Source organism: Salmo salar, chromosome ssa02, assembly GCF_905237065.1.
Source record: "Salmo salar chromosome ssa02, Ssal_v3.1, whole genome shotgun sequence".
In the NCBI taxonomy this organism is placed as follows: Eukaryota; Metazoa; Chordata; class Actinopteri; order Salmoniformes; family Salmonidae; genus Salmo; species Salmo salar.
The window spans coordinates 20690750-20762224 of NC_059443.1; the positions used below are offsets into that span (position 1 = coordinate 20690750).

General features: G+C 44.1%; 6 protein-coding genes across 11 annotated transcripts in view; all 6 read left to right on the top strand.

The window, feature by feature from the left end:
* LOC106605772 (protein shisa-6) overlaps positions 1 to 2444 on the top strand; it is a 23053-nt gene extending 20609 nt beyond the window's left edge. For 2 of the 3 annotated variants that reach the window (XM_045699803.1, XM_045699809.1), the window contains exon 6: positions 1 to 2444. This exon is cut by the window's left edge and continues 2148 nt beyond it. The gene's annotated coding sequence lies outside the window, so the exon portion shown is untranslated. The other variant, XR_006760132.1, reaches the window with a different exon arrangement.
* Positions 2445 to 3234: 790 nt separating this feature from the next.
* On the top strand, positions 3235 to 11351 carry LOC123728228 (uncharacterized). Its single transcript, XM_045699797.1, is given in 5 exon segments — positions 3235 to 3593; positions 3916 to 4035; positions 4354 to 4480; positions 4755 to 5887; positions 5890 to 11351. Coding segments are annotated over 2 exon segments (4962 nt in total). The 5' UTR covers positions 3235 to 3593; positions 3916 to 4035; positions 4354 to 4480; positions 4755 to 5145; the 3' UTR covers positions 10110 to 11351.
* Positions 11352 to 14201: 2850 nt separating this feature from the next.
* LOC106605773 (hepatic leukemia factor) lies at positions 14202 to 23517 on the top strand. 3 transcript variants are annotated; one of them, XM_014201703.2, is made up of 5 exons: positions 14202 to 14873; positions 15186 to 15409; positions 17764 to 18234; positions 20412 to 20692; positions 20810 to 23517. In XM_014201703.2, exons 2-5 carry the CDS (start codon positions 15217 to 15219, stop codon positions 21023 to 21025), a joined length of 1161 nt encoding a protein of 386 aa, XP_014057178.1. In that variant the 5' UTR covers positions 14202 to 14873; positions 15186 to 15216; the 3' UTR covers positions 21026 to 23517. The 3 variants fall into 3 exon arrangements, with proteins under 3 accessions (XP_014057178.1, XP_014057177.1, XP_014057179.1); XM_014201702.2 differs by having other exon boundaries at positions 14217 to 14873; positions 15142 to 15409; XM_014201704.2 differs by having other exon boundaries at positions 14237 to 14873; positions 15142 to 15409; positions 20412 to 20677.
* A 5729-nt stretch (positions 23518 to 29246) lies between these two features.
* Positions 29247 to 47189, top strand: LOC106605775 (beta-2-glycoprotein 1-like). 2 transcript variants are annotated; one of them, XM_014201709.2, is made up of 8 exons: positions 29276 to 29392; positions 34949 to 35095; positions 36039 to 36230; positions 44909 to 45020; positions 45539 to 45612; positions 46053 to 46232; positions 46356 to 46553; positions 46743 to 47189. In XM_014201709.2, the coding sequence occupies exons 1-8, from the start codon at positions 29329 to 29331 to the stop codon at positions 46823 to 46825; spliced, it is 1050 nt and encodes a 349-aa protein (XP_014057184.1). In that variant the 5' UTR covers positions 29276 to 29328; the 3' UTR covers positions 46826 to 47189. The 2 variants fall into 2 exon arrangements, with proteins under 2 accessions (XP_014057185.1, XP_014057184.1); XM_014201710.2 differs by lacking the exon at positions 34949 to 35095 and having other exon boundaries at positions 29247 to 29392.
* A 2085-nt stretch (positions 47190 to 49274) lies between these two features.
* Positions 49275 to 57470, top strand: LOC106605776 (zinc finger protein 581). Its single transcript, XM_045699841.1, has 4 exons — positions 49275 to 49383; positions 52406 to 52562; positions 53502 to 54948; positions 56630 to 57470. Exons 3-4 carry the CDS (start codon positions 54517 to 54519, stop codon positions 56978 to 56980), a joined length of 783 nt encoding a protein of 260 aa, XP_045555797.1. The 5' UTR covers positions 49275 to 49383; positions 52406 to 52562; positions 53502 to 54516; the 3' UTR covers positions 56981 to 57470.
* An 11187-nt stretch (positions 57471 to 68657) lies between these two features.
* Positions 68658 to 71475, top strand: part of LOC106577114 (myocardin) — a 15930-nt gene continuing 13112 nt past the window's right edge. The window contains exons 1-2 of the mRNA XM_045699844.1: positions 68658 to 68996; positions 71182 to 71357. Of these exons, the coding sequence (XP_045555800.1) occupies positions 71303 to 71357 (55 nt within the window). The 5' untranslated portion in view covers positions 68658 to 68996; positions 71182 to 71302. The remainder of the gene's footprint in view (positions 68997 to 71181; positions 71358 to 71475) is intronic.

Below are 71475 nucleotides of genomic sequence, written 5' to 3' on the forward strand. Positions count from 1 at the left end.
GAGTCACTATGTTTGACGAGGAACTTCTGAGTTGGTCAGCCTACCAATAGGATGATTAGCTACTGCAACTACAGGGTATTTTCTTTCATAGAGCACAAAAAGTACAGTATGATGCAGGTGTTGCACTTCATAATACGACTGACCTTCAAAGCCATGCATTGGGATACAAATAAAATACCACAGAGAAAGCACGTCTGACAATCACCATTTTATTATTCTCACTAGAGAACTGACACAAGCCAACATTTCTACAGGACAATACAAATGATTGGCTTCAGAGCAAGCCAAAGTGTATGTGTCTAGTGAATTGACTGTAACAAGGCAGTGGACTATAATACATACTGTAGGATGACTCCAATGATGAAGCAGTCAGATATGAGGGTGAGACTCAGAAGAGAGTTGGGTGGCTAGGATGCCCTTCATCAGAAGAGGACCGTTCATAGTAACACACTCCAACCGTTCTCTATTAGGTAGAAATGTCATAATATCAATAATAATGCTTAATATTAAGGGCTATCCTATCCTACATGTGTGGCTTTGGACCATATAATACAGCATATTAATGCTTTCACTTAATCTTTGGTGTTGATATTGTCACTGACGTGTGAGTAATAATGTTCTGTAGATACCTGGAGTCAAACTTGTAAAAAAAACATGAGCAGTTTTTTTCCAGCCCAGCTCAAAGAGGGAAACACTAAGACAGAAACGTTTTTGCACAATCCCCTGATATTTGCACCAGATAAAGACAGACATATTTTGTATCACGTCTTAGTGGTTTACATTCAACAAAAAAAGGACACTCAGTCACTGGTGATGCGCGGGGCTGATAAACTTAAGGGACTTAAGAAAATGAACAGACTTGTATTCGACTAAGAGAGTATAACTGTATATATATATATCATCTACAGTATACAAAGTGTCTCATATTGCTTACAAATTGGACAGAAGAAAAAAATCTGACATAATTCAGGAGATAAAATGACTGACATGTTGATACAGATTTTATTTTGACAATCTTCCTATACACAATGGTAACTTACCCAGTGAGCAAAATGGCATCTTTTAGACGTCCATGGACGTCGGCGTCAGACGGTGTTCACTGGGTAGTCCGTGTCGGTTATTGTCATGATTACAACAAATGTTATTATTAATGATTATTATAATTGTTGTTATAATTAATGGTTATCTTGTAGTTATGATGTTGGTGTTATTTTTCTTAGTGAGATTTTAAGTGTTTACATGTTTTTAGATACCTATCTTTCTCATGACATTTTGTTTGTTTTTGTTACATCTGAACACAAAATGGGGATTCAAACTAACACTGTTTAATCTTGATACATGTCAACTCCATGCCTTGGTAATGCATTGACAATATGCCTGAATACAGGGCTTTATTACAGTATGTTTCGAGACAATGGCTCAATTACAAACCTATCCCTAGTCCCTTTCCCTAGATGTAGCCTTCTATCTAGACTATTTGAAAATATTGCATAGGTATTAGCAAAAGTTGTGTTGGTTCCACGTGTTGGGGTTGAATCATTACACTCACCGTTCACAAGGTCATACAATACTGATAGGGACTAGGGAGGGAAAAGTTCTGGGTCTGGGACCAAATTGAAACACTTGCTAATACCACAGCCTAACCCAATAAAACCCAAAGGTTTAACACATGATGTCACAATGTATGTGTTTACATTAATGTCTTAAACACAGGTAGGTAAAAAGGGTATAACAGTAACTACCTGAATGTTCAGTAACAGTGTCTTTTTTCAGGGAATTAGGACAGCTAACCTAGTTTTAGATTTGTATTTAAGTCACAGAAAGTCTGTAGCAATGTCTGTACTATCGCCACAAGCCATAACCATTGAAACAGTCATTACATACACTTCTGCCATTATTTTGTACATGGTAACCTTTTTTTGTGTAATTATATTGTATTTTGTATAGCTAGTACAATCAGAATATTCTAATGGGTTGTGGCTCTCTTCTATAACACATTAATTTGAGGCTTCAACAAATTATATGTGAGTATTTAGTGGAATGTACAGTGACCACCCAAATGCTTAACATTTAACATATTTCTATATAGCCTATTATGTGGCAACAGGGATATTTTTGATGAGTAATGACAAATAACACATGTAATAGATGGTGAATAAAATAAGACACAAAGAGATGAATGAATAGGTGTATGTTTCAACACCATCATTAATTCATTTAAACCTATGTAGAACGAGGAAGGCTAAATCTAAATCTAGATTTGTATGAGATTATATAGATTTGTATGGGATGATATTTACAAGTGAACTTCATGAATGTTTTCATGACTATTATTAATTTTAATATATAAAGGCCTACTTTTAATTTCTCCAATGCATTTTGATCCCCTTGGATACAGCAGTGATCGAACACTACATTTGTAAAATAAAGTTGGTGGAAAAGGTTGTCAGACTTGTTTCTTTCATCAGGGTCTTACTCAAGTACTGAGGAAATTGTATGATATTAGGAGTGATAAACTAGGCATCCAACTCAACTATTCTCATATGAAGTGACTCTACTCACAGGTAAGATTGAATAAATGTTAGACATTCTGTGGGAAGTTGTTCCTAAATCTACAGTAGGCTACAACTAAATCACTAGCTAATAGGGCAGCCACCCCCCTGGAGAGATACTGTCCTGCAAGCTTTCATTTCAAAGAAATTATAACTGTTCCCCAGGACCTTAATTAACTGAATCAGGTATGTTACCACGGGTTTGGAGCAAAAGCCTGCACCAGTAGCCTTCAGGAGTTACCCCTGATCCAGGGATGCATTAACATTTCAAAGAAACATACATTTGCATGACACAGCCTGTCACCCCGCATGTGCCAGAATGACAAGCATACAACTGCATGTCCAAACATCTAGGCATTTTTTAAAAGTTTTATATGAATGACAATGAAATGCAAGTTAGCAAATACACGGCAGCCATTTTAACAAGTCTGGTTGGTGAATGCTATGCCCAGCTGCAGCATGAAGCCAGTTAAAATGGCTTCAACCTCCCGCAGAGTCTGAATCTATTTCTGACGGATTTTTATCACATTATTTGTCATTCGGATACCTACACGGGTGACGATTTGACATAATATACCATCTTTACCAAATGTAAATAAGAATAATTCTATGCAAAATATCAGTTAGCTATAGATAGCATGCTTGCTATCCAAAACAACTACTGAACCACAGGTTATGCTACCCGGAAATATTTCACGGGCCGGAAAGGACCAATGTTAAGTGAGCACACGTCATTCCCTTTTACCCCCCCCAAAAAAATTATAACCGACCGTCCAAAACATTTAAGCCGACAAAAACATCACCAACTCATCATTACCAATGGGGATTGATGCTGTCAAATGGCGAGGAAAAGGTTGTAGCCTCAAATACTGAGTATTTCGAGCGAAAGGGAGCCGAGCATTCACCTAGCTCAGCATCAGTGAACATGGCTATGGCTAACGAGTCGAAAACAGTACGCAGAAATGGAGAGCTAAGCGAATGATAGCTAGATGGTAGGAAGGCGTGACAGGCCGCATCCTGAACTTGTACTTGGATGTGTAGGTAAATAAGCAATTTCGTATTTCATTCTGCCAAGAGGCATTCATTGGCTTTTGAATGCATATTTTTTTATGCTATAGATTGCAAGCCGTGTGTGTTGTGTATTTGTATGGGTTGCATGCGATATCTGCTAGCTAAATAGCAGAATGTTATACCAAAAGCTGTCAGTTTTGCATGTAAGCGCTTCTTTGCAAAACCCCCAATGTTTGTCAAAGCAATGTGCAACCCAAAGTTAGTAGTTCCCGTAGCTAGTATTGTGCAATTATGCCATTTTTGCAGTGGCTGAATAACAGTTGCTGATTCTGAATTTCTGTCCTCCAAACAGGATTGGTCATCTACATAATGTGAAAGGCAATCAAAAAGATGCGATTGTGAAATAAAATCCAACTCCCTCCGCTGTCGGGGGAACATATTTTGACTCATTGGCATCTGTCAAAATTCAAAGGTAAGATTTTCCATAACGTGATCAGTATTTCGCCGACGTCTTATAAACATGCAATAATAATTCATAATAATTAATGTTTTATTTACAGTTAGGGGGACTTAAAAAGTGTGACACAGTGCTCAGTTCATACGAAACTATATGCAGTAGTAATACCCAAGTAATAAACAATAAATACATTATAATAACAGTAGTAATAAATTAGCCATTCAGCATACTATACTTACATTTGGAAAACTATTAATTTTAGTAAGACTGACATTTGAAAAAATATATCATTGCTAAGTTTAATTTTATTTTATTTAACCTTTATTTTAACAGGGACGACATATTGAGACCTAGGTCTCTTTTTCAATTGCGCCCTGGATAATACAACATAAATATATACACATTGTTAACAAAACCATGTGTAATTTGTTTTGTGGCATCTATGAATGTGATGTTCCAGGTTCGTGATTGCATTTTCATCACCTACTTTATCCCTTTTCAATAATTAAAAAAATACATTATTTAAAAAATATATATATATATATATATATGTGTTACCTTTTTTTGTTGTGTGTGATTTATTTTAAGCTAAAGAAAATTTTATTTTATCATACATACTTTGGTGTATCATAATGGTACAAATGTTGGTGTATTTACAAATGTCAGCTGTTCAATTTAACAGTTTTTATCAAACAGAAATATGTATTTTGACTGATGTAGTCTCTGTTTTTCAGTGAGGAAAAGAAAACATCATCTCTTCCCAGAGAATGAGTGAATAAACTGACGTGGATGAAGGGAAATTATGATATGGATGAAAACACTGTAACTGAAACAGCCAACCAACAGCTGTTGACTGAACTGCTCTCTAATAAAGATTGTTCTGTGCCATAAAACACCAAGAGACCAACAGCCAACAACAATTTCACACCAAAACAAGGCCTTTTCTCCCCATGAAACTGTACAAAGTGTTTAAGACGAAATAAAATGGCACCAACCCATCAAAATAAAAAGAGAGTACGGTATCCACGTTGAAAAGAACTGTAAGAACTGTTCGCGTTTGAGAACCCCCCCCCACTTTACACTAAATAACCCCATTCCCCACACACTTGCTCCCTCTCCTGTTGGATGGAGAGTGGGGGCAGTGGGCGATCGGGCGGAAGTAGCAGCAGCCGAAGTGCGCGAACAGGGGGGACCGGCAGTGTTATCGGGCGGAGTTCGGGATCGAGCCGAGGCGACTCAGGCAGTTCCAGGTCAAATAGTGGCACTGCAGGATCCCTCGGCCGAAGCTCGTCCGTTGGCGGCAGTGGTGGGATCATTGTCGCTGCTCCTGGTGCTGGAGGTGTGGCTCCTGCACCCCCATGTGCCAGTGAGTGGGAGATGTTCCAATTTGGAAAATACAATTTGGACATAATAGAGATGTTAAGCGGACACCAGGCCCATCAGTTCAAAGGCCTTGGGTTAGAACGACAGCTACAGCATCAGCAGCAGGTGCAGCTTCACCAGCACCAGCTCCAGCAGCAACAACAACAGCAGGCCGAGACCTCAGGAGCTCTCCTGTCTGGGCTAGGCCTTGGGTCCCTCCAAGGGGCCAGAAGCAACGCCTTTTCCGATTCTGCCTCTATTTTTGCCAAAATGAGCGCCCCTCCTCCCCCTCTACAACAACAACCTTCTTCGTCCTCACAAAGCTCAAGATCCAAGTCAAGCAAGATGAGTAGCAGCAGCTCAAGCCATGTGTCGGGCTACCCACAGTTCCTGCGTTCCTTCCACCCGACAGAGGCAGCTCTGGCACAGGAGCAACTGCATTCTGGGGTCGGCCGCTTCGAGCACTTTTCTGGGGGTAGCAGTGGTGGGGGTGCTGGGGGGTTGGGAGTTGCCCCCCTCCACCACCCCCTCTGCATCCAGGCATCCCCCAAGCATCACCTGGCCCTTCATCCTCTTCCCCCTCCCCCTCCAGTTCGGTGGTAACTAACAATCCCCCCAGTAGCAGTGCAGTCACCTCTCTGGGACACCAGCTGGTTGGGGCCCAGTCTGATGCACGGAGTCTTCATCAGCAGTTCAGTTGCATGCTAGCTGCTAATCAGTACTTTCTCTCTGGTGTGCCTGCTAACGCTAGCTTAGAGCAGTTTCTGGTTCAACAGGGAACCCACAACCACCTGGGGATAGGTTTAGGTCAGAGTGAGGGATCCAGCTCAGGCCTTGCTCCGCCTCCAGCTCTGCATTCCTCTCATTCGCATGGCCTCTCTACCGTTCAGCCACAGCAGCAGCAGCCTCCACAGCAGCAGCAGCTGCCTCCCCATACCCTGTCCCACCCCCACTCGCACTCCCACCCTCACCACCCCCTCCACCCAGGCTCCCAGCCCTCCTCCCTGGGTGGTTTTGACTTCCAGGGCATCCCAGTGCTCTCCTCCAATCAGCTGGCCTCTCTGATGCAGCAGGAAGCAGGCCTGCCGCTCCCCCTGCCGCTTCATCTGTCCCTCTCCAAGGATGACGGCAAGGGGGACAGCAGTGGGGGCGGAAGCAGCAGCAGTAGGAGGAAGAAAGCGATGGCTGGCTACCTGCCACAGAGGAAGTCAGATGGCGGCAGTAACAGCAGCAGCAGCCACAGCAGTGGGAACCCCAATGCTAGCAGCAATGCAGGGGGGTTGGGCCACGACCCCTCCCCAGGGCTGGTTGGGGGGGGGGGCGGAGGGGTTGGCATGTCAGGTTTGGGAGGAGATCCATCCCTCCTTGCCTCTTCATCATCCTCATCCTCATCATCAGTTGTCTCATCCTCCTCTTCCTCTGGCCCCTCCTCCACTGCAGCATCAGTCCTGGTTACTAATGGTTCTCACCTATCCAAACCTGATAACATGGGCTCCATGCCATCTGCATCTACACAGGCTGACACTGAGCCCCTCTATAACTGTGGTGAGTGTGGCAAAACCTTCACTCACCTCTCCAGCCTTCGCAGGCACCTGCGTATGCATGAGTCTACGGCAGCAGGTACTAGCAATAATGCCAGCAGTAACCCAAACCCGACTCATATCCAACCACTAACTGACCCCAGTCTCCCACACTCCACCCAGGAACACTCCACCCAGGATCTGAACTCTCAATCTAACTCGCTGTCCTCCCAACAATCATCCAACTCAGTCCAGGCCTCATCCTCCTGCCCCAGCCCTGACAAGACCTTCAATTGCTCAGATTGTGGCAAGCACTTCAAGAAAAAGGGGCACCTCCTCCAGCATGGCGTCATCCACTCAGAGGCTCGCCCGTATGGCTGCAGCATCTGCTCCCGGGCTTTCAACCGCCGTGAGTCGCTGACGCGACACGAGAAGATTCACCAGGACAAGCCCTTCCGCTGTCCAGCCTGCGGTCGATGCTTCCGTGAGAGCACCTCTCTACTCAACCATGCTGCCTCTGGCACATGCGGCAAGCCAGGTAGGGCATCAAAACCACAGGGCAGCAGCAAGGAAGGAGCTGTAGGGGAGGGCAGAATGGGAGGAGGTGGCGGAGGAGAAGGTGGAGGAGGTGGGGATTACCAGGGTAGTAGAGGGGTGATTTATGGGAAAACTGAGGAAGATGAAGAGGGTGTGATCATGGGAGGTGAGGGAGGTCAGAAGTCAAGGCTAGGGTGTGATGGTGGTCTGTTTCAGTCAGAGAGGGGAGGGAATGCTAACAGCAGGGACAGGCCAGATGGTAAATACCCCACTGATTACTCTCGGAATCGTTACACAGGCTACCATGATGACCACCGTTCTCAAGGTAACCCGTCTCCGTGTTACTCTGGAGCCTCCCCCTGTGGCAGTGGGATGGCGGGCCCGGCGCTGAGGAAGGCACCATTGGCCCCGACGCTGCACCCTCACCCTCAGAGTCAAACCCAACATCACCACCAGCAGCACCTCCCCCTGTCCTCTCTCCTGGATGACTCTGAAGACGACGTCACCAGCTCTGTAAACAACGCCATCTCAGCCATCGCCGCCGCAGCTGCCGCCAACTGTGATATGAACAGTGGGAACAGAGGCGACGATAGGAGGGATATCATCGGAGGGCTGTTGGGGGGGCTGGACTTAGGCCCCTTGGGGTCCCCTTCATCAACATCTGGGATGGATAAGACCTATAGAGGAGCAGGGAACCAGGATGGTATGAGTGGTAATATGAACCACAACCAACAGCAGGGGAATGATCCACAGAACCCTGCTGCCAAACCAAAACGTCCCCGGAAACCCAGAAAGCCCAAAGACCCCAACGCTCCCCCTAAACGCAGGCAGTACACCCCCAGAGCTCCCAGAGAGTCGAGCAACATCCCGCGGCCATATCTGTGCAGTGTTTGCGGCAGGGGGTTTGCACGCCGCGAGACCCTGCGTAGGCACGACCGTGTCCATACTGGGGAGAAGCCCCACCGCTGCAGTACATGTGGGAAGCACTTCAGAGAGGCCTTCCACCTCACCAAGCACCACACCGTTCACTCTGGGGAGAAGAACTACAAGTGCAGCCTGTGTGGGAAAGAGTTTGGCTACTCCCAGAGCCTCAAGAGGCACGGGAAGCTCCATCAGAAAGGGGAGCTGGAAGAGGTCCCCACAACACCAGGAGGGGAGAACCTCAACAACTTCAACACAAACCCGTCATGTGGTGTGGGCCAAGACAGGGAACAGAACCAAGGAAACAGCTCCTCCTCCTATTATTCATACCCCCAAGATGTCAAGCCTCAAGGCTCCAACAGCCAGCCCCCGCCCAGGCTCTACACCTGTGCCATATGCTGGAAGTCTTTCCGCCATCACTTCCACCTCACGGCTCATCACCAGACGGTCCATGAGAACGGAGGTGAGAAGCTGTTCAGCTGCGAGGTGTGTGGGAAGGCCTTTGCCTACTCCAATAGCCTCACTCGACACAAGCTGTCACAGCACGGCCTGGCCCGCCCCGGCCCTGACAACGCACAAGGGGACGGCAGTGGGTCAGGGGTAAACAGTGCAGCTGGTGGTGGAGTGAGTGGGACTGCGTCAGAGAGCGAGGCAGCCACCAACGCCCTCCTTCAGATGGCACCTTCCACTGAGGGCCACGGGGGGCAGCAGAGTCACAGTGTTGTCACCCACAGTCATCAACAACAGCCACCTCAGCCCCCAGCTGGCTACTCCCCCCTTTTCTATGATGCTGGTACGGCCCACTCCTCAGCCTCCAGCGTCCCTCCCTACTCTCAGCCCCTGCCACCCAACTCCACAATCATGCCCCCTCAGCACCAGCATTCCCCAGCAAGGGTGAAAGGGGAGCACATTTACCCAGCTGGGTCCAGTAGTCACACCCTTCACACCACAGCTCCATTCCAGCCCCTCACGGAGCTGCCATCCGACCACCATCACCACCACCACCACCACCACCACCATTCTTCACATCATCACCACCGTTCAGAGCCACAGTCCCAGCAACAACACCACAGGAACATCCAATCACACGATGACATGAGGAGGCACAAGAAGAAGAGAAAGTCCGACAGGAGGGAGGGAAGGGGGGACATGTGGGGGGAGTCCTCAGGCTTTGTCAGAGACGAGGGGAGGAAAGACCAGAGGAAGAGGAGGTCTGTTTTCCAAAAACAGCTGAGGAAGAAAAAGCTTCTGTTGAAGATTAGACGAGGGGGGGACGCGGGAGGGGGAGGGTATGAGCTGGTCACAACAAGAGGGATGAAGATACAAATCCTGTCATCTCTCAAAGTCCCAGTGAAACGTTTTGCCTGCTCCATCTGTCCCCACGCCATGTTCGCCCGCCAGGCCGGCCTGCTAGCCCACAGGGCAGCTAAACACACCCAGAGAGTCCTGTCCCCCCAGGAGCGTCTGTGCTGCGGTGTGTGTGGGAAGCAGTCTCACAGGCTCCTGGAAGCCTTCATCCACCGGGCGACTCATCGCGCCCGAGGGTCCTTCTCCTGCAGACGCTGCTCTGCTCGCTTCTGGAACGCCCCCCTCCTCCGCAGGCACAAGGTGACCTGCCGACATAGGGCCAAGGGACTGCCACGAGGTGGCGCTATCAGCCTGAAGTTGTCCAAGAGGGCGGGGGAGAGGAAGAGCAGAGAGGAGCAGGGGGAGATGTCGCACTCCCTGCTTACAGAGTACAGATACTGAGCTTGCTGACTTCTAAGGTAGTGGTGTTTAGATTTTCATTGATAGGAAAGGGAGAGGTTATCAGTTTTGGACTATACATAGAAGAAGATGGACTTTAAAAAACAAAAGCCTTTGGGGGGGGGCGATTGAATTGGTCTGGTGTCTGTCTGGACCTCATCAACTCAACTCACTGACTGTTAGAACGAGTGTTTTAACAACATGAACTACTGTAGATCAACCAAGGATCACCCGGAATTCTTCCATCCAAACTGTATGGGAGGATGTTGAAAGACATTACTGTTTTCATATGATCATTAACCCTTAAGTGCATTGACACTATGCTTGGCTGACACTGTGCAGTTATTAGACATGTTTAGGTGATTTGACCTGCTAATTTAACTCTACCCCCTCAGCCTTACTAGCATCCCTTCTATACCCCTAGCTGTATGATAACTCTGTCTCTGCTGTGTACTATGTCTTGTTGATGTTCACCTAGAGCCCTTTTGGGGAATTTTCTAATGTAAAAAGTGCATTTAGTAGGAGTAGGGAGAGGGAGGGACACAGACTTCTGGTTGGTAGAGAGACAGTCTGTTTGTTGGTGCATGTGTGTTTTTTGGTCAGTTTGTTGCGGAGGTTGTGAACTCACTATGTGATGATTCATTCAGTACATCCAAAAAGGACGTGTTTTAAGCGTAAGTTAACAAAGTCCTGAAAAATGTCCCCAGTGATTTAATCACGTCTTTAAAAATACATTTGAGAATCTTAATAGATTGAAGTGAATACCACTTCCAGACAAAAAAGTGTATCTTACAAAAAGCCTTGCTAATCATGATCACTTTATTTAATTTTCATACCTGTGGAAACAATTGTAGCTTTTATACCAAGATATTGAGATCAAGACAGGATGAAAAAAGCTCACTGTAACGTATATTGTGTTAATATCTTATCACTGCTGTGTTTCTGTTTTCACAAAGTACTTTATTTAGCTTTTACTGTTCCTTCATAGTAGCAAAACAGTTATGATTACATGTATTAATTAATGTGTGTTTAACTCCATCTGTCTACCTGCCAAACCTGGATTTTATCCTGTCCTCTTCTCCTATTTTTTGCTGAGTTGCAATCATGTTCATAACCCTGTCAAGCCTTGTTTTATCTTCTAAAGAAAAAGAATAGTTCTAAGTACATTTCTATCACTTTATTTACTTAAAACAAAGATAGTTGTTGATTATACTTCAGCATTGAATAAAACATAAGTGTTCTCTGCTGTGCTTTTTGTCCATGTATCATGTAAGGCTAATGATGAAGAACTGGATAGTTACTGATAACTAATCATGTGGGTATTGACTCTATAATGAGAAAAATGTTACAAATACCAAAATCAGTATAATAGTTTTGTCCCAGATATAGTTAAATAGCTGTGTGGGCCTGATGGATTTCAGGATGTCATCATGGATATACAAATACATTTCAACTTAGGACAACTATGGTTATCCAGCACAACTATGATTATCCAGCACAACTATGGTTATCCAGCACAACTATGGTTATCCAGCACAACTATGGTTATCCAGCACGACTATGGTTATCCAACACAACTATGGTTATCCAACACAACTATGGTTATCCAGCACAACTATGGTTATCCAGCACAACTATGGTTATCCAACACAACTATGGTTATCCAACACAACTATGGTTATCCAGCACAACTATGGTTATCCAGCACAACTATGGTTATCCAACACAACTATGGTTATCCAACACAACTATGATTATCCAGCACGACTATGGTTATCCAACACAACTATGGCTATCCAACACAACTATGGTTATCCAGCACAACTATGGTTATCCAGCACAACTATGGTTATCCAGCACGACTATGGTTATCCAGCACAACTATGGCTATCCAACACAACTATGGTTATCCAGCACAACTATGGTTATCCAGCAGGACTATGGTTATCCAGCACAACTATGGCTATCCAACACAACTATGGTTATCCAGCACAACTATGGTTATCCAGCACAACTATGGTTATCCAGCACGACTATGGTTATCCAACTTATTGGCAGGTAAATCCAATTAATGTTGTATATTCAACCAGAAATGCTTATTTTTTTTGCTTTGTTTTCTATGACCCCAATTTGAAATGGCCACAACTCACAACCATCCAAAATAAATATACATAATGGGCATCGACAGCCTACAGTATTATGTTAAATCCACTAGATGGCATTAGGCACCTCATTTCTGCTCACTGTACTCTGGCCCCTGTGGTAGAGTGTGGCAGTCACATGGATTTTACACCGATAGGTGGTGGATTCAAGAGTCAGAACTTGCAGTGTCCATGTCTGAGCTGTGTGTGTCAGTGAGTGCGCGTGTCTGAGCCGTGCGTGCATGTGAGTGACTGAGTGACCGAGTGTGTACAAATGTGTGTGTGTGTTTGCAGACTCATGCTTGCATGCGAGTGTGAGATAAATCTATTTGTGTACGACACAGATAGAACATCAACATAAATGCGTACATACAAACATACATAGTCTACATCCAGAATTGCAAGGCAGTTATGGCTGCCCTACTGACCTAGTTCTGTTAGTTTGTGTGAATATAGGCTTTTGTAATGTAGACTACAGTATTAGAGTTCACCTTAATGAAATATGACAGCTGTGGTCTGTTGTTCTGGTTTGACTTTAGTATTTTTTATGTGGCAGCAGCACTGTCACACTAACTGCTATAGAGGGATATGCACATTTCACTTCATTATGCTTATTCCCTCTGTTTCAACACCAAATACTATTAAACATCAATAATTCATGTCTAAATACAAAAAGAAACATGAAATGCTAACTATCATTTTAATTTCTAGATAGCATGGTCTGTTCATGTGTTAGTGCATTCTCCACATGTCATGTAGGACTACAACCGAAGAAGCATATTATAGCCTACCTATCAAATCAGTCACCTTTGTTCGCTAAGTACATTTACATGTAACAGGAATTTGACCTGGTGAGATGGTGCTGCCACAATAACAAGAGTATACAGACAAAATATATAGCCTACTATAGCTTAAAGCAAAATTGATTATGATTTAAAATATATATTTTTTTTAGACAATGTGAGTGTAATTTAAGGTCATTGTCAGGCTTTTCTATATTCTAACTACCTCTTCTGTAGGCCTGTTCTATGCTCTCTCAAACGTTCTCAAATTGTTCTAACCGATTCATTATCATGAATAGGTCAGGCATGAAGGCATGCAAGGTTAGTTTTGCAGTATACTTCTGCAGTAAACACACATGTATGATAGTTTATCATAAATCAATGTATCAATTGTTTCCCCATTAATTATACTCATGCTGTTTGCATATGCCTATTTGTAAAGAAAACAAGTGAGTGGTACACACAGTAATATCCTCATAAGGATGTATATTGTTCCTGGGATCTGTGTAAATATTGTTTTCCCGATGTCCGACTAGCAGTCAAAAAAAAAGGAAACAATTTCCTGTGGGTTAAAATACAGTACTGCAGACACCTCGCGCTGTTCTTCTTTGAATCGGTCTCACGCGGCCGTAGCATGGGGGGAATCCGTAGGGCGGGGCGGGTGGCCTAGTTCTTTCCAATAAGCGCTCACTAGGGGAGGAGACATTATTTTCTCCAACCAATCGAAGCTAGAGCAACATGCATAAGGGTTGCACCTCCTCGTGACTGGGCCATGTGCGCTATAACAGCTATTCTGCTTTTAGGAAGCAACGTGCTGCTGTGTTCCTTTCGCCTGAAAACCCGGCAGCCACTCACGTTTTCTCTGGATTACAGCGGACTGGGAAAACTGTAGTCTACACTCAGTTGCTTTCTCATAGAATGGTGCTATGCCCATTGCCATTATAATGAAATAATCATATTGGCACTCTATTTGGGCAATAATTTGTATGCCTAGATGAACGTTCTATAAGAGGATATGTCTCAAGGTCCCCTCAGTTGCTAGAGTCATTTAAAGACGTTAATTCAAAGTCATGATGATAACGGTGGCGGGTGATTGCTAACTGTCCATTTGTTTCCGTCCGTCTGTCCATGAGCATACAAACAACAAGTGCTTGGCGTGCCCCCTCGAGGTGTGGCACGAGGGGGGTTGTGTGTTTGTGTCATGCATATTGAACAAATAAGCCAATCATGCCTTCTCTCGCGCCTTGCCCTATGAGTTGTGACGTCACGTGAACTGCCCGTGTTCGTTCCAGCTGAGAGGACAGCCGTCGCGCAGCCCAAATCCAAGCCCGTGCTTCAGAACATTGGCTACACAAAGTACGCGGGGGAAAAGAGGACCCCCCCCCTCCCGAAAGAACGATAGAGCGACAGGAAAGCTTAAAGAAAAAAGTAATACAGCTTGTCACCGGACAAATAGTGCGCGTCCTCAGAGCCTTCTCAGCTTTTCGCTCTTCATTATTTGTTCATTTGGCATTGTGGAGCAGGACATTCTTTTTCCTTGCTTCGAGTTTCATTTTGATCATATTTGAATCGTCATTTTTTTGGGGTGTTGATCAACTCAGGATATTTCTCGACAACAACTTATTGTTTTCCAGCTCGGATTTTATTTTGTCCACCTTTGAATTGACCATGGGCACCAGCCATTAGTTTGACGGTTACAACTGGTCTCTATTGGAGAATAACATCTTGATCTGCACCGGGGATCTACAATAATATAGTGTTGCACCATATCTACTGGAATACTGTCTATTATAATGATACAACAGTGGATATAAGAACACTTCATAGCCTAAATAGAGGGAAAGGTAAGAACATGTTTATTGACATTCTAAGCAAATCAAAGGGACATGTTTTGCAACTATTGCTTGTTATTATTAGGCTACACAGGTATACTGAGCCTGGGAATCATGCTTAAATGTTCTCATATCTTGTCGAGATATGCACTCACATATGCGTTTTATATTATTTCAACAAGTTTGTAATGTCATTTCAAATAGACTATTCATTGCACCTGGTTTGTACCCAATTCTAACTATAATAAATGTTCATTCAATATTCTTGTTAATTGAATAGCGGTGATCAATCTGCCAGTCATTTCGACTCCGTCTGCGCCCCAGGATCCTAATCAACAACCAGGTCCGGCCAACTATGTCCAGGCAGCTCACCCAGCTCCTGACCCCGGACCTCCCAGCCGGCGCTAGCCCGCAGTTCGGGAATTGCAACCAGTCTGGTGGCTCCATCAGCGGTGGACACCTCAACTCTATGGCTAGTTTGAAATCCCTCCTGCAGCATCCGATGAAGGGAGACCGTGCAATTCTCAAAGACTGCTGCGACGTTAAAGGTGAGAAGAGAACTTTGATTTCATTCGATTGTTACATTGTTATCGTGCTGTTACCACTGAAGGCTCTACAGTGCAACAATGTTGCTGATGGAGTTTGCAGCACTTACCTAACAGACACTGCATGCCTATGTTGTTTTTCTGTTATTTAGCATATTTTGTAACTGACATTCATTGAAATCGTATCTACCAGTCTCCATTGTCTACCTGACTCAATTGAGTACAGTACAGTGAAGACAGCTGTGCTCACCAGCATAACTTAATATCTGGTCCTGCCATTGTCACACGCACATGGCATGACACATGCACCACTGTCTGACTTGTTGTTTGGAAACAAAACAGAGATGGTATACTGGTGTGGTTCTTCAGTACAGAACTCAGCTCTGAATAATGATTCATGATTGACATTCTGCAACCAACACACACCATAGGATATACATGGTGGTGGAAGTTGTCCTTTAGAACTAATTCATGGTCAGTTTGTATTTTTACCACTGATAATATAGCTCAAGACCACAATAGGAAACTTTGTCTCAGAACAGAACTTACACTCTTAGGAAAAAAGGTGTTATCTAGAACCTAAAGGGGTACTTCGGCTGTCCCCATAGGAGAACCCTTTTAATAACTATTTTTGGTTCCAGGTAGAACCCTTTTGGGTTCAATGTAGAGGGTTCTGCATGGAACCCAAAAGGGTTCTACCTGCAACCAACATGGGTTCTACCTGGAACCAAAACAGGTTCTCCTATTGGGACAGTCAAATAACCCTTTTGGAACCCTTGTTTCTAAGACTGTAGGATCAAATGCTCTTTGGAAAATGTTAATCGAATCCAACCACTCCTATAGTATAGAGCAGTAAACCAGAAAGGAAATTATGGGATAGTAATCATGTTCAAATCATCTATAAATGACTTTGTTGAGCTTCACAATCAACTTGAGATACTCAAAAAGAAAGGAGGACCAAGGCACTCTTCAAATAAAGAATTAAAATTCCTTTATTAGTATGGCATGTTCAATAGAAACAAGGTTTTTTTTTTAAAAACGACACGTTTCGGCTGCAAGGCCATGCAGCCGAAATGTTTCTATTGAACATGCCATACTAATAAAGGAATTTTAATTCTTTATATGAAGAGTCCCTTGGTCCTCCTTTCTTTTTGATGACCAATTCACCCCTTTTACCAAAGAGCACCTTCTGTCTACCAAAATGTACTATTGTGTACCTCAGTAGCGCTTCCCTTCCCCCTCTTTCTACAACTTGAGATACTTTTGGATGATTTGGACATGCTAATATCGGTCCCATGACTTGAATAGGATTTGTGCCACAAATGCTAAAACGTTAGCATGTGGAAACAGTGCCAGGGAAACTAAACCAAAGCATGAACTACTGTCATACATTATCCATAGACAGCTTACAGGGTAAGGAAACCAATATGCCATTATCCCTGTAACACGTTATTACATGATCATTAGGCATAACAAACACTTTTATCCAAACACAAAGGTCACTCACTGTCCAATTATGACCCCCAAATGTCCAATAGAATTATGGTGCCATCCCATGTTGCACTCTGCTGTGAGCTGAGCATGATGTTCTCATATGGATTATAATCTCCACCCCTCCAATCCCCTGGCATAGTTTTAGATTAGCATGCAGATTAAGATGACATCTTTTGGTATAATATCTGACATGCTAAACAGTACCAGCGAGGCCTGTGGTATGGATGCCTATATTCACAAATTCATTTGTCTCGCCAAACATAGACATGCATACATGTAGTAAAAATGGTATTGCTTTTCATCCAGCATTCTGATTTTGATTCTTGTGCAGTTTCTTGTATGACCATCTGTTACGGTCTGACTGAAGCATTCAGTGGTGTTTGTGCACATAGCAGTGCAGCTGATGCATCCAACTGTCACACCATTCCACAGATATCATCTATCTCTCAATATCTGTAGAGTTGACGCATCTATTGGATAATTGTGCCTCTGGACCTCAACAGCTATGAGGCTTGGGCCGTAGCACCCTCTTGTCTCACTGAATTAAATTAAATAGGTTTACAAGAACGCCTACAGCTTTGGACATAAGATAATTATATCCTGTCATATGACCCTAAGAAATCCCCCCCCAAAGTAAAAAGCAAAGAGTGTAGATGGAAGAAACCTTGTGAGGAACCAGACTTGAGGGAGTGTATCTAGTGAGATACCATAACACTTTTTATTTGTATATAATCCCAAACCCACCTCTGACAGCACCAATGGTCAAACATTTGATGTGACAACAACAACTCTTGAGAGTTCCAACCCCTGTCCATCCTTTACTAACCAATAACCTCCATTTTGTCTCTCTCCCACCATCACAGACAAAGACAGAACCATCACAGACATGGATGAGGACTCCTTGGGTGGCGGGAACGGTGGCTGCAACATGCGTACCGGCAGCAGCGGGGTGAGCAGCAGTAACAGTAACGGCTGTGGCAGCGGGGGAGGAGGTGGAGGATCAGGTGGAGGATTTAACCAGTCTGCGTTCCTGGGACCCCTCTTGTGGGAGAGGACCCTGCCAGTGGAAGGAGGCCTCTTCCAGCTGCAGTACATGGACCTGGAGGAATTCCTCACAGAGAACGGCATGGGCGGTGTCCACGGCCAAAACAGTTCCAGTACAGCCCAGATCCCATCCCAGAGTTCCCAGTCGGCGGTGCCCAATCAGAGTTCCCAGTGCCCCCCCTCATCGCCCCCACCCTGCTCTTCAGCCTCCTCCTCGTCATCCTCATCTTCCCCGTCGCTCATCGGCCTGGAGGTGGCCCAGTCCAACATGCAGGGAGGACTTGACTATGGTGAGTTACACGAACCGGGTGTTGGAGGAGGGGAGGGCAACATGCAGGGATTTCTATGATGATTTTATCCCATGGATACAATACGGAACAGTGTACATCTGTTTAATGTACACATCTTCAATAGGAACATGGGGAGAGGGGGGGAGATTGAGACGGTTTATGGTGATTCTATGGAAAGGGATTGTAAGGGTGGTGGGTGGTTGGTGAATGTATCGCAGTGTATCGTTGTTTACATGGCATCGACAGTGTATTCAGTGGTCCAGTTTGGCCAAATGAAGCAAGGATTATGGTGCCATGTTGTTTTGGCCTTGTGAAGTGGCAACTAGATGAAGGACTAAAATGGAGGATCAGTGACATGGCAGATACCATGGTGACCCTGTATCAATACAGGACGGCTATGTCCTTAAAGAGAAGGCTGTAGTAGAGTCTGCACAGTCTTCATGTGATTCAGCTGTTTAAGTTGTCCTCAGTACTCATATTGACCTCTCCTATGGTGACCAAGCATCATTTTCTGTGAAGCCAAATGGAATCCCTTAACGCTGAGTTAACTTGACAGAGAGGGAACAACAAGGAGGGGTTGAGAAAGCAACGACAGGAATTTCCTGTAGGCTACAAACTACCCTTCACACTGAGCTATGTTTAACATTTAGGCTGCCTGAGAGAAAGAGACAGAGGAGACATTTAACTATGGATCTCACAGCGCTGACAAAGGGGTTTGGTTTGGTCGGTTTTATGTTCAATTCAGGTCCAACCAGCCATTTACTGAGCACTAAGGTCTTACTGTACATAGGGAGATCGAGACAGAGATAAGGAGGGGAGGGCGAGGAAGTAGGTGTGTGTGTAGTGAGTGTTTGTAATCGCGTGTCTTTAAATCTCTCCTCACCTCACACGCTACAGCAATGTGCACGTGCAGTGTCCCTTCACGTGCCGAGGCTGTGAGCACTGGAGCAAGAGAACGAGAGGCAGGGCCAAGCGGAGGACTGGGAGGAGCGGAGAGGCACGCGAGGGTGGGAGGGAGAGTGAGGGAGAGCGAGGGAGGGAGGGGGGAGGAAGAGGTTCCCATTGCCTGCTGATACTGAAGTTCCAATGGAATGTTTGAATGCAGAAGAGAGAGATTTACAGAGATAGTAATGATTAAGATGTGGTGCTGTACAGTAGATAGGGACTGTCAGTAGACATTGTATTTAACCCTTCATAAACAGGTTGTTTTTTAGCTGCATTTCTGTTGTATTCCAATGTCACAATAATAAACTTTAGACAGTTTAGACATGATTTAAATACGACACATTCACATTTACAAGACAAATCGGATATTTATGTAAAAGAAACATTGACGAAGCCAAAATTGATATTGCGGGTTGGATGATGTGTTTGCTACATAGTCGTTACAGTGTAACACAAATTATGAGGCAAGACAGGAGAACATATTTGTAATGATCTGATTTGAGTTTTCATTCAGACTCCAGACCATTGATTTAACTCGAGGTGGATGTAGTGTAGGCTGTGTTCTGATTGTGTTCTCATAGAGGAGGAATAGGAAGAGGAAAAGGCTGTTTGGAGTCTTAATGATAGGAATGTCAAGGTGTTATGTGCATTAGGCCCTAAAGGGGGTGAGTGAGCTTTATAGAACATAGGGAACTGATTTCAAGGGGTGGGGTGACGGTTGTATAAGTTTTAGAAACATTTCAAGAAAACTGTCAAAACCAGCCTTATAGGAGTCCGGGCATGTTGATGATAATATTAAACCAGGATTGAAATATATACTCTGACTAAAAGGGTGATATTGAATGTTTATACACCAGATAAGTTGAGAAAAGTGCTCTTGCATATGTAAAGTTCCCATTTCAGTTAAATTTCTCCATGATAAATGATTCATATTGAAGTGAAACGCACGCTCACGATCGTTGGAAAGAAAGAAAGAAAAACGTTCCTGTTTATTAGTTTCTCAGAGCAGGAAGTAGCTCCCTTCCACCACCTGGTGGACATGGTCTGTAACTGCAGCCTAACAGCTCTACAGCTCTTTTACTTGACTTATTTTGACTTGTAGATAAATGCTGTGTGTTATTGCTTTCTGATGGACCTGAGAGGTCAGTGAGTCATAATGTATCTACATGGAATCTCCTGGTTCATATAAAGGTTTAATAAGAAAAAATAACAACCGATTCTCTCTCTTTCAGGAGGCAGTCAATCGAGCATGAACGACGACTGTGGCTCGCCTGGTTCCTCTGTCTCCTCTTCGTCCTGCACTCCTCTCATGACGCCCACATCCAACGGTCCAGACGTGATGGGTGGCTTTGAACCCGACGCGGCCGACGTGGCTCTGTCCAGCGTGCCCGGCCAGGACGCCTTCGACCCCCGCAGACACCGCTTCAGCGAGGACGAACTCAAACCACAGCCCATGATCAAGAAGGCCCGCAAGATGCTGGTGCCAGCAGACCTCAAGGTTGGTAGTCAGAGAGTAGGTAGAAGTATTAAGAGTTGGTAGAAGTTGTCCCTAACCTCTGGTCCAGGGTCAGATCATTCTCTACAAGGTAATGTCAGTAGCTCTATATCTAACGGTGTCTTCCTCTTTCAGGATGATAAGTACTGGTCCCGGCGGTGTAAGAACAACGAGGCAGCCAAGCGTTCTCGTGACGCGCGGCGCTTGAAGGAAAACCAGATCTCGGTCCGCGCCGCCTTTCTGGAGAGAGAGAACCAGGCACTCAGACAGGAAGTGGCTGACATGAGGAAGGAGCTCGGTCGCTGCCGCAACATTCTCAACAAATATGAGAATCGCCATGGAGACCAGTGAAGAAGAGAAGGAGAAAGAGAAGGAACTGATGGGTGGAATGGGGTGACATGATGATGATGACGATGATAACGATGATGATGATGATGATGAATGTATGAGACGATGAGAAGGGGGATATAAAGAAGCTCAGGTGTCACATTTTGATGATGTCAGAGTGGGCAGGGTTAAAGGTTAGGGACAGAGAGATTACATAATCCGGAGGACTGTTGCCCTTTTAGATGAAAGAAGAGAAGACGTGACTTTGAGGATTTTGATATCGGAGAATTGTATATTTTTATATTAAGACTAGAGGGGGAGCAAATTTTGGAAATAATTTTTGTATATTTTCTATATGAATGGGAAAGATGTAAGATATAGAGAGATGGAGGGCTATGACAAAATATCTTTTTACAGTAGATTGATAAAGGAGATGCTATTTTAGAGGTGTTAGACAGGGATTTTTAGACAGGATTCAGAGTCCATTTTAAACTGTAAAATAGTGAGCAAAATGATTTTAAAATTGTACAGTTCAACATTTCTTTGTGGATTTTACAGCACTCAATTTGTTTTCTTTGTTGTGTTTCTAACTGATGGGGTTTGGGCTGAAATGGTAGGAAAGTGAAAGAGAGAGAGAGCGAGAGAGAAATGGGAGAAACACTATTAACCCAGCACAATCTTCAGCACTTGTCCTGTGTTTGTAAATAACAAGTCCTTGATATTGTTACAACTTCTGCAACCTTTACTGACAGTTTGGTCTGTTTAGTAGTTGTCTAGATGTCTGGGCTTTGGTGTAACAGCTCTTACATTTGATTATAGCTGCACTATCTCCTCTGTCATATAGAGAATATTATGTGACCCCAAGTCTAGCAGGGCATTCAATCACACTACAGCTAATGGATGGGGCGACTGTTAGTTTTTATAATGTATACTATGAACTCATATTGCTGAGCCCTTGGCCATCTCTCGCTCTCTTTCTGTCACTTTTTGTCCTTTTAGATTGCTGTCAGTTCTAACTGATGTAGAATATCTTGCCCAAGCTGGGTTGGTAGGATTTTTTAGTTGTTCTGGTTACAGTGGACCGTTTTGATCTTCTCTCTGCATTGTGATGTTTTCTTCCTTCCTATGTTTTTTTTATCGAATTGATCCAATTCCAACACGGTTAATGTCGCTTACAACCAATCACGAAAAGGCTACTTTTACCTTTAACCAATCCTAACAACCGGTCTCTGTGGTTGTAGATTGTATACATAATACCACAATGTCTTCACACCCTCCTAAATAGTCCACCAACTACCCAGGAAAAAGCACACTTGTGTTACTGTACTATATTAATGATTTTAGTTAGCATTCTTATTATTGGTAGAAGATAAATATTGTCTATATTGAATATACCAGTTTGTGTATTTTACATAGGTATATGCTAAGTGTGAATGTTGCAGAGATGAGATGCGTGTATGACTGCGTATATGCAAATGTATTCCAGGAGATGGGGTTTGTGGTTGGGTGTCATATCAAATGTGACCCTATTCTCCCATATACCTAGGGAATAGGTTATCATTCGAGATGATGCTATTATTACTCTCCCCATCGATCGGAATGGTGTTAAATTCTCAGATTTCTGGGACTAATAAAAAAGCCAAAATTTTAAATGTTGATTTATTAAGGTTGTTGATATTTTCTGTCAGTTTTCCGGCATTTCTGTGTTGTTGAGCATCGTCTTAGTATCCAGTGTCATGTTTCACTACCGACTCACTAAACCCAGGGGAGAGAAAGGGCCCAGTCATCCCAGTGATAGTGCTTCTTTTCCTCAACGACCATGTTATAAATAACTACCATTACTATTATTATGATTATAAAGATTGTTACCCCCTTTATTGTTGCTGTTATATATAATTGAATGATTTTATTTCTTTGGATGAACATGATTTGTTTCGTATTGAAGCATCTTTGATCTCAAGCTATCCTCACAGAGAGACTATTCAGACATGCATCCTTGTTTTTATGTCACTTCCTGCCCTGCACCATGTAAATCCTGTTTTGGTCCCTCGAGGGCCGCTGGTTTGTTCATGACCCCTACGGACAGTTTCTATCCTGACTTCTCTGAAATACAGTTCCCAGAGGATGGCGGCCATCTTGGTTTCTCTGTTGATCATGGATTCCACAATCTCGCTGGCTCATCTCATACCTGGAGAACGACAGCGGTAGAATCCCATGCACTTCTGACTGTACACGTCTGTTCAGTTCTCTAGTTGTGTATGGACTATGCACGCTAGCCACAGTTTTCCTCTTGGTTTTCTGCAGCCTATTTTCACCTCAGTGATTGTACGTATGCTCTCCCAACTGGATGTTGTTCCTGATCTCCCTGACGTGGATGATGATAGCTCTTATAGTGACTTTTATTGAACTACAACTACCCATCTGCACCAGTGGTGTCCACTGTTCCAGCCCACTCAGTGCTGGCAATGGGGATGTAGTCGAACTTTCCCGAAAACACAAATAAAAGATTGTTCTTACTTACTGCTTCCCTGTTTTCTTTATATTTACTCACGTTTTACATTTACATTTTTGTTATTTAGCAGACGCTCTTATTCAGAGCGACTTACAATTAGTGCATTCATCTTAAGATACACTATATATAAAAAAGTATGTGGACATCCATTCAAATAGGTGGATTGAGTACACAGCCATGCAATCTCCATAGACAAAAATTGGCAGTAGAATGGCCTTACTGAGGAGCTCAGTGGCTTTCAACATGGCACCGTCATAGAATGCCACCTTTCCAACAAGTTAGTTTGTCAAATTTCTGCCCTGCTAGAGCTGCCCCGGTCAACTGTAAGTGCTGTTATTGTGAAGTGGAAACGTCTAGGAGCAACAACAGCTCAGCCACGAAGTGGTAGGCCGCACAAGCTCACAGAATGGGACCGCCGAGTGCTGAAGCATGTAACGCGTAAAAATTGTCTGTCCTCGGTTGCAACACACTACCGAGTTCCAAACTGCCTCTGGAAGCAATTTCAGCACAACAAACTTTGCCGGAGCTTCATGAAATGGGTTTCCATGGCCAAGCAGCCGCACACAAGCCTAAGATAACCATTTGCAATGCCAAGCATCGGCTGGAGTGGTGTAAAGCTCACCGCCATTGGACTCTGGACCAGTGGAAACGCGTTTTCTGGAGTGATGAATCCCGCTTCACCATCTGGCAGTCCGACGGACGAATCTGATGCCAGGAAAACGCTACCTGCCCCACTGCATAGTGCCAATTGTAAAGTTTGGTGGAGGAAAAATGGTCTGGGCTGTTTTTCATGATTCGGGCTAGGCCCCTTAGTTCCAAGGAAGGGAAATCTTAACACTACAGCATACAATGACATTCTAGACTTCCAACTTTGTGGCAACAGTTTGGGGAAGGCCCTTTCCTGTTTCAGCATGACACTGCCCCTGTGCACAATTTTTGTATTTATTTATTTAACCTTTATTTAACTAGGCAAGTCAGTTAAGAACAAATTCTTATTTACAATGACGGCCTACCCCAGCCAAACCCTCCCCTAACCCGGACGACGCATATCATGCTCCCTTCACACCAGCACAGTTGTGAAGAAGGCACTGCAGTGCCTCTTCTCCCTCAGGAGGCTGAAAGGATTTGGCATGGCCCCTCAGATCACAAGGAACTTTTACAGCTGCACCATCGAGAGCATTCTAACTGGTTGTAGAACCGTCTGGTATGGTAACTGCACCGCCCTCAACCGGAAGGCCCTACAGAGGGTGGTGCAGATGGCCCAACGCGTCTCTGGGGGCGAGCTCCCAGCCATCCAGGACGTACACTATCTGTCTGAGAAAAGCCCCAAAAATTGTCAAAGACTCCAGCCACCTGAGACATGGGCTGTTCTCCATGCTCACGTCTGGCAGACGGTACCAGTCCATCAAGGCCCAGACCAAGACTCCTAAACAGCTTCTACCCCCTGGCCATAAGACTGTTAAATGGCTAACAACTACACACATAAAATGATTATTGATTAGATGTATTACTACCATTACGCTGCTGTTCATTGGTTATTGATTGCCATTAACATTAGTATTTATCTATTTATCCTGTTACCAGTCACTTTTCAGGCCTGTTTACATGTACATCCTGCTACCAGTTACATTTTAGCCCTGTTAACATGTACATCCTGCTACCAGTCACTTTTCAGCCCTGTTTACATGTATATCCTGCTACCAGTCACTTTTCAGCCCTGTTTACATGTATATCATGCTACCAGTCACTTTTCAGCCCTGTTAACATGTACATCCTGCTACCAGTCACTTTTCAGCCCTGTTTACATGTATATCCTGCTACCAGTTACATTTTAGCCCTGTTAACATGTACATCCTGCTACCAGTCACTTTTCAGCCCTGTTTACATGTATATCCTGCTACCAGTTACATTTTAGCCCTGTTAACATGTACATACTGCTACCAGTCACTTTTCAGCCCTGTTTACATGTATATCCTGCTACCAGTCACTTTTCAGCCCTGTTTACATGTATATCATGCTACCAGTCACTTTTCAGCCCTGTTTACATGTATATCCTGCTACCAGTTACATTGTAGCCCTGTTAACATGTACATCCTGCTACCAGTCACTTTTCAGGCCTGACTACATGTATATCCTGCTACCAGTTTCATTTTAGCCCTGTTAACATGTACATCCTGCTACCAGTCACTTTTCAGGCCTGTTTACATGTATATCCTGCTACCAGTCACTTTTCAGCCCTGTTTACATGTATATCCTGCTACCAGTTACATTTTAGCCCTGTTAACATGTACATACTGCTACCAGTCACTTTTCAGCCCTGTTTACATGTATATCCTGCTACCAGTCACTTTTCAGCCCTGTTTACATGTATATCATGCTACCAGTCACTTTTCAGCCCTGTTTACATGTATATCCTGCTACCAGTCACTTTTCAGCCCTGTTTACATGTATATCATGCTACCAGTCACTTTTCAGCCCTGTTTACTTGTAAATCCTGCTACCAGTCACTTTTCAGCCCTGTTTACATGTAAATCCTGCTACCAGTCACTTTTCAGCCCTGTTTACATGTATATCCTGCTACCATTCACTTTTCAGCCCTGTTTACATGTATATCATGCTACCAGTCACTTTTCAGTCCTGTTTACATGTACATACTGTTACCAGTCACTTTTCAGCCCTGTTTACATGTACATCCTGCTACCAGTCACTTTTCAGCCCTGTTTACATGTATATCCTGCTACCAGTCACTTTTCAGCCCTGTTTACATGTACATACTGCTACCAGTCACTTTTCAGCCCTGTTTACATGTACATCCTGCTACCAGTCACTTTTCAGCCCTGTTTACATGTATATCCTGCTACCAGTCACTTTTCAGCCCTGTTTACATGTACATCCTGCTACCAGTCACTTTTCAGTCCTGTTAACATGTACATCCTGCTACCAGTCACTTTTCAGCCCTGTTTACATGTATATCCTGCTACCAGTCACTTTTCAGCCCTGTTTACATGTACATCCTGCTACCAGTCACTTTTCAGCCCTGTTTACATGTACATCCTGCTACCAGTCACTTTTTAAGTTTAAACCCACCTCAACCACTCCAATACATCTGCACACTGAATAAGGTGCTCGCACTGACTGTGTATATATATATTTGCATTCTCGTGTTTCTTCAACTTATATCCTACTTATTGTGTTTTTTTAATTATATTATTATTAATGATATTACTGCACTGTTGGGAAATACTTCCACTGTACTGTTTTACACCTGTTGAATCCGGTGCATGTGTCGAATCAACTTTGAAACTTGAAACTTGTAACTTGTTTATTCTTGATGGGAAGACAGATTGAACTAAAACTCAACAATGTCATGTGGTGAAACAGCAGTCCCCATGAGACTAGTTTCACATAGCTAACTTTCTGGAATCAAGCCAGATAGTCCAAACATGCGTGGTTCAGTGCTGGGGCATTGTGGTTTTGGCCAAAGATAAAAACAAGATAATTCCTAAATGTATCACATTTCACCCTTAAACACACATAGTTTTTTGGATGGATGTGCTTTGTGGTCACTTGTTATAATAATAACAATAATATGATATAAATACTCATAATACAAATAGGAATATAATATAAATACTCATATAATATAAACACTCATATAATATACAGTGAGGGAATAAAGTATTTGATCTCCTGCTGATTTTGTACGTTTGCCCACTGACAAAGAAATGATCAGTCTATAATTTTAATGGTAGGTTTATTTGAACAGTGAGAGACAGAATAACAACAAAAATATCCAGAAAAACGCATGTCAAAAATGTTATAAAATTATTTGCATTTTAATGAGGGAAATAAGTATTTGACCCCTCTGCAAAACATGACTTAGTACTTGGTGGGAAAACCCTTGTTGGCAATCACAGAGGTCAGACGTTTCTTGTAGTTGGCCACCAGGTTTGCACACATCTCAGGAGGGATTTTGTCCCACTCCTTTTTGCAGATCTTCTCCAAGTCATTAAGGTTTCAAGGCTGACGTTTGGCAACTCGAACCTTCAGCTCCCTCCACAGATTTTCTATGGGATTAAGGTCTGGAGATTGGCTAGGCCACTCCAGGACCTTAATGTGCTTCTTCTTGAGCCACTCCTTTGTTGCCTTGGCCGTGTGTTTTGGGTCATTGTCATGCTGGAATACCCATCCACGACCCATTTTCAATGCCCTGGCTGAGGGAAGGAGGTTCTCACCCAAGATTTGACGGTACATGGCCCCGTCCATCGTCCCTTTGATGCGGTGAAGTTGTCCTGTCCCCTTAGCAGAAAAACACCTCCAAAGCATAATGTTTCCACCTCCATGTTTGACGGTGGGGATGGTGTTCTTGGGGTCATAGGCAGCATTCCTCCTCCTCCAAACACGGCGAGTTGAGTTGATGCCAAAGAGCTCCATTTTGGTCTCATCTGACCACAACACTTTTACCCAGTTGTCCTCTGAATCATTCAGATGTTCATTGGCAAACTTCAGACGGGCATGTATATGTGCTTTCTTGAGCAGGGGGACCTTGCGGGGGCTGCAGGATTTTAGTCCTTCATGGCGTAGTGTGTTACCAATTGTTTTCTTGGTGACAATGGTCCCAGCTGCCTTGAGATCATTGACAAGATCCTCCCGTGTAGTTCTGGGCTGATTCCTCACCGTTCTCATGATCATTGCAACTCCACGAGGTGAGATCTTGCATGGAGCCCCAGACCGAGGGAGATTGACAGTTCTTTTGTGTTTCTTCCATTTGCGAATAATCGCACCAACTAGGTCCCGTGTGGTTCAGTTGGTAGAGCATGGTGTTTGCAATGCTAGGGTTGTGGGTTCGATTCCCACGGGGGACCGGAGAGATTTTTTTTAATGAAATGTATGCATTCACTACTGTAAGTCGCTCTGGATAAGAGCGTCTGCTAAATGACTAAAATGTAAATGTTGTCACCTTCTCACCAAGTTGCTTGGCGATGGTCTTGTAGCCCCTTCCAGCCTTGTGTAGGTCTACAATCTTGTCCCTGACATCCTTGGAGAGCTCTTTGGTCTTGGCCATGGTGGAGAGTTTGGAATCTGATTGATTGATTGCTTCTGTGGACAGGTGTCTTTTATACAGGTAACAAACTGAGATTAGGAGCACTCCCTTTATGAGTGTGCTCCTAATCTCAGCTCGTTACCTGTATAAAAGACACCTGGGAGCCAGAAATCTTTCTGATTGAGAGGGGGTTAAATACTTATTTCCCTCATTAAAATGCAAATCAGGATATAAACAGAAGACTATAGTAGTAACTATAAAATTGTATTGTTTTTCTTTGATTGTAACACTGTTGAAGTGACTCAATAAAAATAACTGACATCAGAAGATGTCTATTGACCTTTATCATTGTGTATGTGTGTGTGTGTGTGTGATCTGGCTCAGGTAGTAATAATAGAACCTGTAACTGTTTGATCAGTAGACCCTGTTGATTACAGGTGTGTGTATGTATGTGTGCGTGTGTGTGTGTGTGTGTGTGTGTGTGTGTGTGTATGTGTGTGAGTGGGAGACTGTAATGTCAGCTGCTCTGTTTGACCTCTTGACCCCCTTCTCTCAGCTCTATTAACATAAATGGGTGAAAGGTCACTTCCAATGGAATTTTCCCCAGTGTTCTAAACACTCAATGCAAACCAGATGTGTGTTCCTGGGCTGTACCTTATCCATCCCTCCCTCTCTCTCCCCCTTTTCCCTTTTGTTCCCCTATCCCCAAAATGTTCTGTTTCCTAGTGTGCCTCCCGCATAACGGCTGAGACCAGGGTCTAGGCTGGAAGGATGGACTCTGTGCTGCTGCTGTCTCTGTGGGCTCTGGCTGCCTCTGTCTCTCTGCAGACTGCAGGTAAGCTCAGCTCAGACCTCTATCTCTCTCTCACACACATTGTCTATGACTATGTAACTGTATGTGATGCCTAGACAGAGCTTGTCCCACCTAGGCTGAGCTGGGCTTTGGTTTGGCCCTTGGATAGATGAGTAAATCGGTTGATTATTTCAAATCATTTAAAAATCTAGAGCTTGCATTTGTTTTTCAATGAGTGTACTGTATATTTAATATTTGTTCCTGTCTTTGTTGTATTAACATAGGCTGTGGTTTTGGTTGTGTGTTATGGTTGGGGCATGCTGATACACTCCTGACTACAAACTTATTGAATGCATTTGCAGTTTTATTTGGTTGTGTTTTGTACAAAGCATCCAAAACATACTAATCTCTCAGAGGTTAGCAGGCGTTGGGGGTATGATATTTACTGTATGACTCTGTAACCTTCTCACTCATCCTTATTCACAAATAACTCACGATTTTTAGCAATCATGGTAGCATCCACATTAATGTAATACTGTTCATAAACCTATTCTATTCTTATTAACAATAAAAGTTACTCCAAAATGCCACAATACATTATTTGGCATTCATTTCTATTATTTCTATTATGCGCAACATAATCCAAAACACAACCAAAACAAATGCATCCAACAAGTTTGTAGAGTCATAAGCTTGAAGTAGTCATTGCGTGCTAGGAATATGAGACACAATACTAAACTAAATGTAACACACTGTAAGTGAATTTCCCCACTCATACAGGAGTAATAAAGGCCCAGTTCACCAATTTTGTATTTCTTTTTTTAATTTAGATTTTTCAGGGGGTGCTGCAGCAGGTGTATGAGAGCCAATGTCTGTGTATGTGTGTTTGCACAGTTGTGTATATGTAGTGTGTGTGTGTCCCTGTGTCCACCTGTGTGTACAGTATATGAATATATGCCGTTAATTGGTCACACGTATGCAGCTGTCAGCATGAGAGAACACGAGTTGGGGGACCCCTCTCTTTCCGTTCCAGATGTGCTGTACATTAAGGGCGTGTGTCTCTCTCTCTCTCTCTGTGTGTGTGTGTGTGTGTGTGTGTGTGTGTGTGTGTGTGTGTGTGTGTGTAGGTGCTTGGCGACAGTCCATGCTGTATTGCGGATATGAATTAATGATGTGTTTTATGTTAAACACATGGAAGCAAAATACAATGGATTCCTGGGAAGAAATGAAATCATAGAACTAGATGTCCAAATTGGAATCAGATTTAGGCCCCTATTCAATCAAACTATAACCAGGTTTACATTCTGCACATCACTGTAGCCTTTGCTTACCTAAGTACATGAATCCCTACAAATGTGCCAGAAGAAAATTGTCCTCTTTGAAAACCTGGGTACCAGGTTTGATAGAAAAAAGGCCCCATCTGATTCCAACTTCAACTTCAGTTCACATTTCAACTACGATTTCATGTTCCAACCTCTCCATTTCACTCTCCTGGTCAAGGTACTACATTCCAGGTCTGATTTGATTCATCTATCTATAGTGCCTCCAGAAAGTATTCATACCCCTGGACTTATTCCACTTTTCTAGAAATGTTAGCAAATTTATTGAAAATGAAATATCTAATTTACTTAAGTATTCACACCCCTGAGTCAACACGTTCAAATCACCTTATAGCTGTAGATCTTTCTGGGTAAGTCTCTAAGAGCTTTGCACACCTGGATTGTACAATTTATTTTTATTTAACTAGGCAAGTCAGTTAAGAACAAATTCTTATTTACAATGTGTGCCGCCCTATGGGACTCCCAATCCTACCCTAGCCAAACCTGGACGACGCTAGGCCAATTGTGCGCCGCCGTATGGGACTCCCAATCATGGCCGGATGTGATGCAGCCTGGATTCGAAACAGGTCCTGCAGTGACGGCTCTTGCACTGAGATGTAGTGTCTTAGACCACTGCACCACTCAGGAGCCCAAAATGTTTGCACGTCATTTTTTATTTATTCTTCAAGCTCTGTCAAGTTGGTTGTTGATCATTACTAAACAGCCATTTTCAATCTGATTTAAGTCAACATTTTAACTACGCCCCTCAGGGACATTCTATGTCATCTTGGTAAGCAACTCCAGTGTATATTTGGCCTTGTATTTTGGGTTATTGCCTTGGTGAAAGGTGAATTTGTCTCCTAGTGTCTGTTGGAAAGCAGACTGAAACAGGTTTTCCTCTAGGATTTTGCCTGTGCTTAGCTCTATTCCGTTTCTTTTTATCCTAAACAACTAGTCCTTGCCAAAGACAAGCATACCCACAACAAGATGCAGCCACCACCATTCTTGAAAATATGAAGAGTGGTACAAAATGATGTGTTGTGTTGGATTTGCCCCAAACAAAACTCTTTGTATTCAGGAAATAAAGTGAATTCCTTTGCCAATTGTTTTGCAGTTTTACTTTAGTGCCTTATTGCAAACAGGATGTATTTTGGGAATATTTTTATTCTGTACATGTCACGTTTCAGGTAAGACCCAGATGCAGACAGTGTCGAAGTAACAAAAGTTTATTACTAGGACAGGGGCAGGCAAAACGACAAGTCAAGGGTAGGCAGAGGTCAGTAATCCAGATAGGGTGCGAAAGGCCCAGAACGGCAGGCAGTCTCAGGGTCAGAGCAGGCAGGAGTCAATAATCCAGTATGGTGTGACAAGGTACAGAATGGTAGGCAGGCTCAGGGTTAGGGCAGGCAGAATGGTAAAAACCGGGAAAAACTAGAAAACAGGAACTAGAACAAGTGTAAAAATGCTGTTAGGTTTCACAAAGTAAAACAAACTGGCAACAGACAAACAGAGAACACAGGTATAAAAACACTGGTGATAATGGGGAAGATGGGTGACACCTGGAGGGGGGTGGAGACAAGCACAAAGACAGGTGAAACAGATCAGGGTGTGACAGTACAGGCTTGCTTCTTTTCGCTCTGTCATTTAGGTTACTATTATGCTGTTGATCCATCCTCAGTTTTCTTCTATCACAGCCATTTAACTCTAATGTCCATTGCTCATGTTTCTTGGCCCAAGCAAGTCTCTTCTTCTTATTGATGTCCTTTAGTAGAGGTTTCTTTGCAGCAATTCGACTATGAAGGGCTGATTCATGCAGTCTCCTCTGAACAGATGTGTCTGTTGCTTGAACTCTGTGAAGCATTTATTTGGGCTGCAATTTTGGATGCTGGTAACTCTAATGAACTTATCCTCTGCAGCAGAGGTAACTCTGGGTCTTCCTTTCCTGTGGCGGTCCTCATGAGAGCCAGTTTCATCATAGCGCTTGATGGTTTTTGCGACTGCTCTTGAAGAAACGTTCAAAGTTCTTGAAATGTTCCATAATGACTGGCCTTTATGTCTCAAAGTAATGATGGACTGTCATTTTTCTTTGTTTATTTGAGCTGTTCTTGCCATAATAAGGACTTGGTCTTTTACCAAATAGAGCTATCTTCTGTTTACCCCCCCACCTTGTGTAACGAGGGTCGTATAAAGGGGACCAAGGTGCGGCGTGTAGAGTGCTCATATATACGTTATTGATAACACTTAAACCAAACAACAAAACGACAGCCAACAGTTCCGCCAGGTGATACTCACAAAATGGAAAACAACTACCCACAAAACCCCATAGACAAACCCCAACTTAAATATGATCTCCAATTAGAGACAACACGAACCAGCTGCCTCTAACTGGAGATCATCCAAAACTCAACCTAGAAATAGAAAAACAAGAACAAAACATAGAAACAAAAAACATAGACTGCCCACCCATATCACACCCTGACCTAACTAACCAGAGAAAAAACAGCTCTCATAGGTCAGAGCGTGACACCTTGTCACAACACAACTGATTGGCTCAAACGCATTAAAAAGGAAACAAATTCCACAAATGAACTTTTAACAAGGCACACCTGTTAATTGAAAGGCATTCCAGGTGACTACCTCATGAAGCTGGTTGAGAGAATGCCAAGAGTGTGTAAAGCTGTCATCAAGGCAAAGGGTGGCTACTTTGAAGAATTTTGATTTGTTTAAAAAAAAAATGTTACTACATGATTCCATATGTGTTATTTCATCGTTTTGATGTCTTCACTATTATTATACGATGTAGAAAATAGTAAAAATAAAGAAAAACTCTGGAATGAGTAGGTGTCCAAACTTTTGACTGGTACTGTATATATGGTCTCTCAGTGTTTATATGAATATTGCTAGCAACAACAGAATAAAGTAATGTTTAATTACATATCAACAGTAGAAAATAGGAGAATATCTTCTATCTAATGACGCCAACTTTATTTCTCAACTCCTAATATTGAGAAAATTACATTTATTTGAGCCAATTAAGAAAGTAAACTTTCTTGACTTGTCTTGGAAATGCATTTTTCCCAACACAGGGCTAAACTTTGTTTAACCAGCTAAACAGCAGCTATTAGTGAAAATGTGTTTGGAGTGATTTTTCTAGCTAATAGGCTATGATAGAGTTTACACTTCCTCTTCCAGTTACAATGTGGGGAGGTCAACATAATGAAAAACAATCTATCAAATCTATTAATTTTAAAATGCTGATTACTTCTCCTTGCCATTGTCATTCACCTGATGATAAGACAAGACATGCAATTTATTTGGGGGGCTAATCTATGACGGGGGTCCCTGGGTGGCCGGTTTGTCTGGGAGGGGGTCCCTGGGTGGACGGTTTACCTGGGAGGGGGTCCCTGGGTGGACGGTTTGCCTGGGAGGGGGTCCCTGGGTGGACGGTTTACCTGGGAGTGGGTCCCTGGGTGGCCGGTTTTCCTGGGAGGGGGTCCCTGGGTGGCAGGTTTGCCTGGGAGGGGGTCCCTGGGTGGATGGTTTGCCTGGGAGGGGGTCCCTGGGTGGCAGGTTTGCCTGGGAGTGGTTCCCTGGGTGGCCAGTTTTCCTGGGAGTGGTTCCCTGGGTGGCCGGTTTTCCTGGGAGGGGGTCCCTGGGTGGCAGGTTTTCCTGGGACGGGGTCCCTGGGTGGCCAGTTTTCCTGGGACGGGGTCCCTGGGTGGACGGTTTGCCTGGGAGGGGGTCCCTGGGTGGCAGGTTTGCCTGGGAGTGGTTCCCTGTGTGGCCGGTTTTCCTGGGAGGGGGTCCCTGGGTGGACGGTTTGCCTGGGAGGGGGTCCCTGGGTGGCAGGTTTGCCTGGGAGTGGTTCCCTGTGTGGCCGGTTTTCCTGGGAGGGGGTCCCTGGGTGGCAGGTTTGCCTGGGAGTGGTTCCCTGTGTGGCCGGTTTTCCTGGGAGGGGGTCCCTGGGTGGACGGTTTGCCTGGGAGGGGGTCCCTGGGTGGCAGGTTTGCCTGGGAGTGGTTCCCTGTGTGGCCGGTTTTCCTGGGAGGGGGTCCCTGGGTGGACGGTTTGCCTGGGAGGGGGTCCCTGGGCAAGAAAAGGTTGAAGACCTCTGACATAATATAATAATATATGCCATTTAGTAGACACTTTTAACCAAAGTGACTTACAGTCATTTGGGTGGTCCCGGATATCAAACCCACCGCGCTTACGTTGCAATCACCATGCTCAACCAACTGAGCTAGAGGGCCACATCTCTCCACCTCTGTCTCTCTCCTAGTCCAGGCATCTGATGCGTGTCCAGAGAGGCTGCTGGGTAACGAGCGGAGAAGGACGTGTCCAAAACCCTGTACACAGGACAAGGACTGTGGCAACAAGCGCCAGTGTCTGTGTGACGGCCAGTGTGGCCTCAGCTGTGTGACTCCAGGTGCGTGTGTGTGTTCTGGTTTGTCAGTTGGACCTCAGCTGTGTGGCTCCAGGTACGTGTGTGTGTTCTGGTTTGTCAGTTGGACCTCAGCTGTGTGACTCCAGGTGCGTGTGTTCTGGTTTGTCAGTTGGACCTCAGCTGTGTGACTCCAGGTACGTGTGTGTGTTCTGGTTTGTCAGTTGGACCTCAGCTGTGTGACTCCAGGTACGTGTGTGTGTTCTGGTTTGTCAGTTGGACCTCAGCTGTGTGACTCCAGGTACGTGTGTGTGTTCTGGTTTGTCAGTTGGACCTCAGCTGTGTGGCTCCAGGTACGTGTGTGTGTTCTGGTTTGTCAGTTGGACCTCAGCTGTGTGGCTCCAGGTACGTGTGTGTGTTCTGGTTTGTCAGTTGGACCTCAGCTGTGTGGCTCCAGGTACGTGTGTGTGTTCTGGTTTGTCAGTTGGACCTCAGCTGTGTGACTCCAGGTACGTGTGTGTGTTCTGGTTTGTCAGTTGGACCTCAGCTGTGTGGCTCCAGGTACGTGTGTGTGTTCTGGTTTGTCAGTTGGACCTCAGCTGTGTGGCTCCAGGTACGTGTGTGTGTTCTGGTTTGTCAGTTGGACCTCAGCTGTGTGACTCCAGGTACGTGTGTGTGTTCTGGTTTGCCAGTTGGACTTCAGCTGTGTGACTCCAGGTACGTGTGTGTTCTGGTTTGTCATTTGGACCTTAGCTGCGAGGGATAATTTTTTTAAATCATTGCACATGTTCATGTGTGCTCCAAATGAGGAAATGAGGGCACTCGACATGGCTTTACATCATCACCAATGATGCCCCATCTGGAAGTGCCTTCTTTTCAGTTCATCTGCCCAGAAACACACTAAACCCATTCTAAACTGTTCTTGATTATCTGATCTTTCCTCGTTAACCTCTCCACTCCTCCATCTCTTCCTCTCTTTCTTCCCCAGGTCGTACTTGTCCCTGGCCCCTGCCCTCAGGGAACAACTTTGTTGCTTCCCTCCTCTCTCCCACTCCCTCCTTCTCTGCCCTCCTCGAGGTGCATTGTGACACAGGCTACATGTTGCCCAATGGCTTGGATGCAGCCATCCGTCGTTGCCAAGGCGACCGACAATGGAGCGATGATGATCCCAACTGCACAGGTGGGTACAAGAACAGAGCAGAGAGGCAGAATGTTCTGGATGCAATTTAGATAACATTATCTCTGCTCATTAGAAGGACCCTGGAAATAGGGAAGGGGAAGGGAAGGGGGTACCTAGTCAGTTACATAACTGAATGAATTCAACCGAAATGTGTCTTCCGCCTTTAACCCAACCCCTCTGAGTCAGAGAGGTGCGGGGGACTCCCTTACTCGACGTCCATGTCATTGGCACCCGGGGAGCAGGTGTTGTTGGGGGATTATCTGCCTTGCTCAAGGGAGTTATTGGCTCAACACTCTTAACCGCTAGGCTACCTGCCGCACCCAAAGAATGGAATGGAATGCACATACTGCACAGTGAATGGAATAGAACATAATTCACTCCCTCTGTTCTATTCAGTCCATTTCTATGTGTTACATCATATTCTATTTTATTTATCTTTTTTCCAGAAGTAGTTTTTCAAAAAGGGTTATTTTCTTTAGGGTTCTTCAGCTGCCCCCATAGGAGAACCCTTTTAGGTTCTAGGTGTCTCTCTCTCTCTCTGTGTGTGTGTGTGTGTGTGTGTGTGTGTGTGTGTGTGTGTGTGTGTGTACCTCAGGAATGAGGGCCTCTGTGATGGTGTTATTTTGTTGGCAGTTTGTCTGTTTGCATAGACTGAGACATTGTGTAACCAGGGCCCATTCTCTAAATTGCCTTAGCAACGGGACTATCAGCTGTTGATACTAGGACTGCAGTCCAGAGAGAGGCAGGGCTTGATTAGTTCACAGTGTCTGTGCCAGATGGGGTGAAAGAGCATGTTCTAGTCTTCATCTCCTCCTGGCTGGGTTCTTTTAACCTTTATTTAACCGTTGTGTGTTTCAGTGTGTGAGTCAAGTGTGTATTTTAAGAGTGTGAAGGTCTACATGCATTTGTGTCCTCTGTGCACTATTGTGTGTGTGTGTGTGTGTGTACTTATAGTGTGATATGTTTGTGTTTGTGTGTGTGTGTGTGTGTGTACTTATAGTGTGATATGTTTGTGTTTGTGTGTGTGTGTGTGTTTGTGTGTGTGTGTACTTATAGTGTTATATGTTTGTGTTTGTGTTTGTGTGTGTGTGTGTGTGTATGTGTGTGTACTTATAGTGTTATATGTTTTTGTTTGTGTGTGTGTGTACTTACAGTGTGATATGTTTGTGTTTGTGTATGTGTGTGTGTGTCCATGTCCCAGTCTCACAGAGCTCCTTCACAGAGACAGGCAGTAGGTTGGCTGGGTATCTTCCTGTGTGTATTGGAGCTGTGCTACATCGTGCTTATTGAGAGGCAGTGGGCGGTAGATCACTGTCAGAGTGTCAAATAGCTGTGTGTATGTGTGTGAGTTTAAGAGAGAGAGAGAGAGACAGAGAGTGGGGGGGAGAGAGAGGGGAGAGAGAGAGAGAGGGGGAGAGGGAGGGGAGAGAGAGAGAGAGAGAGAGAGAGAGGGGGAGAGAGAGAGGGGGAGAGAGAGGGGGAGAGAGAGAGAGAGGGGGGAGAGAGGGGGAGAGAGAGAGAGGGGAGAGAGAGAGAGAGAGAGAGGGAGAGAGAGAGAGAGAGAGAGAGAGAGAGGAGAGAGCGAGAGAGAGAGAGAGAGGGGGGCGAGAGAAAAGAAGAGATTTTGTGTATACATTTAATGTGTGTGGGAGGTGGATCACAGATAGAGTGTCAAAGAGCTGTGTGTGTGTGTGTGTGTGTGTGTGTGTGTGTGTGTGTGTGTGTGTGTGTGTGTGTGTGTGTGTGTGTGTGTGTGTGTGTGTGTGTGTGTGTGTGTGTGTGTGTGTGTGTGGGCGACGGATCACAGTCAGAGAGCACTCTTGCTCATGCAGCTCTGGGCCATGCTGTTCCCTCTTCTCCTCTCCTCTCATCCTCTCTTACTCTCATCCCTTTCCATCTGAGAGGCCCCTGATAAGGTCTCCCCCCTCAGAGAGAGCCAAGGACAAGCAAGCAGCTCTGGGCTATTTAGTGTGTTTGTTTGGTGAAGCAGAACTGGGCTGTAGAGAGAGGTGTGCAGTGTGTGTGTGTGTGTGTGTGTGTGTGTGTGTGTGTGTGTGTGTGTGTGTGTGTGTGTGTGTGTGTGTGTGTGTGTGTGTGTGTGTGTGTGTGTGTGTGTGTGTGTGTGTGTGTGTGTGTGTGTGTGTGTGTGTGTGTGTGTGTGGTGGACTTGACCGTGAAAGAGGTGCACAGCTTTGACCACCTGGTCATCTATGGACATCTCTCTGCTTTCACTATCACTCCTTTAAGACAGAGGTACCTGTCAGCCAACAGTAGTTTCACACTGGGCCCTGGCTGTGTGGGAGGCAGGCAGGCAGGCAGGCACTCACTCCCCATACAGCCACACACTCACACTCACTCCCCATACAGCCACACAGTCACACTCACTCCCCATACAGCCACACACTCACACTCACTCCCCATACAGCCACACAGTCACACTCACTCCCCATACAGCCACACACTCACACTCACTCCCCATACAGCCACACACTCACACTCACTCCCCATACAGCCACACACTCAACTCACTCACCCCGCCCATACATAATTTATATAGCTACGTATAGGATTAGATATATTTCATAATCACACTCACTCCCCATACAGCCACACACTCAACTCACTCACCCCGCCCATACATAATTTATATAGCTACGTATAGGATTAGATATATTTCATAAACACTCAGTGAACTGACCCCTTTTGATGTTGCTCATGTGTGTCTATGGGAGAGTTTTCCACAGAAGAGAGCCTCTCTGTACCTGCTGTAGTTAGTCTGCATATCACACTACCCATCGAACATCCCTCCCTGTAAATCTGAGGTCACTTCAACACCCCTACAAAGAGCCTCTCTAGATATTTATATTTCCACGAACGAGAGGCTCTCATACTTCCAGGAATGAGCCATCCATGTGGTTACACAACTAATGCCGCATCTCTTTCTCTCTTTCTCAGTCTCTCTCGCTCTGTCAATCTCTCTCTCTCTCTCTCTGCCAATGTCTCTCTCTCTCTGTCAATCTCTCTCTCTCTGCCAATGTCTCTCTCTCTCTGTCAATCTCTCTCACTCTCTCTCTCTCTCTCTCTGCCAATGTCTCTCTCTCTCTGTCAATCTCTCTCTCTCTCTGCCAATGTCTCTCTCTCTCTGTCAATCTCTCTCACTCTCTCTCTCTCTCTGCCAATGTCTCTCTCTCTCTGTCACTCTCTCTCACTCTCTCTCTCACTCTGTCACTCTGTCACACTCTCGCTCTCTCTGTCACTCTCTCTCTCTCTCTGTCACTCTCTCTCTCTGTCACTCTCTCTCTATCTCTCTCTGCAGCAATATGCATACTTATCAGCTAGTTACCATAATCTATTTTCAGATTCCTGTTTTCTCAGAGGATATTCAGTTTCCTGACTCAAAGCTATGACAACCTGCAACACCTATAACCTACAAAGGTTATTGTTATATGAGTCACCTGGCCAGTGAAAGGGACATGTGAGGTGTTGACCGCTATGTATCCTGAAGAGGAGCCCCCCCATTCCACTTCCCCCTGTCTGCTGTGTCATCTCACACCTATAGTGCATTCAGAAAGTATTCAGACCCCTTGACTTTTTACACATTTTGTTAGGTTACAGCCTTATTCTAAAATGGATTAAATTGTTTTTTTTCTTCATCAGTCTACACACAACACCCCATAATGACAAAGCAAAAACAGTTTTTTCGACGTTTAGGCAAATTTATAATAATAAAAAAAAACGGAAATATGACATTTAAAGTATTCCTCTCTTGGAAAATTAAGTATTCAGACGCTTTACTCGGTACTTTGTTGAAGCACGATTACAGCCTCAAGTCTTCTTGGGTATGACGCAACAAGCTTGGCACACCTGTATTTGGGGAGTTTCTCCCATTCTTCTCTGCATATCCTCTCAAGCTCTGTCAGGTTGGATGGGGAGTGTTGCTGCACAGCTATTTTCAGGTCTCTCCAGAGATGTTCGATTGGGTTAAATTCCGGGCTCGGGCTGGGCCACTCAAGGACATTCCGTCACTTGTCCCGAAGCCACTCCTGCGTTGTCTTGGCTGTGTGCTTAGGGTTGTTGTCCTGTTAGAAGGTGAACCTTCGCCCCAGTCTGAGGTCCTGAGAGCTCTAGAGCAGGTTTTCATCAAGGATCTCTCTGTACTTTGCTCCGTTCATCTTTGCCTCGATCCTGACTAGTCTCTCAGTCCCTGCCGCTGAAAAACATCCCCAAAACATGATGCTGCCACCATCATGCTTCACCGTAAGGATGGTGCCAGGTTTCCTCCAGATGTGGCGCTTGGCATTCAGGCCAAAGAGTTTAATCTTGGTTTCATCAGACCAGAGAATCTTGTTTCTCATGGTCTGAGAGTATTTAGGTGCCTTTTGGCAAACTCCACATGGGCTGTCATGAGCCTTTTACTGAGGAGTGGCTCCTGTCTGGCCACTCTATCATAAATGCATGATTGGTAGAGTGCTGCAGAGATGATTGTCCTTCTGGAAGGTCCTCCCATCTCCACAGAGGAACTCTGGAGCTCTGTCAGTGTGACCCTCAGGTTCTTGGTCACCTCCCTGACCATGGCCCTTCTCCCCTCCATTGCTCAGTTCGGCTAGGCGGCCAGCTCTAGGAAGAGTCTTGGTGGTACCCTTCCCCAGATCTGTGCCTCGACACAATCCTGTCTCTGAGCTCTACGGACAATTCCTTTGACCTCATGGCTTGGTTTTTGCTCTGACATGCACTGTCAACTGTGGGACCTTATATAGACAGGTGTGTGCCTTTCCAAATTATGTCCAATCAATTGAATTTACAACAGGTGGACTCCAATCCAAGTTGTAGAAACATCTCAAGTATGATCAATGGAAACAGGATGCACCAGTTTGAGTCTCATATACAATGGTTTGAATACTTATGTAAATAAGGTATTTCTGTTTTTTACTTTTAATAAAATAGCAAAAATGTCTAAAAACCTGTTTTCAATTTGTCATTATGGGGTATTGTGTGTAGATTGATGAGGAACACTTTTTTTTTAAATACATTTTAAAATTAAACTAACGTAACAAAATGTGGAGAAAGTCAAGGCATCTGAATACTTTCCGAATGCACTCTAGCTGTTAACTTTCTCTCAATCCCGTTATTCACATTAGCTAAATGCTGCTCTGTGTGTGTTTGTCTGTGTGTGTATTTGCGTGTTGTGTTCCTGTTTTTTCTATGAATCCTATTATGCACATTAGTTACATGCTGATATGTGTGTGTGTGTGTGTGTGTGTGTGTGTGTGTCTTTCCACAATGTGTGTGGGTTTCTGTGTGTAGGCTATGAACGGTATCATGCTCAACAGCACATAGGCACCACCAGTGAATGACATACAGTGCCTTCAGAAAGTTTTCACATCCCTTGACTTTTTCCACATTTTGTTGTGTTACAAAGCGGGATTAAAATAGATTTAATTGAAGAAAAAAATTGGTCAACAATCTACACAAAATACTCTGTAATGTCTCAGTGGAAGAAACATGTTTGTTTTTTATTAATGAAAAATAATATATTTTGATTAGAGAAGTATATTCAACCCACTGAGTCAATACATGTTAGAATCCCCTTTGGCAGCGATTACAGCTGTGAGCCTGTCTGGATGAGTCTAATAGCTTTGCAAACCTTGATTGTACAATATTTGCCCATTATTCTTTTTAAAAATTTTCAAGCTTTGTCAAGTTCATTGTTGATCATTACTAGACATTTTCAAGCCGATTTAAGTCAAAACTGTAACTAGGTCACTTAATAACATTCAATGTCATCTTATCTTAGTAAGTAACTCCAGTGGCCTTGCATTTTAGTTTATTGTCCTGCTGAAAGGGGGATTTGTCTCCCAGTATCTGTTGGAAAGCAGACTGTAACAGGTTCTCTTTTTACGTTGCCTGTGCTTAGCTCTATTCATTTTCTTTTCATTCAAAAAAACCTCCCTAGTCTTTGCCGATGACAAGTATTTTTTATTTTATTTTTTTATTTCACCTTTATTTAACCAGGTAGGCTAGCTGAGAACAAGTTCTCATTTGCAACTGCGACCTGGTCAAGATAAAGCATAGCAATTCGACACATACAACAACACAGAGTTACATATGGAATAAACAAAACATAGTCAATAATACAGTAGAACAAAAGAAAACAAAAAGTCTATATACAGAGAGTGCAAATGAGGTAAGATAAGGGAGTTAAGGCAATAAATAGGCCATGGTGGCGAAGTAATTACAATATAGCAATTAAACACTGGAATGGTAGATGTGCAGAAGATGAATGTGCAAGTAGTGATACTGGGGTGCAAAGGAGCAAGATAAATAAATAAATACAGTATGGGGATGAGGTAGGTAGATAGATGGGCTGTTTACAGATGGGCTATGTACAGGTGAAGTGATCTGTGAGCTGCTCTGACAGCTGGTGCTTAAAGCTAGTGAGGGAGATATGAGTCTCCAGCTTCAGAGATTTTTGCAGTTCGTTCCAGTCATTGGCAGCAGAGAACTGGAAGGAAAGACGACCAAAGGAGGAATTGGCTTTGGGGATGACCAGTGAGATATACCTGCTGGAGCGCGTGCTACGAGTGGGTGCTGCTATGGTGACCAGTGAGCTGAGATAAGGTGGGGCTTTACCTAGCAGAGACTTGTAGATAACCTGTAGCCAGTGGGTTTGGTGACGAGTATGAAGCGAGGGCCAACCAACGAGAGCGTACAGGTCGCAGTGGTGGGTAGTGTATGGGGCTTTGATGACAAAACGGATGGCACTGTGATAGACTACATCCAGTTTGTTGAGTAGAGTGTTGGAGGCTATTTTATAGATGACATCACCGAAGTCGAGGATCGGTAGGATGGTCAGTTTTACGAGGGTATGCTTGGCAGCATGAATGAAGGATGCTTTGTTGCGATATGGGAGGCCGATTCTAGATTTAATTTTGGATAGGAGATGCTTAATGTGTCTGGAAGGAGAGTTTATAGTCTAACCAGACACCCAGGTATTTGTAGTTGTCCACGTATTCTAAGTCAGAGCCGTCCAGAGTAGTGATGCTGGACGGGCGAGCAGGTGCGGGCAGTGATCGATTGAATAGCATGCATTTAGTTTTACTTGCGTTTAAGAGCAGTTTGAGGCCACGGAAGGAGAGTTGTATGGCAATAACATGATGCAGCCACCACTATGCTTGAAAATATGAACACTGGTGCGCAGTGATGTGTTGTGTTGTGTTGGATTTTCCCCAAACATATAATACAGTATTAATTCAGTGCCTTATTGCAAACAGGGTGCATGTTTGGAATATTTTCATTCAGTACAGACTTCCTTTGTTTCACTCTGTCATTTAGATTAGTATTGTGGAGTAACTACAATGTTGTTGATCCATCCTCAGTTTTCTCCTATCACAGCCATTAAACTCTAACTGTATCATGACACAAGGTGAGACCCAGATGCAGACACAGGAGGCAGATGGTTGGAGTCTTACAATGTTTAATAATCCAATAGGGTAAGGCAAGAGAATGGTCGTGGACAGGCAAAAGGTCAAAACCAGATCAGAGTCCAGGAGGTACAGAGTGGCAGAGAGGCTCGTGGTCAAGGCAGGCAGAATGGTCAGGAAGCCGGGTACAGAGTCCAGAACAGGCAAGGGCCAAAACCGGGAGGACTAGAAAAAAGAGAATAGCAAAGGCAGGAGTACGGGAAAACCTCTGGTTGACTTGGAACATACAAGACGAACTGGCACAGAGACACAGGGATAAATACACTAGGGAAAACAAGCAACACCTGGAGGGGGTGGAGACAATAACGAGGACAGGTGAAGCTGATCAGGGTGTGACAAACTGTTTTAAAGTCACCATTGGCCTCATGGTGAAATCCCTGAGCGGTTTCCTTCCTCTCTGGCAACTGAGGAAGGATGCCTGTATTTTTGTAGTGACTGATTGTATTTATACACCATCCGAAGTGTAATTAGTAACTTCACCATGCTCAAAGGGATATTCAATATCTGCTTTTTTTTACCCATCAACCTTTGCAAGGCATTGGAAAACCTCCATGGTCTTTGTGGTTGAATCTGTTTTTGAAATTCACTGCTCGATTGAGGGACCTTACAGATAATTGTATGTGTGGGGTACAGAGATGAGGTAGTCATTAAAAAATCATGTTAATAAACACCATTATTCCACACAGAGTTATTCCATGCAATTTATTATGTGACTTGTTAAGCAAATGTTTACTCCTGAACTTATTTAGGTTTGCTATAACAAAGGAGTTGAATACTTATTCACTTAAGACCTTTCAGCTTTGAATTTTTCATTACTTAGCAAAAATGTATAAAAACATAATTACACATTATGGGAAATTGTGTGTAGATCAATGACACAAAATCTAAATGTAATCATTTTTAAATTCAGGCTGTAACACAACAAAATGTGGAAAATGTCAAGGCGTGGGAATACTTTCTGAAGGCACTGCAAAATATCATCAGCACCCTGTGTGTGTGTGTGTGTGTGTGTGTGTGTGTGTGTGTGTCTGTGTGTGAATCAGTTGAACAGAATGTACAAATGTGTTTTGTTACAGATGTGCTTCTCACTCTCCCTTTCCCTCCTCCCTCTCTCTGTTCCTCTCTCCTCCCTCTCTCTTCCACTCTTCTCTTCCCTCCTCCCTCCTCCATGTGTGTCTACGTCTGCCCCCTCTGTAGCCCCCACCTCCCCCCAGGTCTCATGTCCTTTACCTGAGGAGGTGACCGACACCTTCAGCATCGATGGATCCGCAGTCGCTGGAACAACCATCCGCTACACCTGTCTGTCTGGGTGAGAGAGGGAGGGAGAGAGAGAGAGAGAGGGAGAGAGGGAGAGGGAGGGAGAGAGAGAGAGAGAGGGAGGGAGGGAGGGAGGGAGGGAGGGAGGGAGGGAGGGAGGGAGGGAGGGAGGGAGGGAGGGAGGGAGGGAGGGAGGAAAGACAGATGCAGACAAAGGAGAGAGAGAGATGGGTGGTAAGGGGTGGAAGTGGAGGAACTTCATTATGTAGAGACTGGGCTGTCTACATTACTGTTGTTAACTAGGCCATTAATATGCTTTTTACTGACTCACATCTAATAATGTATCACATCTAATAATGTATCACATCTAATAATGTATCACATCCCAATGCATATGTCAATTGGAATCATGTATTGTATGGAAAATACATACTTTCTGAAACAGAGCCAACAGAGAGGTGAACATTTAACCTCTGCTACACCGCTTAGTGTATTACCAGTCAATTAGTCATATAACCACCCCCTCTCTCTCTGTCTCTCTCCCTCTCTCTCCCCCCCTTCTCTCTCCAGGGAGCTGGTGGGAAACAGTGAGAATCTCTGTAATATTGATCAGACCTGGCAGTACCCTCACCCCATCTGTCAAAGTACGTGTGTGTGTTTTATAATATATAGTGTTTGATAGAGAGAGAGAGCAAGCAGAGGTAGAGCATCAGAGCCATGGAATTTGATGGTTGGCGTGTGGGTGGATGGATTGGGCCTTTTGATTGTGAGTGTGTGAATGTGTGGTTGTGTGTTTGTGTGTGTGTGTATTTTGCGGAGGAGGTTATTGTACTCTGCACTTGAAATCGTTCTACTTTGTGTGTGTGTGTGTCTTTTTATGTGTGTGAGAGAGACTGAAATGTCGGTTGTTATGTTTCATAGTGCTTTACTGCCACCTTTTGGCCTAAACAGAGAATAACATCTCTTGCCAATTCATTCAGCAATGTTCTTGTATCCTGGTCTGATCCTATGGATGTGCAGACTTGACCAGGATGGAAGAACATGTAAATGTGTATATACAGTGACCCTCTCTCTCCTGTTCCAGGAGTGTGGTGCCCGCCCCCCCAGGAGGTGAACCAGGGGTACCTGGTGGCGGTACAGAGGACTGAGTACGATGTGGGCGATGCCATCTATTACCTCTGTAAGAAGAACCACCTGCTGGATGGACCCAACCGGGTCACCTGCCAGCCCAACGGCACCTGGAGCGCAGTGCCCTACTGCAGAGGTGAGACCTAATTGTTACACCCAGGGCCCACTGTGTGTGTGTGTGTGTGAGATACAGAGAGAGTGGGTAGAATATTGACCTTTCTTCTTTATTTGTTCTTCATCCTATACTTCCTGCTCTTAGCGCGCTGTCCAATCCCAGCGGAGCGGAGCCGTGTTCTGATTGGTGGGCTGAAGCGTTGGCCCTATGACGTGACAGACTCGGTGGTTCCTCACGGGGAGAGCGTGACGTTCTACTGTAAACACTCCAGGAAGCAGTGCAGCTTCCCCTACACACAGACCTGTTTCGACGGCAGGCTCAACCCCCCCTTCTGCTACCAGGGTGAGTTAGGACCCCAGAACTGGTGCCCTGTCTAACATGATCTATGGAAAACCCCTTGGTGCCTTACTAGTCTTTCTATGTGACTGTTCAGTGGGCAGGAGACCTCAGGGTTCAGTCAGAGACAGTATGTGCTTATATTGTCTTCATTTGATGTAACATGTCTATCACCTCCCTCCTTCTGTGTCCCAGAACCCACCTGGCTGCAGTACAAACTGTTCCCTCATCGGCTGGTGTCAGAGATCGAGGCCTGCTCTCTTGTAGACCTGGACTAATACCCCGACACTCCCATCTCTATGTCTTGTCCCCCTCTCTCTCAGCCTGTACCAATGATAGGCTCTACATGTCTTAACAATAGCTGTGTTAATGATAATACATGCATTAATACAGAAGTAAAACAGAGTCATAACTCATATAGTTCAAATGTTCACTTCATGTGTTGTTACCATGTGACTCTGACTCCTCCCACTGCGGGATCTGACTGACCTTACGTGTTGTTTTGTTTTAACATAGTGTGTTCCTGCCCCAAGCTGGGCCTCAGGATACTCCTCCTACTTATGTTGTTGACACACCAAGCCCTGAGGCTTGGAAGTTCTATTGATGTGACGGTTTTGAAATAAAAACAACGTTTTGCTGTAATGTGATGAATGTGATATTTCATGTAATTGAAATAAAATAGAGATGAACACTTGATTCTCACAACAATTAGGACACCCTGATACAGTGAGGGAAAAAAGTATTTGATCCCCTGCTGATTTTGTACGTTTGCCCACTGACAAAGAAATGATCAGTCTATAATTTTAATGGTAGGTTTATTTCAACAGTGAGAGACAGAATAACAACAACAACAAAGTCCAGAAAAATGCATGTCAAAAATTTTATTATTAAATGATTTGCATTTTAATGAGGGAAATAAGTATTTGACCCCTCTGCAAAACATGACTTAGTACTTGGTGGCAAAACCCTTGTTGGCAATCACAGAGGTCAGACATTTCTTGTAGTTGGCCACCAGGTTTGCACACATCTCAGGAGGGATTTTGTCCCACTCCTCTTTGCAGATCTTCTCCAAGTCATTAAGGTTTCGAGGCTGACGTTTGGCAACTCGAACCTTCAGCTCCCTCCACAGATTTTCTATGGGATTAAGGTCTGGAGACTTGCTAGGCCACTCCAGGACCTTAATGTGCTTCTTCTTGAGCCACTCCTTTGTTGCCTTGGCCGTGTGTTTTGGGTCATTGTCATGCTGGAATACCCATCCACGACCCATTTTCAATGCCCTGGCTGAGGGAAGGAAGTTCTCACCCAAGATTTGACAGTACATGGCCCCGTCCATCGTCCCTTTGATGCGGTGAAGTTGTCCTGTCCCCTTAGCAGAAAAACCCCCCCAAAGCATAATGTTTCCACCTCCATGTTTGACGGTGGGGATGGTGTTCTTGGGGTCATAGGCAGCATTCCTCCTCCTCCAAACACGGCGAGTTGAGTTGATGCCAAAGAGCTCCATTTTGGTCTCATCTGACCACAACACTTTCACCCAGTTGTCCTCTGAATCATTCAGATGTTCATTGGCAAACTTCAGATGGGCATGTATATGTGCTTTCTTGAGCAGGGGGACCTTGCGGGGGCTGCAGGATTTCAGTCCTTCACGGCGTAGTGTGTTACCAATTGTTTTCTTGGTGACTATGGTCCCAGCTGCCTTGAGATCATTGACAAGATCCTCCCGTGTAGTTCTGGGCTGATTCCTCACCGTTCTCATGATCATTGCAACTCCACGAGGTGAGATCTTGCATGGAGCCCCAGACCGAGGGAGATTGACAGTTCTTTTGTGTTTCTTCCAATTGCAAATAATCGCACCAACTGTTGTCACCTTCTCACCAAGCTGCTTGGCGATGGTCGTGTAGCCCATTCCAGCTTTGTGTAGGTCTACAATCTTGTCCCTGACATCCTTGGAGAGCTCTTTGGTCTTGGCCATGGTGGAGAGTTTGGAATCTGATTGATTGATTGCTTCTGTGGACAGGTGTCTTTTATACAGATAACAAACTGAGATTAGGAGCACTCCCTTTAAGAGTGTGCTCCTAATCTCAGCTCGTTACCTGTATAAAAGACACCTGGGAGCCAGAAATCTTTCTGATTGAGAAGGGTCAAATACTTATTTCCCCCATTAAAATGCTAATCATTTTATAACATTTTTGACATGCGTTTTTCTGGATTTTTTTGTTGTTATTCTGTCTCTCACTGTTCAAATAAACCTACCATTAAAATTATAGACTGATAATTTCTTTGTCAGTGGGCAAACGTACAAAATCAGCAGGGGATCAAATACTTTTTTCCTCACTGTATATCTCTTTCTCGCTCCCACACGAGCATGTGTACACACACACACACACACACACACACACACACACACACACACACACACACACACACACACACACACACACACACACACACACACACACACACAATCCATCTTTTGCAATTTCTAAGGTTACATGCCCTTGGATTAAATGCTGATCTGATCTCATAACATATACAGTAGCTGCCCACTGTTTACTCAACATGGATTGAGTCTAGTCAGACCCAGAATTGTCCTTGCTATCCGAAATCCCTGGGACGTCTCTACCCCATTAAAGTTAAGGGTTAAGGTTATGGTTAGGGTAGGGGTAAAGTTTGGGTATGGGCGGCCCAAGGATCCCAGATAGCGTTAACCGAAGCCGAATGCTGCGACGCCATGAGCTCCCACCTCTCTGCTCGCGTAGCAGGCTGCGCGCAGAATCTCGACTACTAACTAGTCCGCCTCTCATTCATATTTGGTCCTCCGGAAGTATCCACAGCTCGGGTAAGCCAGTGTCTATGCAGCGAGTGACTTATGGGTGGAGTATGTAGTTTTTTATCCAGTTTTAAATGTATGGACAGTATACCGGACGCATCCCACACCTGTTATATTGACAAGTGTATGTCCAGACAATTAAGTTAGTGAAATAAATTACAATATGCCGGTAAAGTTTCCTACATCGCTTTTTCTGCCAGCTGTCGGGCTGCTCCCTACAGGGCTCGAACCCTCGACTTGTAAAATGGCTGGTTGTGGGTCCATAGACAGCCAGGGCAGTTATTACGGCAAAAATATCAACATAATTTAGACAAATACCGCGGCGTCATTTAAAATAAGTGAGCCGAATATATTACATGAAATGCAGTTAGCAAACATTGTCCCAGGTTCGAGTGTCGTGGCCATTGATGCGCAGTACATCCACAGATATAAAACAGGGTTTGGCTATTCGGACCTCGGACTGCGCGCAATGGCGTCTCCCATAAACAGCGACACTTTTTATTCCAACATAAATACAGTACAAGGATGGATAAGGGTTCAAATGCAGGAAAACAAATATGATGTCGACCCAAAACCGTTGCCAAATATTTAACGAATGTCTTATTTTGTATTAGACTATGGCAGACAAATGAAATTCTGAAATCGAAAGAAAAAATGGGCTTTACCCCCAGATAGTATGATTTCGCTGACATCATGCTCTCTTGAACCCTCCACTGCAGACTGTCGCGTTCATGATATGTGGTATATTGGCGACTTTGTGTAGAGCCCGGTAAGCAAATTATATAAAACCAGTGAAGTCCATAATAACAGCAAACGTGCGTAATTTACGCATGCTGCGTTACATGTTTAAGATTGACAATCATAGCAATTAAGCATATCAGGTAATCACTGATTGTAGAGCATGAGACAACACGCTGTAGCCTTTAAAACAAATCTCGCCTCAAGTTATTGAGATATTAGCAGGAATTGGAACCGGTTTGAATGATGATAATGTTATTGATGATGATGATGACGATCATTGATGATGATGATGATGACAATGTAATGGTGATGATGACGATGATGAGGTGGAAGGTGGTGGTGGGGATGTTATGTAGGTGATGGGGATGATTTAACCTAAAGTCTCTTCAGAAAGTATTCCTGTATTCATACCAATGGACTTTTTACACATTTTACACAAAGTGCGATTAAAATGGTTTTAATTGTCAGTTTTCTCCCCAACAATCGACACAAAATACTCTGTAATGTCAAAGTGGAAGAAAAATTCAAACATGTTTTTTAATATATTTTTTAACAAATTAATGAAAAATAAAACACTAAAATATCTTGATTAAAAAGTATTCAACCCCCTGAGTCAATACATGTTAAAATCACCTTTGGCAGCGATTACAGCTGTGAGACTTTCTGGGTACATCTCTAAGAGCTTTCCACACCTGGATTGTGCAACATTTGCCCATTATTCTTTAAAAAATTCTTTATACTCTATCAAATTGGTTGTTGATCATTGCTAGAGAACCATTTTCAGAGCTTGCCATAGATTTTCAAGCATATTTAAGTCAACACTGTAACTCGGACACTCAGGAACATTCACTGTCTTCTTGGTAAGCAACTCCAGTGGAGATTTGGCCTTGTGTTTTAGGTTATTGTCCTGTTGAAAGGTGAATTCATATCCCAGTGTCTGGTGGAAAGCAGACTGAACCAGGTTTTCCTCTGGTATTTTGTCTGTGCTTAGTTCCATTCCGTAGCTTTTTTATCCTGAAAAACTCAGCAGTCCTTAACGATTACAAGCATACCCATAACATGATGCAGCCACCACTATGCTTGAAAATATGAAGAGTGGTACTCAGTAATGTGTGTTGTATTGGATTTGCCCCAAACATAACACTTTGTATCCAAGTCAAAAAGTGAATTGCACATTTTTTGCAGTATTACCTTAGTGCCTTGTTGCAAACAGGATTCATGTTTTGGAATATTTGTATTCTGTACAGGCTTCGTTCTTTTCACTCTGTCAATTAGGTTAGTATTGTCGAGTAGCTACAATGTTGTTGATCCATCCTCAGTTTTCTCCTATCACAGCCATTCAACCCTGTAACTGTTTTAAAGTCACCATTGGCCTCATGGTGAAATCTCCGGCAACTGAGATAGGAAGGACACCTGTATCTTTGTAATGGCCGGGTGTATTGGTACACCATCCAAAGTGTAATTAATAACTTCACCATGCTCAAAGGGATTTTTAAAACCTATTTACCAATAGATGCCCTTCTTTGCAAGGCATTGGAAAACTTCCCTGGTATTTGTGGTTGAATCTGTGTTTGAAATTCACTGCACGACTGAGGGACCTTAGAGATAATTGGGGTACAGAGATGAGGTAATCATCAAATCAAAATCAAATCAAATCATTCATGTTAAATCAAATGAGGTAATCATTCATGTTAAAAACTATTATTGCACAGAGAGTGAGTCCATGCAATTTATTATGTGACCTGTTAAGCCATGTTTTACTCCTGGACTTATTTAGGCTTGCCATAACAAAGGGATTGAATACTTATTGACTCAAGACATTTCAGCTTTTCATTTTGAATGAATTTGTAAAACTTTCAAAAAACATAATTCCACTTGTGTATTGTGTGTAGGACCGGTGACAAAATATCTAAATTTAACCCATTTTCAATCCAGTCAAAGGGTGTGAATACTTTCTGAAGGCCCTGTTTTTGTAGTAAAACAAGAATAGGAGTTTAAGAAATTCATAATAGCCTATTTAGTCTATGTGAATAGTTTGAGTCTAGGCATATTTCATTATGCACAATGAAAGAACAAGTAAGATATTCTAACAACATGATACTAATTTAATCAACTTCCTAATTTTGTTGCTCTGATATCCTGTGAAATCGCATAACGACACCTAGCCACCTCAGGACATCTTCCTTATCAATGAAGCCTATAGTCATTTGATTGACAAGTCCTCTTATTATTTGATTGTAATAATTAATCTCTTGTTAAGATGATAAAATATTGAATCCCCATTTTACAGATTTAGGCATGTTCCAAAATGGATTCTCAAAAGACAGGGGTTCTGACCAATGGTGGCTCAGATGACAGGAGTGTCGGCCAATCCTTGAAGAGATCGGGGACTGTGCCAGAGATCCATGAGGAGCCAGTGGACTCCTTGATCTTATTCTGCCCACCAGGTAACCTCCAATAATGCTCCCTTAAACAGGTGTACTCCAGTACAGGTGTCCAATCAAAACCATTTTAGGCCAAACGAGGAGAAGGGGCTGGGAGAGCGCCCTGCGGGCTCAACCAACCAATCACAGTCAAGACTGGACTTCCTGGTGTGTGCGATCAACCAATCAGAGTCAAATCAGACGTTCCTGGATTGTGCAACAGGCCAATCACAGACTCTGCAGCTCTCAGCTCTACCAAAGTCGTGCCTCCCTCTGATTCTAAAGGGAGTAGGTTAGAAGCCAGAGCTGTTTGGTCTGGGACCAGTTGAAATGCCCTGACCTCCACTACTGTGACTGGCACGGGTCAGATGGAGGATGTGTGTGTTGAAGAGATAGAACACACTGAGGAGCCTCTCTACAGGATGGAGACAGAAGAGAGGGATGAGAGGAGAGATGGAGAGAAGGATGTTACGCAAGACAGGAATGGTAGTCCCATTGTCCCTGAAACGCCTCTCATCTCCGACACAGCCAAGGCAGTGAGGGATGGAGGGATAAGGGGGGAGAAAGAAAGGAAAGATAGAGAGGATGAGAGAGTGATACCTCTTTTCCTACCCCCTAGTCAATGTCATGGGGGAAAAGAGAGACCAGGAGAGGACAGAGGAGAGAGAGCGGAGGCAGGGAAAGGAGTAAGGGGGAGAAGAGAGGAAGAGGAGGGAGAAGTATTGGATCTGAGCTTCCCTAAAAAGAGAGAGATCAAGGAGAGGAGCCTTTGGCATGAGAGCTCACTGCTTATGGAGGTAGATGAGGTAGAGGGGGATGGAGATAGGGACATAGTAGAGGAAGATGATTGTGATGATGAAGAGGATTCTATATTGAGAATGGATGGAGCTGACATTTTTGGGGGACCTCTCTTGTCTCCCTTGTTCTTCTCTACCTCCGTTTTCACCTCCCTCTCTTCCATAGACTCTGAAAGTGAAGGTCTTCTCCTGATAGATGACCAGGGTATTCCATACACACTCACCCCTGAGGGGCACAAAGTGCCCCAAATGGACTCGTCCAGGCCAGACAAACCCCCCCTCAAGCCAGCCAAAGGTGCAGTCCAGCTCATTGGAGGGAGAGGATGACAGGTTGTCTCATATAACCACAGCAGGGGTCACTTTCCTCAGCCAAAGTTTAGTAAAAACTCCACACACACACAAGGAAAACACATGTCCCGCTCCTGTTACGTCTATGAAACCCTCACAGAAGTCAGAACTTCTAAAAAATACAGAACACTCAAAGAACCCAGAACTCTCACAGAATGCGGAACCCCCTAAGGTTCTAGATTCAGGTGTGAAATCTGTTAGTGAGGCTAGTGCTGCTGTTTCCCAACCCTCTGGTTCTGCTGTACACCTCCAACCCCCTCAGCCCATCCAGATCCTGACTAACCCCTCCTCCAACACCCCCATCCTCCTCTTCCCCTCCTCCCCCCCAGCTCTCCTCCATTCCCCTAACCAAGACTGATGCCAACCCAGGCCTCCTGGCCTTCTCTCTCCCCCTCTCCCTCACCCAGAACATTCTCCTCTCCTCCACCACCTCTGGTCAGTCTTTCTCTACCTCCACCCCCATTGCTCTCATTGACCCCTCCACCGGTCAGCTCTCCCAAATCACTGCCTCCTCTTCATCCCCTCTTTCTCTCTCTCTCTCTTCTGGTCAGTTCGCCACATCAGGGTCATCCCTCCCTGCCAATCCCTCCCACCCAGTTATTAGATCGACACCCAACAACTCCCCTACTATCCTATCAAGAGAGAGTCCCATTGTTAACCCTCCCGCCCCTCTGACCTCCCCCTCTGTGGTCTCCTCCCCTCCCTCCAAGCAGCCCAGTGCTGATGGCAGTTCTAAAGCAGTTCTACTCAGCTCACCTCCTCACAAACACACTGAACCAAACTGTTGTGACCCCAACACCGATCATCAGTCACTATGTACTGAAGAAACCCAAATGGAGTCAGTCCCAAATGGTTCATCTCCTACTAAAGCCCCTCCCCTTACACACCCGCAGTCCCCTTCTCTGTCCTTTGACTTCAGTTTGGAGGCATCCGACCAATCAAAAGCCCCAGAGTCAAAGCACACCTCCCTCCCATGGGACGACCATCTCTACTTCTCCTCCGCCACCGCTCCTCCCTCCCCTCCCCTTGCCCCCATCTTCCCGTCCAGCGGACCCAGGAACCTGAACCCCCTGGACCCTCTGGACCCCCTGTCCCCAGCCTCCTCTCCCTCCTCTGGGCCACGAAGGGTCCTCTACTGCCCTCTCTGCCCTAGGATCTTCTACTACCTGTCTGACCTGGAGCGTCACTCCATCACCCATTCTCAGAACAAACCCCATGTCTGCCTGCAGTGTGGCAAGGCCTTCAAACGCTCCAGCCATCTGCAGGTGAGCTCAGTTGTTCATAAATGTTTGAATTGTGGTGTGGTGATTTGGTGGGCTCATGATGACATATTGTTTTCAAATCAAATCAAATTGAATTTGTCACATGCACCGAATACAACAGGTGTAGACCTTACAGTGAAATGCTTACTTACAAGCCCTTAACCAACAATGCAGTTAAAATTTTAAAAATAAAAAATAAACAAGAAATGTAATAAATAATTAAAGAGCAGCAGTAAAATAAGGGGGTACCGGGTACCGGTACAGAGGTAATTGGGGTAATATGTACATGTAGGTAGAGTAATTAAAGTGACTATGCATAGATAATAACAGAGAGTAGCAGCAGTGTAAAAGGGGGGGGGGGACGACAATGCAAATAGTCTGGGTAGCCATTTGATTAGATGTTCAGGAGTCTTATGGCTTGGGGGTAGAAGCTGTTTAGAAGCCTCTTGGATCTAGACTTGGTGCTCCAGTACCGCTTGCCATGTGGTAGCAGAGAGAACAGTCTATGACTAGGGTGGCTGGAGTCTTTGACAATTTTTAGGGCCTTCCTCTGATGCTGCCCGGTATAGAGGTCCTGGATGGCAGGAAGCTTGGCCCCAGTGATGTACTGGGCTGTACGCACTACACTCTGTAGTGCCTTGCGGTCGGAGGCCGAGCAGTTGTCATACCAGGCAGTGATGCAAGAAGTCAGGATGCTCTCGATGGTGCAGCTGTAGAACCTTTTGAGGATCTGAGGACCCATGCCAAATCTTTTCAGTCTCCTGAGGGGGAATAGGCATTGTCGTGCCCTCTTCACAACTGTCTTGGCGTTTGTACCATGATAGTTCGTTGGTGATGTGGACGCCAAGGAACTTGATGCTCTCAACCTGCTCCACTACAGCCCGTCGATGAGAATGGGGGCGTGCTCAGTCCTCCTTTTTCTGTAGTCCAAAATCATCTCCTTTGACTTGATCACGTTGAGGGAGAGGTTGCTGTCCTGGCACCACATGGCCAGGTCTCTGACCTCCTTCCTATAGGCTGTCTCGTCGTTGTTGGTGATCAGGCCTACCACTGTTGTGTCATCGGCAAACTTAATGATGGTGTTGGAGTCGTGCCTGGCCGTGCAGTCATGAGTGAACAGGGAGTACAGGAGGGGACTGAGCACGCACCCCTGAGTGGCCCCTGTGTTGAGGATCAGTGGGGACGGCCCGTCAGGAAGTCCACGATCCAGTTGCAGAGGGAGGTGTTTAGTCCCAGGGTCCTTAGCTTAGTGATGAGCTTTGAGGGCACTATGGTGTTGAACGCTGAGCTGTAGTCAATGAATAGCATTCTCAAATAGGTGTTCCTTTTGTCCAGGTGGGAAAGGGCAGTGTGGAGTGCAATAGAGATTGCATCATCTGTGGATCTGTTAGGGTGGTATGCAAATTGGAGTGGGTCTAGGGTTTCTGGGATAATGGTGTTGATGTGAGCCATGACCAGCCTTTCAAAGCACTTCATAGCTACAGACGTGAGTGCTATGGGTTGGTAGTCATTTAGGCAGGTTACCTGTTTTGATTGTGTTTGAAGTGGAACTAGGTCCTTTGTGTCAGATTTCATCTTGTTATGACTGCTATGTAATAAGTAGGTATAAACATATCATAATATATGAACATGAATGTATAGTGTTATCTAACAAACGTGACCCTCGTCCTTTGACCCTGAACAGAGACACAAGCACATTCACACGGGCGAGAGGAACTTTGTGTGCCCCATCTGCTCCAAGCGTTTCAGGGAGGCGGGCGAGCTGCAGCGCCATCAGAGGGTACACACAGGAGAGAAGCCCTACCAGTGCCCGCTGTGCCACACACGCTTCGCCGAGCGCAACACCCTGCGTCGACACACCAGACGCAAACACCCTTACCACCAGGCAGCTATGGAGATGCTGTCCGAGAGAGGAGCAGGGGGAGGAGGAAGAGAAGGAGGGGATGAAGATGAGGGCACAGAAGAGTGGTATAGTTCCACTGTGTCCAACTTGAACAACTCTGACTCTGAACCAGATTCTGAGGTCATTTCCTGAGGCTGATCCTCTTGAATAAAGGAAAGGAGGAGGAGGAGGAGGAGGAGGAGGAGGAGAGCAAAGGTTGTGTAGCTTCACTGTGTTCAACGGTACTTTCCAATGAGAACATTGGTTATATTTATTTATTAATTTCTCTTGAATGTATTTTATTTCCATTCCCTTACAGGGTCCGAAAATGATCACTGATCGCATAAATCCTTTCCCATCAAGTATTCCTTCGATTTTCGTCATTTCCACAACTATAGGGCGGAAAATGTTAATGGACATTCTAAAAAGGTCACCCTTTGACATTCTGCTATAACAATACATTTGCACTACCAAAGTACAAACAATTATGTTGTAAAAAGCGATCACAATGTTTTATTGTAAAATTGTTCTTTATTACTATATTTTTTTCTTCTCTTGTGGGAGCTGTACTTATTATTGAGTGAGATTATTTAACTTTCTTACAATTAAAGACATTGTCGTTCGATTTTGTGTTCAAATTTGAGAACAATAGCCTCCAATTTGTCCTTTTTACATGGTTTTTACATTGTGATTTCTGCTGCCTATGCCTTCAAAACAAGGTGCACTAATTTGTTAAATGCATAGAACAGAATTCTGACCAATTTTTTGTTGTTGCTGATTGCACCACTGATGCAATTGAAGCTTATGATAAATGCTAATCATGTTAACTTATTTCAGTTAAACCTCCCTGTGTGTGTACAGTGCTTTCAGAAAGTGTTCATACACCTTGAGTTATTTCACATTTTGTTGTGTTACAGCCTGAATAAAACATTTATTAAAAATAGTATTTTCTCATACACACAATACCCCATAATGAAAAAGTGAATACATGTTTTGAGAAATGTTTGCAAATGTATTCAAAATGAAAAACATAAATATCTAATTTACGTAAGTATTCACACACCTGAGTCAATACATGTTGGAATCACCTTTACCAGTGATTACAGCTGTGAGTCTTTCTGGGTCTCTAAGAACTTTGCACACCTGGATTCTACAACATTTGCACATGATTATTTTTACAATTCTTTAAGCTCTGTCAAGTTGGTTGTTGATCATTACTAGATAGACATTTTCAACTCTTGCCATAGATTTTCAAGACGATTTAAGTCAAAACTGTAACTAGGCTACTCAGGAACATTCAATGTTGTCTTGGTAAGCAACTCAAATGTATATTTTCCTTGTGTTTTAGGTTGTCCTGCTGAAAGGGGAATTTGTCTCCCAGTATCTGTTGGGAAGCAGACTGAACCAGGTTTTCCTCTAGGATTTTGCCTGTGCTTAACTTTATGTCCGGAATAAAAAAAAGTGTTATGTTTGGGGCAAATCAAACACAATACATCAGAGTACCACTCTTCATATTTTTAAGCATGGTGGTGGCTGCATCATGGTATGGGTATGCTTGTCATTGGCAAAGGCTAGGGAGTTTTTTAGGATAAAAATGAACGGAATAGAGTTCATTTCTTTGCCACATTTTTTAAAATGTTACTTTAGTGCCTTATTGCAAACAGGATGCATCTTTGGAATATTTGTATTCTGTACAGGCTTCCTTTTTTCACTCTGTCATTTAGACAACCTGGTCTCAGAACATTTCGTATTATTCTGTAGGTAAATCCGTAACGCTCCATTTAATATCATATGTTACGTTTCTTATGGTATGTATACATTTGTGGATGTCCATCATCATTTCGTTTGATATGTTACAAATGAAAATTTGTATACTATGTTATGAATTTCCAAAACAAACAATATGTTACTAATTTGCAAAACTCATGATATGTTACAAATTCTAATTTGTTGTGGCTAACGTTAGCTAGGTGGCTAATGCTAACGTTAGCTAGCTGGCTAACGTTAGCTAGGCTAGGGGTTAGGGTTAAGGTTAGGGTTCAGTTTAGGAGTTAGGTTAAAGAGTTAAGGTTAGGGTTAGGAGAATAGTTAGCTAAAAAGCTAAGTTGTTGCAAAGTAGCTAAAAAGTAGTAGGTAGTTGAAAAGTTGCTAAAATGCTAAAGTTGTCCGTGATGAGATTCAACACGAAATGTTTGGGTTGCTAGACATTCGCGTTGTATGCCTACCCATCCACCCTGACCAACCACCCTCCTTTTGGTTTTGCCTTCAGTAACCTTCTGTCCTACGTATGTAACCATACCAAACATAACATATCATACTAATTTGAGTATTCCGTATTTACATTTACTATGTTACGTCTTGTCTGTGAGACCAGTCTGAGTAACTATAAGGTTATTGAGCCATCCTCAGTTTTCTATCACAGACATTAAACTCTGTAACTGTTTTAAAGTCACCATTGGCCTCATGGCGAAATCCCTGAGCGGTTTCCTTCCTCTCAGGCAAATGAGTTAGGAAGGACGCATGTATCCTTATAGTGACAAGGGTGTATTAATACACCATCCAAATTGTAATTAATAACTTCCCCATGCTCAAAGGTATATTCAATGTCTGCTTTTTTTTTTACCCAACCCTTTGCGAGGCATTGGAAAACCTCTATGGTCTTTTGTGGTTGAATCTGTGTTTGAAATTCACTGCTCGTCTCAGGGACCTTACAGATAATTGTATCTGTGGGGTACAGAGATGAGGCAGTCATTCAAAAATCATGTTAAACACTATTATTGCACATAGTAAGTCCATGCAACTTATTACGTGACTATGCTAAGCAAATTTTTAACTCCTGAACTTATTTAGGCTTGCCTTAACAAAGGGGTTGAATACTTATTGACTCCAGACATTTCAGCTTTTAATATTTTATATTAAAAAAAAAGAAATAAGAAAAACACAATTCCACTTTGACATTATGAGGTATTGTGTGTAGGCCAGTGACACAAAATCTAAATGTAATCTATTTTAAATTCAGGCTGTAACACAACAAAATGTGGAAAAAGTGAAAGGGTGTGACTACTTCCTGAAAGCACTGTACCTACATTGTATATTACAAGATTTGTAGATGGTGTCCCTGGCATCCTTCACTAGTCTCCTTTCCTTCAGGACAATACTTCAAATCCTGTCAGATCAGTAGTCATGGAGAAATGGAAACAAGGGCATAAAGTGAATCAAGTTAAATACAAGTTTAAAACTTGATTAACTTTATTTTGGGCCAATTGTCGATCTATTAAGAGAATGAATTACATTTTTTAATGACGTTGACATCGTTCACAGTGAAATCCACTCAGGTCTTTCTGTCCTGGTCTCTGTGGTAGCTGATATATGTGCTAGGTTTGTGACCTGTGGACCTGGTTTCTAAGGCAGGCTTCAGTTTTTTCTCCTCCTTCCCACAATTTTCTGTTCCATTAAGCCTTCTTTAGGCTAATAGAACCTCGCTGACGATACATCATTAAATGGTGTATCTCCTAAATGACCTGACTGAATCTGTACTCTGCATCATCAGGGTAATGTTCATTATTACTGACTAGGACCATACCATTACTGCTGAACAGGACCATACCATTAATACCAACCAGGACCATACCATTCCTACTAAACAGGACCATAACATTACTACTGGCCAGGACCATACCATTACTACTGGCCAGGACAATACCATTACTACTGACGAGGACCATACCATTATTACTGACCAGGACCATACCATTACTGCTGACCAGGACCATACCATTACTACTGACCCAAGACTATACCATTACTACTGCCCAGGACCATACCATTACTGCCGACCCGGACCACACCAATACTGCCGACTCACACCATACCATTACTACTAACCAGGACCATGCCATTACAACTGACCAGGACCATATACCATTACTACTGACCAGGACCATACCATTACTACTGACTAGGACCATACCATTCCTACTAAACAGGACCATAACATTACTACTGGCCAGGACCATACCATTACTACTGACCAGGACCATACTATTACTACTGACCAGGACCATATACCATTACTGCTGACCAGGACCAAATCATTACTAGTGACCAGGACCATACCATTACTACTGACCAGGACCATACCATTTCTATTGACTTGGACCATACCATTACTACTGACGAGGACCATACCATTACTACTGACCAGGACCATACCAATAATGCTGACCAGGACCATACCATTACATCTGACTTGGACCATACAATTTCTATTGACCTGGACCGTACCATTATTTCTGACCAGCACCATACCTTTTCAATTGACCTGGACCATACCATTACTACTGACCAGGACTATACCATTACTGCTGAACAGGAACATACCATTACTGCTGACCAGGACTATACCATTACTGCTGAACAGGAACATACCATTACTGCTGACGCAGACCATACCATTACTGCTGACCCAGACCATACCGATACTGTTGACCTTGACCATACCACTACTACATACCTGGACCACACCATTACTACTGACCAGGACCATATACCATTATGTCTGACCAGGACCATACCATTACTGCCGACCCGGACCACACCAATACTGCCGACTCGGACCATACCATTACTACTAACCAGGACCATGCCATTAGAACTGACCAGGACCATATACCATTACTACTGACCAGGACCATACCATTACTACTGACTAGGACCATACAATTTCAAATGACCAGGACCATACTTTTACTATTCACTAGGACCATACAATTTCTATTGACCTGGACCGTACCATTATTTCTGACCAGCACCATACCATTTCTATTGACCTGGACCATACCATTACTACTGACCAGGACTATACCATTAATGCTGAACAGGAACATACCATTACTTCTGACCAAGACTATGCCATTACTACTGACCAGGACCATGCAATTACTACTGACCAGGACCATATACCATTGCTAATGACCAGGACCATACCATTACTACTGACTTGGACCATACCATTTATATTGACCAGGATTTTAACATTACTGCGAGCCAGGACCATACCATTACTACTGACCAGGACCATACTATTACTACTGACCAGGACCATATACCATTACTGCTGACCAGGACCAAATCATTACTACTGACGAGGACCATACCATTACTACTGACCAGGACCATACCAATACTGCTGACCAGGACCATACCATTACATCTGACTTGGACCATACAATTTCTATTGACCTGGACCGTACCATTATTTCTGACCAGCACCATACCTTTTCAATTGACCTGGACCATACCATTACTACTGACCAGGACTATACCATTACTGCTGAACAGGAACATACCATTACTGCTGACGCAGACCATACCATTACTGCTGACCCAGACCATACCGATACTGTTGACCTTGACCATACCACTACTACTTACCTGGACCACACCATTACTACTGACCAGGACCATATACCATTATGTCTGACCAGGACCATTCCATTACTACTGACTAGGACCATACAATTTCTATTGACCTGGACCATGCCATTACTACTGACCAGGACCATACCATTACTATTGACCAGGACCATACCATTACTATTGACTAGGACCATACAATTTCTATTGACCTGGACCATACCATTACTACTGACCAGCACTATACCATTGCTGCTGACCAGGACCATACCATTACTGCTGACCAGGACCATACCATTATTACTGACTAGGACCATACCACTACTACTGACCAGGACCATACCATTATTTTTGACCAGCACCATACCCTTTCTATTGACCTGGACCATACCATTACTGCTGAACAGGAACATACCATTACTGCTGACCCAGACCATAGCATTACTGCTGACCCAGACCATAGCGATACTGCTGACCCGGACCATACCATTTCTACTGACCAGGACCATACCATTACTACTGACCAGGACCATACCATTACTACGACCAGGACCATACCATTACTTTTGACTAGGACCATACAATTTCTATTGAACTGGACCATACCATTACTACTGACCAGCACTATACCATTACTGCTGGCCAGGAACATACCATATACCATTACTGCTGACCAGGACCATATGATTTCTATTGACCTGGACCGTACCATTATTTCTGACCAGGACCATAACATTTCTATTGACCTCGACCATACCATTACTGCTGACCAGACATACCACAGTGTTTCTGGATATCATATGACAGTCTGACAGGCTCTGGATGTATAATGCATTGCTCTGTAGCAAGGGCTAGCAATCTCAATCCTGGAGGGCTGCAGTGTGCAGGGTTTTGATTCAGCACAGCACTAACATGTAAGTTAGAGCTTGGCTGGAACAAAAACCTTCACACAAGGCGGCCTTCAAGGCACAGGGTTTGCCCGCCGCCACTCATCTCTAGGCTGATCTCACTGATCTCCCTAACACTCTTGTGCAGGAGAAGGAAGGGAGAGAGAGGAGAGGCCAGAGGCCAGAGTCCTGTATGTGCATATGGAACCTACCATATGAATGCCCTTGGTAACAAGTTCCAGTGCAAGCTACTGGTTCATTATTAATACCAACACTGTATTACTGCTAGATTATTACACTACAGTACTGTTCTCCAATACTGTATTACTGCTAGATTATTACACTACAGTACTGTTCTCCAATACTGTGCTACTGATAGATCATTACTCTACAGCACTGTTCTCCAATACTCTGCGACTGCTAGATTATTACACTACAGCACTGTTCTCAATACTGTGTTACTGATAGATTATTACACTACAGCACTGTTCTCCAATACTGTGTTACTGTTAGATTATTACACTACAGCACTGTTCTCCAATACTGTGTTACTGTTAGATTATTACACTACAGCACTGTTCTCCAATACTGTGCTACTGATAGATCATTACTCTACAGCACTGTTCTCCAATACTCTGCGACTGCTAGATTATTACACTACAGCACTGTTCTCAATACTGTGTTACTGATAGATTATTACACTACAGCACTGTTCTCCAATACTGTGTTACTGTTAGATTATTACACTACAGCACTGTTCTCCAATACTGTATTACTGTTAGATTATTACACTACAGCACTGTTCTCCAATACTGTATTACTGTTAGATTATTACACTACAGCACTGTTCTCCAATACTGTATTACTGTTAGATTATTACACTACAGCACTGTTCTTTTGATGTGTGTTCTGTACTGCAATCCACCTTAACTTTTCTGGTGATTCACCAAATGTACAAAGTACAGAATCAATTTTGTTCAAATCTTGACCATGTATTTACCCATAAGGCACGAGCCCATGATGGGTCCTGACCCTCCGTTTCAGAGACATGCTGTACTGCAGTTTCTCTGATGTTAGGCCACTGTGAGGTACAGTAACTGAGGTCATACGTGGTCATTAATTTAATGGGACTCTACCATAAAACCGACTAATTCATTCAAAAGAGTCTCTCCCTTTGTTGACGCCGCTGGGCTGTTGCAACGCTTTTGAATGAACCAGACAGTTTATAAAGTCTGATGATGATGGAGATGCTGATGATGCATTTTTTGCTGGGTAGGTGTGTGAATGCCTCAGTACAGCTGTGTGGAGGTGCGTGTGTGCGTGTGTGTGCGTCTGGTTCCTATAGAGTTGGTGGAATCGTCCTTTAAATTCATGGCCACTTGCTCAGCTGGGCCAGGGGCGCTTTAATTAGGTCAGGTGGAAATGTCCGACAGATCTCATCTCATTAGAAGGAGGAAATCACCACCATCAGACCTCACTGCTTTCTTTTCCTCAACTCCGTCTAATCCAGACATTCTGTGTCCATGAATCAACGTAAATCCACCGAATCTGTTACCTTTCATCTGAACTATCTGTTGCGATCGGGAGAGCGGGCAATCAGTTATTGTTTATAGTTAACACCGCGGAGCGCGGCTTGGAGCGCACGCTTCACACCTATTGTGTAATGTAAATAGACAATGATCATAGCCCTACAGATCATCACAAGCCAATTATGCCATTGATATATGGTTAATATGTAATGAAATGTACATATGAAGACAAACCTGAAAGGATGAGATATGAAAAGTAATTATTGTTTGCTGAACTGATAAATTCTGATATCAAACTGATGGAGACTATAGATTGAATATCTGATCGATATATATGTATTATCCTTCTCATGATTATGATGAATGGTTATGATACTAAATGACTCCATTCTGCTTCATATTGAATTCCTATGGAACCTTGTTGCTGAATTACCTCATCCTACCTGTCCAGTTACCCACACAGATTCCAATAAACTTTCAATGACAGAGTTGAATTTTAAAGCTATTTATGTTACCACTCACAAACTCAAACAACAGAACATTTAAAAGATTTAGCAACAGTACATACACTGTTACCAGAAGGGGCTGGTGGGAGGAGCTATAGGAGGACGGCTCATTTTAATGGCTAGAATAGAATGGTACCAAACACATCACATACATGGTAAAAAAGTGTTTGACTCCGTCCCATTTATTCCATTCCAGCCATTACAATGAGCCTGTTCTACTATAGCTCCTCCCACCAGCCTCCTCTGACTGTTACTTCATCTTGTTCCACATTAAATATGTGAATAGAAGGATCAGGCTCTATGGATAGAACTCACAGGATAGACTGTTGTCTGTTACCTTGTATTAAAGTCCACTAACACCCACGTGGTTGAGGTTAGAATGGCCAAGGTTTAGCTGAGTCTCTTCTATGCAGTGCCTGCAGAATTTGTCTGGGTTGCCATGGTGATAGTATGTCGGTAATAATACCTGTCATTACAGACTGTGGCCACTTGTGGGCACACTTATTCTGATAATGCACTGTGAAGTACCCACATTATACATTACTCTGCTAAGGCCAGCGAGGGCTTCAGGACAGGATTCCTTTACATCTGCAGACTGTGTGTATATGTGTGTGTGTGTGTGTGTATATGTGTGTGTGTGTGTGTGTGTGTGTGTGTGTGTGTGTGTGTGTGTGTGTGTGTGTGTGTGTGTGTGTGTGTGTGTGTGTGTGTGTGTGTGTGTGTGTGTGTGTGAGAGAGAGAGAGAGAGAGAGGGAAATGAGAAAGAGATGTGAAGGCCTTTCTGTATGCAGAAGCATGACAAGTTTACCACAGTGCACAATTAGGTCTGCAATGTGTGTGTGCACATGCATGTATTTGTGTATGTGTCTGATTGTGTGTGTGTCTGTGTGTTGTCAGAGTGTGTCAGAGTGTGTCAGTGTGTGTCTGTGTGTGTGTCTGTGTGTTGTCTGTGTGTCTCTGTGTGTGTGTGTCTGTGTGGTGTATGTGTGGTGTCTGTGTGGTGTCAGTGTGTGTGTCTTTGTGTGTCAGTGTGTGTGAGAGAAGCCGTTCACGTCACCAGTAACAGAGAAAGGTTACGTCCCTGCACCAAGGCTGCACCAGGCACAGTATAGGATTAACACTCAGTGAGAGAGAGAGAGAGAGAGAGAGAGAGAGAGAGAGAGAGAGAGAGAGAGAGAGAGAGAGAGCGAGAGAGGGAGCGAGAGAAAGGAGGAGGGTAACAGGTGCTAATCAGAAAGAGAGTCCCGGACAGGGGGAGGGGGCAACCAGAGGAAACAACGATTACATCATCTTTCTTCCAATGCCATCAGTGTGTGTTTCACTCGCTGTAGTAGCTGACGTGTATCGTGTTGAATCATCCGCATACATAGACACACTGGCTTTACTCAGAGCCAGTGGCAGGTCATTAATAAAGATTGAAAAAAGTAAGGGACCTAGATGGCTGCCCTGGGGAATGCCTGACTCTACCTGGATTATGTTGGAGAGTCTTCCATTAAAGAACACCCTGTGTTCTGTTAGACAGGTAACTCTAATCCAAAGTATAGCAGGGGGTGTAAAGCCATAACACAGATGTTTTTCCAGCAGAACATTATGATCAATAATGTTAAAAGTGCACTGAAGACTAACAAAACAGCTCCCACAGTCTTTTTAGTATCAATTTCTCTCAGCCAATCATCAGTCATTTGTGTAAGTGCATGTTGAATGCCCTTCCCTATAAGCATGCTGAAAACCTGTTGTTTATTTGTTTACTGTGAAATAGCATTGTATCTAGTCCAAAGGTTTACTAAGGGTTTGTAACAGGCTGATTTGTCAGCTGTTTGAGCCTTTAAAAGGTGCTTTACTATTCCTGGGTTGCAGAATGACTTTTTTTCCCCTCCAGGCCCGAGGGCACACACTTTCGAGTAGGCTTAGATCGAAGAGATGGCAAATAGGAGTGGCAATATCATCTGCTATCATCCTCAGTAATTTTCTATCCAAGTTGTCAGACCCAGGTGGCTTGTCATTGTTGATAGACAACAATACAAATTTTACCTCTTCAACACTCATTTTACGGAATTCAAAATGACAATGCTTGTCTTTAATCATTTGGTCAGTTATGCGTGTATGTGTAGGTTCAGAATTTGTTGCTGGCACATCATTCCTAAGTTTGCTAATCTTGCCAATGAAAAAATAATTAAAGGGACTGAGGCATATAGCTTATGGACTCCTCTCACATTAGACCACTGTAGAACGTCTGCCAAGTTTGGATTTAGGAGTAAACCTCATCATTGTGGAAATCTACTGTCATCTAAATCTATACAACCACAATTCACCCGTACAGTGGCTCTGACTGTGGTTGTGACTGGTGGTTATCTGGGTGGTGTCTGTACCAATGTCTTGTCTGCTGCAGTCAGTCTCTCCTAGCTGTGCTCAGTGTAGTCAGGCTGTGGATCAATATGTGCTTCTCTCCAGATAACATAATTCATTAGCTGTAACTTCCTCTCCTGTCTTCCCTTCCTTTCCTCTCTTCCCTTCCTCTCCTCTCTTCCATTCCTCTCTTCCTGTAGTCCTTACTCCTTACCTCTCTCTCTACCTCTTTCTCCCATTACTTCCCTGTCTCCCCACCACTCCATCGTTCTATTTCGCTCCCTCTCACTATCTCCCCCCCCTCACTGACCTGCTGAACCAGCACACACCAACCTGTCTGTCAAACTAACAGAACAGGTGCTCCTGCAAAGACCACCCTTCCCGTCCCCCATGTCCCCCTCTCCCCCTGCTAAGTCTACTGACACACACACACACACACACACACACACACACACACACACACGCACACACGCACACACGCACACACGCACACACGCACACACACACACACACACACACACACACACACACACACACACACACACACACACACACTGTTTTCAGTTGATAAAATACATTGGATACAGTCAGGTACAGTATCACCTCATAGTCAGATATATACACTGACGTAAACTGACGCACACGCAAACGCACACGGACACACACAGAATGCATCATGTGTAAGAGGATGACGTAGGTATTTAGACAGGGACGCTGACTTACTAAAGTTGCATTCCTTGATTTACATAGAACATTATCAAATGGAAGTCTACACATCAAATCATACTGTAGTACTTACTGCAAAGTCTTACAGTAATACCTACCTACCACACCATATCACACCTCAGCAATATACAATATCCCTAATCATTATTTGCTTTTAAATACATAAGGGAGGAAAAAGTATAGGCCTCAGACTAGTGTAGTGTATCTGTCCAAAGTTTGTAACAATGCCAAGTGCATGTTTACATGAGTCATCCATTTTGTGGATACTTTTGACAAAGACACAAACACACAACCACTTATTGTCACTCGATCTCTCCATCAATCAGCCAATCAGTCAACAGATGTATGTTGCTGGGACGGGTGAAGGAGGGGGAGAGGGGTGTGGGAGGGGAAGAGAGAGAGACAGGGGAGAGGGGGAGTGACAACTTTGACAGTCCTCCACAGTTGGCACCAAGGATCCAGGACGCTTTAGGGTGGACAGGAGAGGTCCAGAGAGAAAGAGTGAGAGAAGGATAAGGTTAGTTCTATGATAAGGAAGGAAGGAACATCAGATTCTTTCCTCCCCAAGTTCACCTTTAGAACCCTTTTCCAGGGGATTAACGAGTCTGGAGAGAGAGAGAGAAACAATATGACAAGAAAAGGAACATGAAAGAAATCGTCATTAAACGCACTTGAAGTTATCTCTTCCTTCTTGCACCTCTCTCTAATTTAATCTTAAACCCACTCCAAGTTCCCCCAAGGGACTTCTCTCTCTGTTTCAGTAAGTATTGTCTTTCATTCTAACTCATTTACTCTCCCTCCCTCTCTCTCTCTGTCTTCCTCTCTATTTCCCTTCCTCGCTCTCTTTCTCTCTCTCTTTTTGCATCTCAGTGCCCTACTGTGTGATATGAGGACTCATCAGTATCCTACTGTATGGGTAGCGCTCTAATCTAGTTTGTATATAACTGTGTGTGTATGATTGTGTGTTAATGAACACCAGCTCAGTGATTTTGTGTAAATAATCTCAGTCACCCGGTGGGTGTCCACTTTCATGCTGTTCAGGCTTTCCCAATTTGTCTTATGGGTGGCCAGCGGCATAGTCAATATAGTCAATAAATGGTGTGTGAATTAGTGGTAATAACCTCTGTCTCTCTCCCATGGTTCTCTGTGTGTAGATAAAAGCATCTATTTCTCTGTGGCAGTTTTCGCTTTATTTCACTTTTAAATCTGTGCATCCAGCCATCAGAGCACGGTCCTCTGCATAGCTGTGTCCTCTGTGATAGGTGTTGTGGCTTTTTATGTGTCCATTATAATAAGTGTCCCCTGTGCACTCACTGTTTAGCATCTGGGTATCTGTCACTGCCTCTGTCTCTGTCACTCATATGGCCTAACTCACCCTGTCTCTCTCTTCTCCTCGCCTCTCCCCCTTTTCCTCTGTCGTTCTAAATGCTTCCTACTGTCTCTTCCTCTTTCTTTCTCGTTATATCCACAGTGTGTGTGTCCCTCCTCTCTTTCTGTGATTGTGGCAGTCTGCCGTGAGAGGCTTGGTCTAGTCAATGTCGATGTTGTCTCTCTACTACTGTCCACTCTATCCTGTGGGTGTCAGATAGTGTCTCTCTACTACTGTCCACTCTATCCTGTGTGTGTCAGATAGTGTCTCTCTACTACTGTCCACTCTATCCTGTGTGTGTCAGATAGTGTCTCTCTACTACTGTCCACTCTATCCTGTGTGTGTCAGATAGTGTCTCTCTACTACTGTCCACTCTATCCTGTGGGTGTCAGATAGTGTCTCTACTACTGTCCACTCTATCCTGTGTGTGTCAGATAGTGTCTCTCTACTACTGTCCACTCTATCCTGTGTGTGTCAGATAGTGTCTCTCTACTACTGTCCACTCTATTCTGTGTGTGTCAGATAGTGTCTCTACTACTGTCCACTCTATCCTGTGTGTCAGATAGTGTCTCTACTACTGTCCACTCTATCCTGTGTGTCAGATAGTGTCTCTACTACTGTCCACTCTATCCTGTGTGTCAGATAGTGTCTCTCTACTACTGTCCACTCTATCCTGTGTGTCAGATAGTGTCTCTCTACTACTGTCCACTCTATCCTGTGTGTCAGATAGTGTCTCTCTACTACTGTCCACTCTATCCTGTGTGTCAGATAGTGTCTCTACTACTGTCCACTCTATCCTGTGTGTGTCAGTGTGTCTCTCTACTACTGTCCACTCTATCCTGTGTGTGTCAGATAGTGTCTCTCTACTACTGTCCACTCTATCCTGTGTGTGTCAGTGTCTCTCTACTACTGTCCACTCTATCCTGTGTGTGTCAGTGTGTCTCTCTACTACTGTCCACTCTATCCTGTGTGTCAGATAGTGTCTCTACTACTGTCCACTCTATCCTGTGTGTGTCAGATAGTGTCTCTCTACTACTGTCCACTCTATCCTGTGTGTGTCAGATAGTGTCTCTCTACTACTGTCCACTCTATCCTGTGTGTCAGATAGTGTCTCTACTACTGTCCACTCTATCCTGTGTGTGTCAGATAGTGTCTCTACTACTGTCCACTCTATCCTGTGTGTGTCAGATAGTGTCTCTCTACTACTGTCCACTCTATCCTGTGTGTGTCAGTGTCTCTCTACTACTGTCCACTCTATCCTGTGGGTGTCAGATAGTGTCTCTACTACTGTCCACTCTATCCTGTGTGTGTCAGATAGTTTGTGTCTCTCTACTACTGTCCACTCTATCCTGTGGGTGTCAGATAGTGTCTCTACTACTGTCCACTCTATCCTGTGTGTGTCAGATAGTTTGTGTCTCTCTACTACTGTCCACTCTATAACTCTCTCTTCTGTCTACTGCTCTGGTCTGTGTGTCTTGTACTCAGTGTCAGTATATTTTTCTCAAGGGATAAACCAAAGCATTGACCTCCCCTGTTCCATCTCTCCCCTATCTGTTGTTCTCTGCTTTCCACACAGAGAGAGACAGAATCAGAAGAGTCCATTCCTCCTGATTCCCACCCAAGTGGGAATAAAAACAGGATTCCACTCTTTCTTTCTGTTCCTCCTCTCATCCCTCGTTCCCCTCCTCCTCTCCGTCATGACGTTGCTGGCCTCTGAGAGGTCGCTTCTCATCCGGAACAAATTCCGCTCAGGTGAGGATCTGGCTGGGCCGGTTGGGGTGGGGCTGCATCAGGCCGGTTGGGGTGGGGCTGCATCAGGCCGGTTGGGGTGGGGCTGGATCAGGCCGGTTGGGGTGGGGCTGGATCAGGC

Coding starts and splice junctions, on each gene's coding strand:
- LOC106605776 (XM_045699841.1), top strand. CDS start 54,517: ATGGAGTCAGTCCCAAATGGTTCATCTCCTACTAAAGCCCCTCCCCTT. Junction 54,949..56,629: donor AACGCTCCAGCCATCTGCAG/GTGAGCTCAGTT, acceptor GACCCTGAACAG/AGACACAAGCACATTCACAC.
- LOC106605775 (XM_014201709.2), top strand. CDS start 29,329: ATGGACTCTGTGCTGCTGCTGTCTCTGTGGGCTCTGGCTGCCTCTGTC. Junction 36,231..44,908: donor TGATGATCCCAACTGCACAG/GTGGGTACAAGA, acceptor CCCCCTCTGTAG/CCCCCACCTCCCCCCAGGTC. Junction 45,613..46,052: donor CCCTCACCCCATCTGTCAAA/GTACGTGTGTGT, acceptor CTCCTGTTCCAG/GAGTGTGGTGCCCGCCCCCC.
- LOC106605773 (XM_014201703.2), top strand. CDS start 15,217: ATGTCCAGGCAGCTCACCCAGCTCCTGACCCCGGACCTCCCAGCCGGC. Junction 18,235..20,411: donor GCAGGGAGGACTTGACTATG/GTGAGTTACACG, acceptor TCTCTCTTTCAG/GAGGCAGTCAATCGAGCATG. Junction 20,693..20,809: donor TCAAGGTTGGTAGTCAGAGA/GTAGGTAGAAGT, acceptor TTCCTCTTTCAG/GATGATAAGTACTGGTCCCG.